The sequence below is a fragment of the Hippopotamus amphibius genome, chromosome 11 (assembly GCF_030028045.1).
Source record: "Hippopotamus amphibius kiboko isolate mHipAmp2 chromosome 11, mHipAmp2.hap2, whole genome shotgun sequence".
NCBI classification, from domain to species: domain Eukaryota; kingdom Metazoa; phylum Chordata; class Mammalia; order Artiodactyla; family Hippopotamidae; genus Hippopotamus; species Hippopotamus amphibius.
The window spans coordinates 97,743,632-97,815,720 of NC_080196.1; the positions used below are offsets into that span (position 1 = coordinate 97,743,632).

The window sequence follows — 72,089 nt, forward strand, 5'->3', positions numbered from 1 at the left end:
TTGGAAGAATTAATGTTGTTAAAATGTCCACATTTTCCAAATCGATCAGTGTATTCAACACAGTTCCTATCAAAATCTCAACGGTATTTTTTTACCAAAATAGAAAAAGTAATCCTAAAATTCATTTAGAACCACAAAAGACCCCAAATGGCCAAAGCAAGAACAACAAAGCTGGAGGTATCACACTCCCTGACTTCAAAACATATTATAAGGCTACGTCTCTAGATGATCTATCTCAACCAGTCCCATGGCTTTACACACCAGGTACACACATATAACTCTTAAATGTATATCTTTAGGGACTTCCCTGTTGGTCCAGTGGTTAAGGCTCTGTGCTTCCACTGCAAGGGGCAAAGGTTTGGTCCCTGGTCAGGGAACTAAGATCCCACATGCCACATGGCATGGCCAATAAAATAAATAAATAAAACTACAGAAAAAAATACAAGAATATTAAAAATTTTTTATATCTTTAGCCTCGACTTCTCACCTGAATACCTGACTCATAATCCAATTGCCTACTCACTATTCCTTCTTGAATGCCTAATAGACACCTACACTTAATATGTCCAAACACATGATATCCCCCCTCAACTTGTTCCTCTCCCTGTCTTCCCCACCTTTCTTACAGTTCCCTAATAAATGTTTCAAAACACGGCTCCAAATTCTTTGTTGCTCCAGTGTCCTCTCCTCTTTGAATCTGGATGAGCCTGTGAATAATTCTAGCCATAGAATATGGGGGAAGTGACACTATGTGAGTCCTGAGACTAGGTCATAAAAGACCATGCACCTTCTTCCACATTCTCTTGGAATGTTCACCCTCAGGGACTGCTTCCTCTCAAAACCCAGCCATTATGCTGTGAGAGGACCAAGTCAATGGATATATAATAAAAATGGTTGCTATTTTAGTCCACTATTTGGGGGGCAATTTGCCATAATAGAGAACTGGAACTGATGGTAGCTTTATTCTTTCAATTATTCAGAACAAAAATTCTGAAGGCATCCTTGACTCCCTTCTCTCTCTCACATTCCATATCCAACGCCTCAACACATTCTGTCAGGTCTCTCTTCAACATATGTCCAAAATCTGACCAAGTCTCGCTACCTAGTCTATAAAACGGTTCTCTAAAGTTCTTGCTTGAAAAAACAATAGCAACTGACTCAGGCTAACTTTTGCAAACAAATTTAGTGAAAGGAAATCAGACAGCTCACAGAATAGACCAAAAGGGATGAGAATCAAGCCCAGAAAATGGTCTGAAATCAATGAAGTTTAGGCATAAGGAATCACAGCCGGAGAACCAGCTGATGCTGCTGGACACAGAATACACCAGCTTCACCAGCATGAATTCTAGGCTGTTTGACCTTGAAGGAGGAATATCTTATCAACTGAGCTTGGTTGATGTTCCTGAGTCCCAACTGCCAGAGGATGGAAAAGGGAGAGTTTGGGCATTTGGGCTTTCATAGTAAGAAGTTGGAGACCAATCCCCCATAAAAACTCATTTCACAATGCCTTCTCCAAACATAAAAAGTGGCTACAGATTCTGAGCAGCCAAGTAAAAGTAAAGTTGATGATAAGGTTTAGGTGAGGAGAAGACACATTTGAACAACAGATCCTTAATATTATATATGTTAATATGATGGAAAAATAAGTAGATTCTGAATTAAAGCCTTGAATTCAAGTCCGTTCTACCACTTACTGGATATGTGACCCTAAGAAAGTCACTTAATTTCCCTGAGACTCCATTTTTCATCTTTAATGGGAACAATAACGTTTGCCTTGCTTATCTTACAGGTTGTTTTGATGATCAAATTAGTACGTAAGCATATAAAGAATACTATTTTCATCTCATTCATCTTGTCTGTTGCTTAGCTGAGGGCCAGCCTGGAGCAGGTGTTCCATAAATGTCTACAGAATGAGTAATACTTACAGAAATGATTTGTAAAATGAAAGCCATTAATTAACTGATCCTACTAAATCCTCCACCTAGGCCAGAAAAGTGTGATATTGTCACCCAGAGCCAGTCTTAAGTAATATCACATATGCTTGGGAGGAGACCTTTGACACTAATCATTTTTGCCACTAACCTCTTCATACAGAGTGAAGTAAGTCAGAAAGAGAAAGACAAATATTGTATGCTAACTCACATATACGGAATCTAAAAATGGTACTGATGAACTCAGTGACAAGAACAGGGAAGCAGATACAGGGAATGGACTGGAGAACTCGAGGTATGGGAGGGGGCGGGGGGTGAAGGGGAAACTGAGAAGAAGCGGGAGAGTAGTACAGACATATATATACTACCAACTGTAAAATAGTCAGTGGGAAGTTGTTGTATAACAAAGGGAGTCCAACTCGAGGATGGAAGATGGCTTAGAGGACTGGGGCAGGGAGGGTGGGGGGGAATCGAGGGGGGGGGGCGTCAAGGAAGGGAGGGAATATGGGGATATGTGTATAAAAACAGTTGATTGAACCTGGTGTACCCCCAAAAAAAATAAAATAAAAAAAAAAAAAGAAAAAAAAATAAATAAATATGGAAACGGCAGAGCAACTTATCGTTTCATTATATAGTATAAATTTGGCTTATAAAGCAAATTCCTTCTGTGACAAGGTTTAGGGACTCAATAACAGTTCTTGAGAATCATTCTAGCATAGGTTAGTAGTGTAGCTTATCATCTAGATTTCTGGCCAAAGGATTCAAGTTACTCTAAAAAAAACAAGAAGTATATAATTATAAGGTAGGTAATAATAACAATCCTTTAATCAAATCGTTTCGAGATAGATGGTTTAGAATTGAGAATTTTTCAGATATTTGAAAGGTGTCAGCAGTAAAAAAAATAACATACTACATACTCCCAACAGGGTCTGGAAAAGCACCTTATAATTAAACACAATAATATTTCTGCAAAGGTATGAATGAATGTTCATTCTACGTCAGGTAAAGACTGAAATAGCCTCATAACAGTTCAGCTAAGGCAATTTCAATATGAGATTTGAAAACCTCTTGTTTTTTAGACTTTTTTTGGATTTTAAAAAGGCAAACAAGAAATAATGATGTATTTTTCATACATAAGGGATTAGTTTTACAGTGCTTTGAGAGAGAAAATGCTCTCCCATGTACATTTAAAGTTCCTACAAGCATGAGTATTAATATTAATCTATCTCTTAAAATCATCTATATAGGGCTTACCTGGTAGCAGAGCGGTTAAGAATCCTCCTGCCAATGCAGGGGACAAGGGTTCAATCCCTGCCCCAGGAAGATCCCACATGCCGCGGAGCAACTGAGCCTGTACACCACTACTACTGAGCCTGTGCTCTAGAGCCCACCAGCCAGAACTACTGAGCTCACACGCCACCACTACTGAAGCCCTCCAGCCTAGAGCCTGTGCTCTGCAACAAGAGAAGCCACCACAATGAGAAACCTGCACACTGAAATAAAGAGTAGCCCCTGCTCTCTGCAACTACAGAAAGCCTGTGCGCAGCAACGAAGACCCAATGCAACCAATAAAAATAAATATCATCTATATAAAATCACTTTTACAATATTTTTAAATAATTAATTCAGAAAATTCTGGAATTCAACCAGAAAGATCACTTATTTCAACCTGCTGCCTAATTCAGCTGATCCCTACTAATAGCATCCTAGCCAGACGGTCACTCAGCCTTTGCAGAATACTCCTGTGGGTGAAGAATTCACTTTTCACGTGGTAACTTGCTGTACTCTTGGACAACCTTAATTATCAGAATCAAAGTCAGCTCCCCTGTCACTTTTACCCTTTGGTCCTAACTCCGCCCTGGGGATCAGGAAAAACTACTCTACCCCCTCTGCCACATGACAGCTAGGCAAATATTTGAAGTGGCAATCACATACCACACCATTCGCCTCTTCTCCAGCCTAAACATTTGCTCTAACTCTTCCACATAAAGCATGGTTTCCTCTTCCCTCAAACCCTGAGAGCCCATGGTAATCTTTAACTTATCAATATCTGTATTAAAATGAGGTAGCTAGAGCTAGATAAGCCTTCAGCCCAGAGTCCAGGGAACCTGTTACCTTCTTTATCAGCTATATAGCACATTTCTATTAGTTTAGCCTAAAATTACATTAGCTTTTTATGCAGCATAATACTTTTGTATCTTTTTGCACTTTAATACATCCATTTTTGCACATGCACTGTTGTGGCAATCCAGGAAGCTCCTCTGATTTATATTTGCAGCCTCAATAAAGGGCTTTCGTATTGGTCTTTGTTCGATTAAATCATGCTGGTTTTCATTCCAGCATTCATATTTCATTTTGAATCTTGATTTTGGCTTTCAATATATTAGCTTTGACTGCTAGTTGTGTGTCACCTACAAATCTGATGAGCAGTCTAACCTTCAGTAAAGACTTCAAAAAAATTATTGAACAAGATAGGGTCAAGAGCCCTATGGCATACCACTAGAGACTTCCCTCCGGGAAGGCATCCTCAAGTGCTTACTATCTAAAACAGCCAATGAACCTCATACACAAATAACATCACCAAGCTTCAGATGACATGTACTGAATGAGCAGCAGGACCAACACACGCTATACAGAGAAGAAAATCACACGTCTCAGAACAATCACACAAGGTTCTAAAATTTAGTAATTAATTTCGAATACAAGTTTGGCTCCAAAAGCCACTTTAAAAAATGTCTGTCCTTCCTGAAATGTGCATATATATGTACTACGATTGCAACGTAAAGTCCATTTCCTATTGTGGATGTCACCCAGAAAGTTTACAAACACAGTATTAAAGGTTGGTAGGATCTGAAGTGTCATAAAGGGGAGAATAAACCAAGGGAGAAAATTTTACCCCATTATGGATAAATAAACTCCTATAGATGTAACTTCTTCCACTGCCAGCTTCACTCCACCCACTCCACCCTAACCACTCATTACTGTTAGCAACCCCAACATACAGAAATCAGTATTTTAAGCATGTATGATTATGAGTATATGATTAATTGGTTTTCCAAGGGCTTATTCACTTTTAAAGTGGGTCCATACAGCAGATTCATTTACACGGTAAGTGACCCTGGTTTAATATATGTTCATTTGATGGACACCCAATTTTTTTCAGAATGTCAAGAATACAAAATATCCAGGGTTGCTGCTGTTTGCTTATATTGTGTAACAAATCTAATGTTAAACATGACCCTTGAAACTGTTCCCACATCCCTCCAGTCAGGACACTTCGATGATACAGTAAATATTGCTATGGTTCCACTTTGAAAAAACAGGATTTAAACAAGCAATTTTTTCACATAAAACTTAAAATTCCCTTCAGAAGAAATCCTTCAATCAAAAATTGGTAACAGTTTCCAAAAATTGATGTAACTCTGAAGCAATTCTGGTCTCATGAATCACTTTAAATCATGACAATTTCTGTTCTCTCATTCTCTGTTTCTGCTTCTTCTGCCTTTCTTGGTCTGTAAATTAGTTACAGGTGGTAACCAAAAAAACCAGAAGCCACTCACTGAATTACGTCACTTCGAATTAGAACTAAAAGAAAATTCATTCCTGAAAAAAGGAATCCTGAAAGTTTTTGGAATAAAACGTGAATCTTTACAGTTATCCCCATTTATGTCCCAATGTTTAAATTATAATATTTAACAAAGGCAAGTTCTACTTGATGAAAGAGTCAAGTAAAAATTAAAAAATTTAGCTAAACTAGAGTTAGTCATCATATCCCAAGTATGTCATGATATCTCATAGTATTAGTCACCACTATGAGTCATATCACTTAAGTAATGAGTAATTTAACTAATAACTCTAAAAAGAGAAGTTTAATATGAGTTGGGGAGAAAAACTAAAGTATGAGAAAAAAAGAAAGCAAAAAAATTCCAAAGAAAATCAGATATGTAAATAGCTTGAAAAAGAAGTATAAAAATGGCAACTGAAGTTTCAGATATGAGCTGACATTTGCCAAGTTCACTGGAGAGGAACACAGTTCGTCACTGGGAACAGAATATGCAAAGGCAAAAACTGTCCTCCCAAAACACAAAATCTTTGCCTTACTCATATGAATCTAGGTAACCTTAGTTGGTTTGTGAATTCCTAAACATATTTCCACTCACCCTACCTCTATTTCACTGGAGGTTAAAATTCACAGTAATTCACTCCCTCCCCCACAAAGTCTCTTACTTAAAAAAAAAAAAGTGGGGAGGGAGAGACATACTAAAAACTGCAACCAGATTAAACATCACAGTTTTGTAGCAGATGTACACAGAATATTATCGAAAAGATTTCCAGAACTTTCACCAAGCCCAGGATCAACTAAATGGAAAATTTTAAGGATTTTCGGCATTTAAAATGATAAACCACGTTTGAAACCTGGTGTTTCAAAACATGATGTTTCAAAATTATCCTAAGATATTCCATTATCTTGTCACCGATTTATATCGGTAAGGTAAAGAATTTGACATAAAGCACTGCATTCGGTTGACGCGAACACAATGCCCCCAAACCAGGTTTCTCCAGTCTGGCAGTTGGAAAACCATTACAAAATCCATTAAACCATCTCGGTAAGCAAGAGAGGAAAGGCCATTTTGTGTTCAGTGACCTATACTCAGCCCATGGATTATGAAGCAGGCAATGTAGTGAGAGGGCCCTTTTTGACTCTATATCTGATTTCCAGGGAGCCAGCGCTCAACTCTTTTCAGGATAAAGTGTGAAGCATACATTTCCCCAACAAAGGAAGACAATAAATACTTACGAGTACTTTTAGAAGGAAAGAAAAAAAATGAAACATCGGGAATGAGGAGCTTTATACTTTTAATACTTTCGCTCTACATAGCCTAGATATTTCCTGTATAATTTGTGATTCCTATAAAATGTCGAATAAAAAATCACTTCAAATTGTAATGAAAAACCACACGGCTTTAAGACGTCCAAAGAAGGGGGCATAAAATGTATACCTCAAAGGACTGCTCTCTGGCTGCCCATACTTTTCTGAAATAGACATGGCGTGGGGGGGAGGGTTCTTCTCGTACACTATCTAGGACATCACATCTTTCTACCTTTTGGCGTCAGTCAGAACCATAACGGCTTCTTTAGCACGTATTCTGCACACAACTGTGTCACCTCCTTGTTCTGAGGACACAGACACTCCTCAGGACACACATTTCTGACTCAGTGTGGGACAAAGGAGAGGGAGATGGCAACCACCGCCTGCACTCGGGGCGCCTCTGCCTCGAGGCCGCCTGGACTTGTTGCTCTGGCGGCGGCGGCGGCGACGGGAACTCACCATTGTCCACCGACGGTGGCCCGCCCTGCCCACGAGGAGGGCCTGCGCGGCGAGCCGGAGTTTCGGGGAACCCTGGAGCCGGGCCTGCGGGGACGGAAAGCGCCCCCCGTGCGTTCTTCCGCCTCCGGGAGGCTGCCGGCCCGCCTGGGAGCCGCGCGGGCCCTGGGGCATCCCCCGCCCCCGAGGCCGGCCCCCGCAGGCCCCAAGGGAGCATCCCTCGCCGGTCCTGCCCTTTGTCTTCAGTTCTCCTTCCCCTGCGCAGGAGGCCGGAGCAGGACCGAGCCTGGCGGCCCCACGCGGACCCCGCCCCGCCGGGCCTAGCGCCAGGAGGGGAGCCTGGGTCTTGGAGGCCCGACCAAGCCGCGTGCTCGGCGGGGACCGGGGGGCCCGCGAGGCCGCCGGGTCCAGGACACCCGAGGGCCGGAGCCGACTCCCCGCCCTCCGCCTGCGCCCCGCGGCCTCCCCACCTCCTGCTCGTTCCGGGAATCAATCGTGGCCGCTGATTTTTCACGACCATTGCAGCTGTCTAATTCATCAGTGAATAATTAAATCAGAAGCAGCCAGGCCGGCCTGAGCAGGACCTGGTTTGGCGTCGGAGACTAGGGGTCTCCCCATCCGGATCCCGTCAAAGTGGGGGCTCAGCTGGGAGCTCGGAGGGCGGACGCGGTCAGACCTCGCCCGGTGCCACGGCTAGGAGACCTGCCTGAGCCGGGGCGCCGTGCGGGGTGGGCGAGGGAAGCAGAGTTCAGGTGTAGGGAACAGTCGGGGGTGCAGCCCGGGGAAAAATGGAGGATGAGGAGGGACGAGAGGCTCCCGGGCCCGCAGTTTCCCTCCACGTGGGCGCTTATGCCAGATCCGCCCCCACCTCTCAGGGATTTCTCGTGGGGCTGCGGTTTCGGTTTCGTGCCGACGCTCTCTACTAGCTGATTTTGCGAAGGGAGAAGAAATCCACCCTCGGGAGGCCATCTGCCTTTGAGAAAGATGGAGAGGAGTAGAGAGAAGCGCCTAGAAACGGCATTGATTTAGACATCAATCCTGGCTGGCTCCCTCCGCCTCCCGAGCCGCGGGGCCGCGCAGCCCCCTTCCCGAGAAGCGGCCGGGCGCGGGCCCCCGGGCTTCCGCGTTCCGCGGGGGCCGGAAGCGCAGGACCCGGGCAGCTCGAGGGCGCGGTCGCAGAGGGGAGCCGCTCGCAGCCTCCCGCGGGGCCACCCCGCGCCCGCGTCTTCGACGCCGGCCTCCGCGCCGCGCCGGCGGGTCCGCGCAAACACCGCTTCCTGGAGGCCAACAGGTCTCGCCCGAGTCAGGAGCGCCACGGGCAGCGCTCTCCCAACGCCGGCGGCAGGACGCCCTCGGAGCCCGGCATCGTTAGAAGCAGCCAGACCACCTGTGCCCGGCCAGGCCCGGCCCGGCGCTGGATCGAGTGGCCCGGGGAGGGGGGACCGTGGCCCGCTCCTCGAACTACCACGGCCGCCCCTGCACCCTGTGGTTGGCCAGAGTTGCTTTTTCTTACACGTTTGGAAGCGAAACAATTCAAAATTTCTCAAAAGTGGCATCGAAGCGATCTTCCAAAGATTAAATGCTCCTAAAATAATCCGAGTGTGTTTTCTATTATACTTTTGATTGCATTACCTTGAAAGATCAGCTCAGACTCACTTGGTTATTTAATATCCTTGGAAGCTACTATCCCAGGAATCTAAAAAAGTATATCGTGGTTTTTAAAAAAAACAAATAGTCTGATTCGCATAAATATCTTAAACCCCTCGATTGGTTTTTAGTTTTCCACAGAAACATTATCTTTGAAATCGGAAATAATATTTCTCAAGTTTAAAATGTGACCAACTCTTTTTTTAAATACTCTACTTTTTTTAAGAAAAATTCAACGGTAGCTAGACGATTGAAATTATACAAGAGGATTTTTAAACTGTCCCATTTTCATAGAGAGGAGAAGTGCTAGGTAACTGTATTAATGTCTAAACAATACTGAATCCTCAATCAAAAATGGTTATGTCAAGAGCAAATAAATGATCGTTTTAAGAAAGTAGTAAATAAAAACGACGCCAGTGCTTAGTGTCTCAGAGCAACTTGAAAACAGCTCCACTTTCAGAGTTAAATTTGTCCTTTTAAAAATCAACTGCAACTTTTGCCTTCCCTTTGAAAGGACAACAAAAAGATTTCACGCACAACTTGACCTGAACAAAAGGACCTCACGCCAGTTTTTCTTTTGTGGGGTGACAACTGGAGGAGAGTAAAACTTTAAGTATACTTGGATTGTACTTTTGTAAATCCACTGTAAAAAGAAAACGCGACCGCAGCTCCACGCGGTTTAAAAACAAGACTTCTTGGCTTTGGGAGGAGAGAAATCATGGGACAAGAACTGAAGGCCGGTGAGGAGAAAATTCGTCGTGATTTTCAGGCTAACAAGTTGCTTTCTTGAAGCTCAAGGTTCTTTTAGGGAGGGGGTAAATAAAAGGCTACGTGGCTACGTAGTTGTGAGTCAGGGTCCCGGCTCCTCGCCCCCCCAATAAATAAATAAATAAATAAAGTCTTCTGATCTTCGCATGTTCGAGTCCTCAAATTCCGCTTCACTTTTTTGTTTAATCTCCCCCAAGAGTGAAATTATTTCTACCACCAGCTTCCGAAGTGGTAGCAGCCTCTAAAACAGAACCGGAAGGGGGGCCCCCAGAGGAGGTTCTGTTGTGAGCCCCGAATTCGAAAAAAGGAAAGTGCCCGGGCAGGGACTGCAGTCCCGGCACCCAGCCCTGGCGACAGTCACCTCGGTTCCAGATCAGAGGCCCAGGCACCCAACCCGCGCAAACTCCTCCAGCGTAGGGGCCGGGGAACCCAGAGAGGGCAGGGAGGATGGACGACAGAAGCGTGTGTGTGTGTGTGTGTATGTGTGTGTGTGTGTGTGTGTCCTTGAGGACACAAAACTTCATCAGTCCCCTATCTGAAGGCGTGGAGGGAGGCGATCAAGGTCGGCCGACCTAGTCCCAGGCTTTCTTTAAAACTAGGCAGGAAGACGCGCAAGAAGTTTTGCTCTGCGGAGCTCAGGATTCTGGCTGCCACTGCCTCTCCAGACTCCCTCCCCAGCGCAGGTGCCAAAGCTCCTTGGCGTGGGGTCTTCTCCACCCCTCCCCTTCCCCAAGCCTGCCCACTCCCTGCGGCCGGACTACTGAGGCTGGGTGGGTTACGCCCGGGCTCCTACACCCCGCTGGGTTCACCCCGCGACCCTACTCCCCACCTTCTAATCCAGGCACCGTGCTTGGGGCTCCGAGAGAACCCTCCACCGCGAGAGCGAGGGCTCTGGGAGCTTCGTTTTTCTTTTCCTAGGAGGCTAGCTGAGGGTGGGAAGAACACTAACAAACTTCAACTCTCCCCCGACCCTGGCTCAAAGTGTCCTTTGTCCACCCAAAAGTTCAGGGCAGTCCCCCTCCAGCTCTTCTAACTAACTTGGCGTTTTCAATTTTAACGCCATCCACGCAGAGCCAGAAGCAGACAGAAAAGGACCGGTTCAGCCTCAACACCTTGAAAACTTTTTTAATAAACTTTCCCAGATTCACCTGGAAACTGAGAAGTCTCAGTGAATTTCTGGGCTGGGAGGTTGAAGGGAGTTAGTGGGGCTAGGCTTCGGTTTTAGTTTTCTTCTCCCTGTTCTCAACCAGTCCGAGCTTTCAGGCAGAAGAAAACTGGAGCTAATGGAGATATCAAACAGAGCCACAATTCCGAAGACGCCTTTTCCGCCACTAGCATCCACCGTCCATCTGCAAGTGTAATCACAGACTTGCGGCGTCTTCATCACCAGGGGCTCCGAGAAAGCGGAAGAAAATCCTCCGTCATTAAAAGGAACCCTCTATTATCACTATTATTGTGTATAGCAACATGAGAATTTCCCCCTCCTCTGAAAATTCCCCCACAATATTGAAACAGCATTTATCGTCCGATTCCTACAAACGCTTGAGGCCTTTCTGGGAAACCATTACCATTCAATGGCTAGAAAATTACTCTCCTTCCTTTAAAAAAAATAATAATAATAAAGCGCAGCAGCAGCTACGACAGACAACAAAAACTTTCTCCTGCATAATCCCCGCTCATGGAATGACAAAGAAATGATATTGACTTACCCCTGAACGGATGATGTGTTTGAGAAGGGGGGGACTTTTTTGAAGATTTCTGTTCGGGAGCTGCACAGACAGCTGCAATTCATGGGCGCCGCTGATTGCCAGAAACGCTATGGATTGGCATGGGGTCTGCAGCTCACAGATCCTGATCAATACCCCTACACTCACACGCCAGATGGTTTGGGGAAGGACAAAAATAAAATAGTCCAAATCAACCCACCATTATGTCTTTTTGTATTGCTCTGATAAACCTATCTGTAGCGCAAATGTGTTCTGTCCAACACAAAACCTTCTTCAGGATTTTGAACATTTGGGTGGAAATAAGCAGCACCCCTTTCCCCAGGGTTTGGGCTGTGGTTACCGTTGTTTAGTGAAAACAGAGCTGTTGGGCCCCTTATCCAGATTGGGTTTACTTGTGGTCTGTGTATTTATTTTTTTCGTGAATAATTTATAGGGTCTGTGTTTTAACTGAATGGTTCACGTTTCTTTCCTTCTCAGACCCTTAAAAAAATTTTAATGGGAAAACACATATGAAAACTCCAACAGTAAAAATTTCCAGTCTTTTTCTGCACTTGCTCAAATTGAATTTTTTTTTTCTTTTACGGTACAATAGCTTCCATTTGTTGTCAGACCTGCATTTTATTTACAGGCTTCTTTTGACCCATTTAAGTGTTTGATCTTGAAGAAAATTGGCCCTGCGAATGGGGTATTCTAAGTAATGGGTATTGTGCTCCTAATAGAATGGCTGGTGCAACTGTTTGTCCAGATTCTAATAGTGGTAAAGTAGCACTTCTGCGGCCACATTTCTATACAGTCATGGGGAACAGGAGTGTAACTTCAAACTAAAAGAAAAAATTTTGAGTCATAGAAGTTCTGAAGCTTAGAGCATCTGTGCTAAACAAGGGGTGGTTAAAAAGCAACACTTCCTTTTCATTTCCTCGAAGAGCTATAGAGAAAAAAACTAAAGATATTTAAAAACATTTGAAAATTGTGTTAGTACTGATACTCTTAAAATTATCTTCAAGTAGATAGTAAATATTTTCCTGTTTAAAAAGAAGGGGGATGCTGACTAAAGCACGTTAATTTTTCTTTTAAATGGGTTTTGGGTTGAATTATAAACCCTCAAACCAGTATCAGAAAAACAACGTGAAAAATCTGCTTTAATCTAGCCCAATGAAATTATACACAAAGAAGCCAATACGATTTCATGATTTCCCTGAGATCGCCAATATTGATCGAGGGAAGGGGAGGGGAGGAGGGAGGAGAGAGGAAGCGAGGCAGCGAGAATATGCAACTCACCTTTCAACTCCCCAGCACGTGACTGCTCCCAGGCACACCGAGATGCAATACCCAGGAGCAAATTTATCCTGGTAGCCTGGTAAACGAGTTTATAATTTTGAAATTTTATTTAAATAGCAATTTATATGCCTAGGTTTCTGCACAGAGGCAGTGCCTATCCCATGTCCCAGCCTGGGGTCACTGGCTACTCCTGAAGCCTGAAGCCAGAGCAGAGGAGGCTGCCTTCAGTACTGGGGCACATTAGGCAGATTCTTCCCCTACCGTCTCCTCTCCTGCCCTATTTCAGTCTCTGAGCACTCCTGGACCAACAGGAGATTACACTCTTGTGAACTTTTGTTCAACTTGGTTTGTATTTCAAACATTAACTTTCAAATTATCCCAAATGTCCAGCTGCCATATGTAAGGTGGGGAGGGGAAAGAGCAAAGGTAGGAGAGGTGAGGGAGAGAGGAAAGTCGAGAAACAGAAAACAGTGATTTTACCTGTCTAGTGCTGTGACATTAAAGATGTGAGCAGCTAGAAAAGTATGCCTAGCAAAGCAGGGAATCGTCCACTTTCTTACCCAGGCTTTGAAATCAAAGAGAAGAGGCTATTTGAGAGAATAATTGGCAAGGTATTGGCCAGAACGCAATAAAGTTGATCTATAAATAGTGTCACTGTACATTCATGTGACAGGATGATGTGGGAGGGGGTGGATTTTTTTGCTCTGTAGCTATAAGAGAGAGGAGGGCAGCCGTAAAAGGTCACCGAGACTAAGAACTGTTTTCCAAATGAATAAAACCTTTCTCTAGCGCGAGGAAGGCATATACAGTATTGCGGACTGTGTCCTTGTTTTCTTATCAAGTTTTCTCTAACAGCTGGAAGTGGTTGGAGGGGGCTGTCTTAAGGAGACCCCCTGCTCTTCTTTTGACAGCTGATCAAAAGAAAATAGGTCACGCTTCTCAAACTTATGTCCACCCTGTCCTTAATTACTGTCTCTTTAAACAAAGGCAACATCTGCGCAACCTCAGCTAGCTTGAATCTTCGGAGGCAAACAGAGCGCAACCTGCTTTGGAAGAATCTGTTACTTTTAAGGCTTTCAATGACGACTGGCTTCTGTCTTCAACCACCCCCTCCACCCGAACCCGGGCCGCACACATCTCCACCTTCTCTCCACTCCCCGCTCCACTCCCAGTTGCCGACCGGAGGTTACTAAACAACGGAAATCCTGGGTAGCTGAAGGTGCACTTTTCAAAGCTGCGGCTGGCGAGCGTTCTAGGACTCACCAGGGCTCTGGTCTTTTCAGAAACAAGGTTTGAATATACAGATCTGGGCTGCTTGTCATCTACCCACAGCCGTAACCCGGGGCGTACCTCTCCCGGGATTGAAGAGACGTGTGTGTGTGTGTGTGTGTGTGTGTGTGTGTGTGTGTGTGTGTGTGTGTGTGTGTGTGTGTGTGTGTGTGTGTATGTGTGTGTGTGAGGGCAAAGATCCGCGAGTAACGTCCCGGCTGGTTTACATACTCCCTGCCCCCAGAAGTTTGCTCACCACAGACATCGGCAACAACCCTGCTGTACACTACCACCCTCCCCCCCGGCACCCCCCCACCCCACTCCTTTCCAACTCGCTCGCGCAGCAAGCATTTGGTCACCTTGAAACCGCAGCTCTTGGTGTTCTAGTTTTGTTTTGCAATCTAGCAGGGCCCTTCTGAAGGCTCATAACTGAGAGATTTATGGGCTCGCTGGGTAATTAAATGATGTTATTGTGTTAACTTTGCATGCATTACGGCGGCCCGCGCCGCGGGTGGGCTTGCGTCCGCCAGCCGCAGCTCGCAGGCAGCGAGGGCGCTGGAGTTCCCTTCGCCCCGCAGATTATGCACTCCCCAGTCTCGGGAGTCTACCCTGAATTAAATACATTAGCGCCCGCATTTTAAAAGACTAAACTACCGGCTCCCAGCTAGGGACGCTCGGGAGGTGGCTTGTTAGGAGACGTGGGTTTGTTTTTACACCAGCACATAGCTGGAGTCTTCCCCTCCGGGTTTACTAAAGCAAAGGGAACTGAAGCACAGCCCTTTAGCCCAGGTCGCGGCAGCTCCGGAGAGACACAGAGCAGCATCTTTAACGTGATTTCTCTCCCTCGCTCGCACTCTCGCCTCTCCCTCCCCGCTACCCTCTCTCCCCCTCCCTCCCTCTCCTTGACGTTTGATTCCAGTGGCAAAGGAGGAAAAAAAAGGCACAGAGCCGTCAGCCAAACCTGAAACGCGCGGCCCCGCCCCCTCCTCAGCCATTGGCAGTTGCGCACGGGAGGCCCGCCCCCCGGGGCTGTCGCGGCCACGGAGTGGCTGCTCGCGGCGCCCATCGGGCACTGCCCCGCCCCGGGCCCGGGAGGGTAGGTTGGCTGCCCCGGCGAGCGGCAGAGCCCTTCTGGACAGCTCCCGCTCACCCAAACAGAAGACGTCGGCGCCGGAGCGGGCTCGGACATGGCGAGGCAGCGCGCCGGCCCGAGCGGCGGGGCCCGGTGATCCCTCCCTCCTTCCCCGCCCCCTCCCCTCTCCCGCACGCACGCCCCCACCGCCCCCACCCCGCCCCCACCCCGGGCGCGCCCGTCCGCCCGCAGCCCGGGGCGCACACCCGCACGCACGCGCCCCTTCCACACACTCACGCCCTCCCGCGCCCTCCCTTGCTCCCGCGGCGGGTCTCCGCCACGCGCGCCTCGCCAGCCCGCCGGCCGCCCCCGCCGCCCCCGCCGCCCCCGAGCCCCGATGGACTGAATGAAGGCTGCCTACACCGCCTATCGATGCCTCACCAAAGACCTAGAAGGCTGCGCCATGAACCCGGAGCTGACAATGGAAAGTCTGGGCACTTTGCACGGGCCGGCCGGCGGCGGCAGCGGCGGGGGCGGCGGCGGGGGCGGCGGGGGCGGCGGCGGGGGCCCGGGCCATGAGCAGGAGCTGCTGGCCAGCCCCAGCCCCCACCACGCGGGCCGCGGCGGCGCCGCCGGCTCGCTGCGGGGCCCGCCGCCGCCGCCAACGGCGCACCAGGAGCTGGGCACGGCGGCGGCGGCGGCGGCGGCGGCGTCGCGCTCGGCCATGGTCACCAGCATGGCCTCGATCCTGGACGGCGGCGACTACCGGCCCGAGCTCTCCATCCCGCTCCATCACGCCATGAGCATGTCCTGCGACTCGTCCCCGCCCGGCATGGGCATGAGCAACACCTACACCACGCTGACGCCGCTGCAGCCGCTGCCGCCCATCTCCACCGTGTCGGACAAGTTCCACCACCCGCACCCGCACCACCACCCGCACCACCACCACCACCACCACCACCAGCGCCTGTCGGGCAACGTCAGCGGCAGCTTCACCCTCATGCGCGACGAGCGCGGGCTGCCGACCGTGAACAACCTCTACAGCCCCTACAAGGAGATGCCCGGCATGAGCCAGAGCCTGTCCCCGCTGGCCGCCACGCCGCTGGGCAACGGGCTGGGCGGCCTCCACAACGCGCAGCAGAGCCTGCCCAACTACGGGCCCCCGGGCCACGACAAAATGCTCAGCCCCAACTTCGACGCGCACCACACTGCCATGCTGACCCGCGGTGAGCAACACCTGTCCCGCGGTCTGGGCACCCCGCCCGCGGCCATGATGTCGCACCTCAACGGCCTGCACCACCCGGGCCATACTCAGTCGCACGGGCCGGTGCTGGCGCCCAGCCGTGAGAGGCCGCCCTCGTCGTCTTCGGGATCGCAGGTGGCCACATCAGGCCAGCTGGAGGAGATCAACACCAAGGAGGTGGCCCAGCGCATCACCGCCGAGCTGAAGCGCTACAGCATCCCCCAGGCGATCTTCGCGCAGAGGGTGTTGTGCCGGTCTCAGGGGACTCTCTCCGACCTGCTCCGGAACCCCAAACCGTGGAGTAAACTCAAATCTGGCAGGGAGACCTTTCGCAGGATGTGGAAGTGGCTGCAGGAGCCCGAGTTCCAGCGCATGTCCGCCTTACGCCTGGCAGGTAAGCCCAGAGGGTCGCCTGGAGCCAGACAGTTGGGAGAGGGCTCGGGGTGCCTGTAGCCCCGGGTGAGGGCGCTTAGCCTCTTCTCTGGATTCTCTGCTCCTCTCGCCTCCACACTTTCTATTTCTTCTCTACTTTGTTTCTTCTTCTGTTTCCTCTTTCTCTCTTCTTTCCGTCCTCCCTTTCTCTTTCTTCTCTTCTCTCTTACTTCTCTTCCTTCCTTCCTCCTCGTCTCCCGAGCTTCTTGACCGAGCCCCCCACCCCCATTTTATTTGCACTCTGCTGAACGTGCCAACTCTGCCCTCTCTATCCGACCTTACCCAGTTATGGGGTGCGCAGTGTCCGCTAGGAGCCCTCTCTTTCCAGGACTCACAGGGACCGGGCATTGCCTTTATTCAAAACCCTGTGCACTTGAACTCTTGCTTAGACAATACATTTCAGTTTTCCAAGCTGCATAGTCTCCCTATATGGAGGCAGTTGGGGGGTGGGGTGGTCTTTAGAAGGGAGAAAGATCTCTCTGCTCTCTTTCTACCCACCATACTAGGCAAACTTCTTTGGTCACTGGCAGGAGTCACAGCCTTGCCCACGCGGAGAACCGGTGGCCAGGATACAACAGCGCTTCCCAAGCCCATCTCCGGCCTTGACACTGGCGCGGGTACTTTCTGATCGAGAAAGCCGGCTGGGGCCAGCACCTGTGTCGCTGCCCAGAGTGAGGGGAGGGTGCAAGGACGAAGGTTGGGACTGCCACATTCACCTCTCTGGGAGGACGGGAGAGGAGAAACTAAGAGTAGAGAGCGTCCTGCCTTATTTGCCGGCTACCCTTGCCGGGCTCCCAGCGTTTACTGGGGTTTGCCGAGGTTTGACTAGCCTCGGAGACAGGCTGGGGAGCTCGAGGGAAGAGGTGCTGAGAAATTAAGATGCTGGTTAGTTAACGCATCTTGGCCGCGGGCTACAGGCTCCGCCTTTGCATTAAGCGGACGCTGATTGTGCGCGTAGCTCGGCGACGGGGAGGGTTGGCAGCCGACGGGAGGGGACGGGTCTACGCGCTGGTTACATTGTTCTGTAGCCGGCTTGGCTCTTTGTGCCTCCTCTAGCGGCGGAGCCGCGATGTACAGCCCTCTATTGTTCTAGGAGCGCAGAAACCTCCAGTGTGGGCGGCGGGAGCCAGAGAGAAAGGCGCAGCCGTGGCTGCGACTGGCACACAGTTGCGCGCTTTTCTGCGCACGGCAATTTTGCTGCCCCCAGGACCCTGCCACGGGCCAAGAGGGGCAAAGTGTCCAGGCGTCCCACTGGGGAGGACACACGATACCCGACTGCAGGCCGGGATGGGCAGCTTCTTTTGGACTGAGGCTGTCTCTCCGGATCTTCGAATTATGTGGGGGACAGTTCGTGGTGGCGGTGATTTAAATAGACGCGGATAGTGGGTAGCCGGCTCTTCCGAGCCTCGCACAACGCGCTTCTGGGGCTGCGAGCTCAGGCTTCCTCTTTGGCTCCCCGGGGCTTTCCTCGCACCGCTGAGCCTGGCTTATGGGGTGCACTCTACCGACGCCGGGCCGGGCTGGGGGATGTGACAGGCAGAGTGTTCGCCTAGACTTGGGGAGGGGGCGTTTCCACTCTGACAGCCTCCGCCTTTGCCCGCTGTTGGAGGATTCCGATCTCCAGTCAGTAGTCTCCCCGCAGTGTTGATCTGAAAAGGTAAAGAAAACTAGCTCCACTCCCCCCCCAACAAGAGCTTCCCCAAATCAGTGAACTCCAAATAGTTCTGCATGGATTTAAAAACCTACTTTATCTTTCTCCTAATTTAGCTTACTCTTCATCCTCTCCTATAATTTTCTGTGATTGCTCTTGGTTCCTCGCAAAGATTAAGTAATGAATAGAGAGTATCGGTGAAAAATACATTGGAAGCTTACTGACAGTTCTGAACAGTGTAGTACCCCTTTGTCTTAGGCCCCTGAAAGTGCCCTTAGTCCCTCCAGGGGTGAGCTCTAGCATGGGCTGGCTTCTTGGGCACAGGCAGCCAGAAGAAACTTGGCAGCTGGTCTTGGGGAAGGGGGCCAAAGTAAGGTAAGGCAGGATGACAGCTGTTCTACTGGGGCCCATCTCAGAGCGCTGCCGCCCCCTCACGCCTGTCCCGAAAAGGACAGAGCTTTTTAAAAACGTGTGCCTTCTGCCTATGTATGTCTGAAAGCGATTTGGAAAGTAATGCTCTGCGGGTTAGCTGGTCTCAAGCATTTTCCCAAGAGCATTGCTGGGATAAGGGAGAGTGTGGCATCCCTGGGGGACCCCAGTCCCACCACCCACCATGGGAGAGTCCCGGGGCCACTCCTTAGGGGATGGCCTCAGGCAGCCTCAGGGCTTTTTGGAGGAGGAGCAAGAAAGCCCCCCTCAGTGGGAATCTGAAAGCCTCCTTCAGCAAGTGGGAATTTCCTGCTAGGGACCCCGCTTTGCTCAAGCATTCAAATGTGTGTCTGTTTTATTACCCCGAGTTGAAAAGGGACAAGAGCTTTAGCCTTTTTATCTGGCCATTTGATCAGCAACTACAAGTGTGTTGAGTGGTTATTATTACATAGGAGGCTTTTCAGTTTGGGGTCAATAGATCAGTCTCTTCAGACACTGATGCAGAAGCTGGGACTGGTAAGTAGGTATTATGTGTGCAGAGCGCTAGGGGACAGGAGCAAATGGAGAAGAAAAGCTGAGGCCTTCTCCTGCAGGAGTATCGCTCGGAATCTCACCAGGATGCTGTCGAGGGCCCACACCATTCAGCGCCAGGGGTTAAGCAAGCCCAGTGATTCCACAAGGCAGTTCTGCCGGACTCCCAGGCCTGAACCTCGCAGAGACTGCTGGCAGGGCGGGGTGGGGGTGGGGGGGCCATCTGACCGAGACCAGGTGTCTGTGTCTCTGTCTCTGTCTGTCTCTCTCTATTTATCTCTCTCTCTATCTCATTTAAATTTCCCTTTCTCTTTCTCATTTTGGGTCTTGCCAGAGGTCTAAGCAGATAGGGGTTTGAGGGATCGCAGAATGAAGATGTCTGATTTGGGCCAGCGCCCGGCAACCTCACCATTAGGTGAAGTACACCCTGTCACAACAGAAGCGGTCCTTGCTCTCCTCCTTGCCAACCCGCCTCGGTGTATCCACACCCCCGGGTAGTATTTCAAAGGGGAAGGGAGAAAATCTCAGGGAAACTCAGATTGCCTCAACATTAGATTTCGGAGCAATGGGCTCCAAGTGCACGGCTTCATTCATGAACGGTGGCAAGGGCCGAAACTGTTTGCAACCTCTGTGGGTTAGGTCTCTTTGACGGCCCCCACGGCTGGCTCCCTCAGGGCAGTTTTTATTAACCCGGCAAGAGGCGGTGAGGACAAACTCCCGCAGGTTCAAGCACAAAGACACACTGGCTTTGAACCCAAGAGGCCTCTGAATCAAGCACAAACACGCACCAGGAGGGGCGAGAGAACCCAGGCAAGAAAGTGGATGGGCACCTCGCGGAAAAAGATCGAGGCCCCGGTGGTGGGAGTGGTTTCCTCCAACAACCAGAAGACTGAGCAGAGCCCCCCGACGACACAAGCTGCCGAGGTTTCCGCCTCCTGTGAACGGGGCTCCCGGGGCAGCCTGCCCGGAGCCTGCCTGCGGCGAAGACAGCCGGCCCTCTCCAGGCAGCAGCTCCCAGCGGCCAATCTGGAGCCAACTCTATTCAGGCAGCGGAGGGCCCTTAACCAACCCAACGAGATGCCGCCTGGGCCACCTGACGGCCCGCGGCAGCGGAACATGGCCAGGACAGTTCCGCGCGGCACCTGCCAGGGGCACCACGGTGCGTGCGCGGCTCGTTTTTGGCGACAGGGGAAGTCCTCAGACCGCGCTAAGCCTGGGGCGGGGGCGGGGAGACTCCCCCGAGTATTCGCAGAGACCCCCCCACCCCACTCTTCCCTCTGGTCTGGCTGCCGGCGGGGCTCAGCCTGTCTCTTCCGACGGTTTAGTTCGGGATCCTCCGAGTGGGAGAGGCGGACTGCAGCCCACGTCGGTATGGAACACACGATGTTTCCTCGTGCTGGCTGGTTGGATTAATAATTGAAAAGCTCGCTACCATCCTTGACTGGTCAAGTCCCGGGTGCCTCGAGAACACCTTCCTAAGTCTCATTAGGGCGGGCGGGAGCGTGGCCAAGCCGGCGGGACGCGAGACAGGGTAGTGAACCCGCGCGCGGGAAGTAGCCCAGGCCGCCGGGCGCCCCCGATGCGAGAGGTTGCGCATTTATTTTTATTCCAGGCTTTCCACCATGTGGTTATGTCACTTTCTCAAAGAAATGTGTATATGGAGGGAGATCGATGCTGATAATGTTTAGAAGATTAAAAGAGCATTAATGCTGGCAACAGTAACGTAAACGTGTGGACCCAGATTTCATTGATCCGGAATCTGATCCGGCGCGTTTCCAGTAAGCCCGACGGCGCCCTCTTCCCAGCAGAGCGCTCGCCAGCGGCCCGGCTCCCCGGCGCTCCCGCCGCGCCGCTTCCCCAGCTCCAGGCGGATTCTCGGGTCTGGCCGCCGCTCCACCCCGCGCGGCCCCAGCCCACCGCCTCCTACCCGAGGTTTCCCCCTGTCACCGGGTTGCCTGCCCTCTGTCGCCGGGTTGCCTGCCCTCTCCCCCAGCCCCCGCGCGCACAACGCCGCCTTCTGCGCTTCCCGCCGCAGGCTCTCCTGGTGGATGGTATCCAAAAGGCCGTCGCACGGGCCGGCGCCGGAGTCCTCCCAGTCGTCTCGTGCTTGGGGTGCCTTCGCCTTCGCCCCGCGCGGCCCACATCTGGTCCAGCAGGGCCCCGGGCAACTTCTTTCCTCCATGGAAACCGTCCCGGAAATTTGGTCTCCTCTGGATATGCCTGAACGTCTAAGCCGAACTTTAGAAACGACGTCTCTAAAGAGAAAAAGAAATAACGTATATTAATGCATATATGTGGGACCTAAAAAATGGTATAGATAAACTTATTTGCAAAGCAGAAATAGACAGAAGTATAGGAACGATGTCTCTAAAGTTGCCTGCTAATCTCGCAGCTTCCTGACCCGCGGATCCGCCCAATCCTTATTTGTTTTCATTAAGAAAGAACATTCGCTTTAAATGTTACTATTCACAGACTTTCTACACTGATGCATTAGTTGGATAGTTAACGAGGCCCCTGTGACAATGGCCTGGGCTTCATCCTGCAGAATGGTCTGCTCTGCTCTGGGCTAATTGGGTCAGCCAGGGAAAAATCTTGTTTCTTACCCCAGCTTGGGCAGGAAGATAAGAAAAAATAGACTGGGGAACGCCCCCTCCCCACTTCCCACCAGCTGGAGAGATCTTCCCCTCTGAGACAGGGACCCAGGCCTGGCCCTGGTAGAGAGGTTTTCTCTGAGACACCTGCCTTGACGGGAAAAGAAAGAACTTCAAAACTGTTCCTTCTCTGTGGCAGGGAGACCTCCACATGCTGCCAACCGCTCCCTTTGCCAAATGGCTTATTCTTCCAGAAGGAACACAAAGGTGAATGAAGGAAAGAAAGAGCAGGGGCGGCAGTGGGGGTGAGATGAGAACTAAATTGTTCGGGTTTTTTGAAATTATAAACTCACCAATTTAAGAAAAACTAAGCTTTTCCTTCAAGAGAAGGTTTGAACCTGGAAGAAAAGGAGTGTTTTTCTTCCTTCTCCAAGAATGAAATGAGAAAGAGGAGGAAGGAAAGAAAAGAGAAAAAAAGAACAGGTCTTGCGTTATTCTGCTTTGAGATGTGGCAAAGGGGAAGCAGTTATTTCTTTCCATCCTCCCCAGAGATAGGAGTCATCTTCCTTCCAGTGGGTTTCCTTAGAGAAGGGAGCTTTGCTACAGCTCCTTGATTCCTAGTCGGAATGAGCCCTACTCCGCTTCTGAAAACCTGTAGTGAACTAGGTCAGGTGATTAGATATAGAAAGCAAAAGAAAAGTGCGCAGTTTCCTTCTGGTGAGGAAGACAGCTGGCCCCTCCCCATAAGCCCCAGGGGAAAGGCCCTTAGGTTCTGGGAGGGGTGATGGGCTTTTGGAGGGTGGAATCTTAGACTCTCCCCCACTCCGTCTTAGAATCCCCAAACAGGGCTAGATTCCTGGTGAGTGGTGAGGCTGGGGCAGAGGGGAAACTGAGCCCCTCAGATTCTCTGTGTCTCCAAGAGGAGGGTGGGTGCCCCACTTCTCTCTAGAGACACGGGTCTGCTCGCAGGTAACAGGGGGCCCTGGGCAGCGTTTACCTTCTGGATCTCCAGACCTGAACCTTGAGAGGAAAGGAGGCTGCCTCTCCGGCTGTCTTCAATCCAAAACTTCACTTTAGGGTCACCTCTTGGTTTTCTGGGCTTCAGAAACTGTTTCTAAAGGAAGATCACAGGAAGGGGGTTGAAGAGTTCTAAGAAATAAAATACTGGGCCCCACCACACTATTGCTGGTGGCTGGTGTTGGCAGAAACTGAGGAAAAGTGGTATCATGTCAGAATATCCCTGGAGGGATGAAAACCTCAAAGGAGAAGCAGAGAGATTTAGTTTCTGGGCTCTTGCCAAAGGAAGGGAAATGAGGAGGGAATAAATAGAAATAATTGTCTGGATAAAGGGCCCTGGGGAAAAGGGTGAATATTGAGGAACCCTCGGCCTTAAACTTTATCTTCAGACTCTGAATTATCCTCACCCCCAGCCTCTCAGAGACCCTTGGTTTTCCCAGACCTGGGGAAAATTGCTTCCTCCGAGGGGATACTCTTCTTGGTGTGGGGAGATCATTATGAGGGAACGCAACAGGGCCGTTTATGGTGTCAGGTACAGAGCCTGCTCAAGGTGAGCTGGGCGCCCATCAGCACCTCTCATCACCCAGTCCGTCCCCCTAATGCACTTCAGTGCCTTTGGGAAAAGCTTTTTGATGTTCAAGTCTCCCTCCAGGTGAATACTCTGAGAAATGTACACAGGTTTCTGTAGGGGCAGGGAGTGAGGAGCTGGGGAGAGTGATTGGGTAGCTCAGCCCATCTGATGCATAGCACGGTGCAGATGGGCAAGGCATGGAGGCAGTCTGTGGGCGGTGCAAACGGAGCTAGTCTCACTGGGGGAGAAGGATTCCTAGAAGCTGTGGACATTGTTATGAAAAACTGTCCTACGCAAATTGTCCCAGAGGGAAGGGAGGCTCTGCATTCCACCTTGGCGCCTCTCTCGCCATTTGAAGATCCATTACTCTTCTGTAGAAAGCAGACTTTGTTTGGGTTGGAAGCACACCTCCAACGTAATTTAATCAGCATTGGACTTTGGCTCATGTAATCAAATATACATATACTTTCTCCTGCAGGAAGAAAAATAATTTCTTTGTAACTGGTATTGACTTGAAGTCATGTAATCTCTGGAAAGCATCACATTTTTAAAGGGGTAGGTAAAATTAAAGGGAAAAGAACTCACAGTTTCAGTGGTTTGCCTTATAATAGCTAAGAGAGCCAGTTACTACCTAAGAAAGGAGAGAAGGAGCATTCTAGAGCTGAAATATATGGGCTGCTCCAATTGTAGGTACCCCACTCCAGCTTCCTCTGTGTAGACAACTTCCCAGGTCTATACTGGTAGGAAACAAGGTTGACTGGCTCACCAGATCCTAGGAATTTGGGCTTTATGTTTATGTTGGGTTGAGGCATCTATGGAAGAATTTGTTTGGTGCCTGCATTGCTCCTTTTTTTTTTTTTTCCCTATCCTCTTTGGAGAGACCGCAGGCAGCAGCAGCAGGATCCCAGTGGGCAGCAAACCCACTCCACCCCCAGGGCCTTGAGCAGGAAGCTCTGCCCTAGAGCATCCCCCTAGAGCAAGCTTGGACTCTCCACCCCCAGGGCGAGGCTCTGGGCTTTACCCAAGTTGGGTCTGTTAGGGAATCTGTTGTAAACACAGATCCATTGATTTGCATTTGTCAGAGAGTAAAGTTAAACCAGTGAAAAGAGAAGCCCTTACCCTTTTATGCAGGGCCAGGGAAACCTTTCATATTGATCCTATTGATCCAACCTTTCCCTTTAAGGAAACCACATAGTTAAAGACCCTCGTTCAATAGATTTACCCTTCGCGCTTGTGATATTCCTTTAAGTGTTCTCATCTAGGATAGCTGGGCATTAAGCCCACACTCCAAACCAAACAAAAATGAAAAGGGGGTAGGAGGGGAGGAGTCAAGAGGCAGAATTGTGGGAAGTGAAATTGAATCAAACTGAAATGTGTAATGACTCGGTTGGATGTTTTTCTTATTCTTCTAAGATGACATGCAGGGATAAGGACAAAATAGATGCATTTAGCATATTTCCTCTTCTTCTCTTCTATTCTCTTTCCCTCCCCCAAAATCAAAATTTGTTTATATGCTAGAGTAACAACATCACAGGAACATCATTTTCTACTGTAAAATTATTTCAGTCAAGCCACTAGCTTGGTTTAGTTACACTGGTTCACTTAAAAGCAGTGATACTTCCACAAAAATTATTTTGGTTCATTTGTAGCAAATTGGGAATAAAATTTTCCCCATAAATGCAATATTTGGGGCTCTGTATATGAGCATGAACACTGAAGTCACTTTCAAAGAGAAGGGCTTGGAGTTGTGTGTTCTGATGGAAGTAGATAGAAACCAGACCAGGAGTAAGGTACAACTTTTTCTTATAGAACAATATAGATGGAACAGGATTTGCTAAATATTGCTCAGTACCTTTCATGTTTGCAGAGATGAAAATGAAAGTCCCCTTTGTTTCCAGAACTGTTGGAATGATCCATTTTATTTCTTCTTTGACCCTTTTTGTTCTGTAAACAACATCCATTTGTGATTTTTTTCCAACGTGTTCCATTCCTAATTGGCTATCTCTTGGGTTGTGTTCAGACATTCATGTTTGTTTTATGTGATTGAAAAATATTAATGATTCCTTAGGTGAGCTAATGTATTTATCTGCTGAGTGAGTTCAAAGGGCAGAGTTCAGCTATGGTTCAGGTTAATTGAACAGGAAGCAGTGAGCTTTCCAGCCTGTGTCGAACAAGGGACCAGTTCCTTAAAATATCACACTCAGCAAACACACAATTTCGCTGTCCTCGTCCTGGAGTCTGATGTAAGAGGCTCAGATCAACTTGGGTTCCTTGTTTAAAAACCCAAAGCAAAGCACAGCAACTGCAACAAAGCCCCCGAGTCCCCCTCAGGGAAGAAGAGTTTTCTCATTGGCTAATTGCTTTATTGGTAGCACTGACCTGCAGAGCAGCTGCCGGGGCCTGGATGAAGGCTTAGGCCTCAGAATAATGTGCTCCATTAGAACAGGGCAAGGCATTTTTTGTTTACTCAATTGGAGCTCCCTGCAAAGTGCCATTAACCCCAGCCCAACCGCATGTGTGTTGCAAAAGCCAAAGGTCACACCAGTCAGGCTGTAGGCACAGCCAGCTCTGCCCTGCTGGGAGGGAGGAGGCATCCTGCTGGCATCACCATCTTTAAGCTTGGCCCAGCCCCATGGGCCCCTCAGGGCTTTGACCAGAGCAAGCATTTGCACAACTTGTTTACATTTCCCAATTGCTGAATCATGTTATTGATGATTACACAGTTTTGATCTGAGCACCATCAATCACATATGAAAAAAGAAAAAATCCTCCCACTGACCCTCTCTTTTTTATTTATGTTCCCTTCATCATCGTGTATTACAGTAAATAGAATTGTGCAAACGGTGCTTTTTAGCACAAATATAGTCTGGATAAGTGCTTGGATCAAGAGGAAGACAGATCTCCAAACCCGGCTGGGGAGTTGTTTAGCGGAAAGAAGGTTTAAGGTGGAGCCAGGGTCACAGTCAAGGCTTCTACCAAAAGCACCTTGAGCTAGAGTGCCACCTACTGGGAGTCCTCTACCGGCACTAAGCCTTGCACCGCTAAGGCCCAAGCTCTTTCCTTCACTTTGTTCCTAGTGTCTGTCTCCATTCCCCTCCTCCTGACCACTGCCCATATTTTCCTAGAAATTTCTTAAGGGACTTTTTCTTGGTCCTTTGGAACTCTAACCTCTGCCTCTTCTAATTCGTTGCCAAGGAGAAATCAGTGATTTTGCTATGATGGGTAAGGTGATTCACCCACCCTGCACATTGAGGTAATAGTCTCCTGCTTGGTTGGAAAGTGCTTGGGAGAGGAGGGGCAGAGGAAACAAAAACTATCTGTGGGAGAGAAGGAATGGTTATGTGTGTATGAGAAATGGCCCAGTTGATGGTGCCAGTGAGGACTGTGCCAACTGTGAGGTGCTCTGCAAGGGCAAAATATTGTACAAAGGAGAGGGGGTGAGAGAGAGTTAGTATGGGCAGGGAGAACTTCAGGAAAGAGATATGCCAGATCAGGGAGCCAGAGGTGGGCTCTGCGGAATCCCCTGGGAAGAGAAAAAGTGAACCAGCCATTTTGCAATTGCAAAGAAGTAAGCCAGTGAGCTACCCATGGAGCCAAACTCTGGCGCTGGCTGTAGCTCTGTGGGCGGCAGCTGTTTCCAGACTCGCCTCACATCGATCTGGGCCGGGAGCCCCTGACAGCCGAACGCCTGTGCGTGGGTTGCTGCCTCCGCGTCTTGGCGCAGGCTTCAGCACCACGAACAGCGCCACGGAGCGCCCCGAGAGCCCGCGCGCCCAAGCTGCGGTCTGAGTAAGTTTGCATCTCGACCCAAAGAAGGGAGATTGGTCCTCTACCGGGTTAAATCCGGGCAGGACCCTCAGCAGCAGCTCCACAGCTCTCTCGATCTCGGGGCCCCAAACAGAACAGGGCCCCAGATTTTCCTCAGCCCGTGGCTTCGATTCTGTGTGTGAGGTCAGTAATAATAAAGGGAGAGGAGGCAGTAGCGGTGAGAGGACAAAAGATGCTAAAGGACCCTTTCCTTTACGAGAAGAAGAACTTTTTTTGTTGTTGTTGTTATTTTGCAAGAGGAGGGACTTTACCTCTGTTGGGGTCGAGGGATTGAACAGTTTTTCTCCATGTTCCTGGATTCTGCAGGCACTGACTGCTACTCTCAACACAGTATTTCAGATTTAGGGTTTCCTTTCAAGGTTTACGGTCTGGTTGCCCTACATACAAATATACAAAAATGGATTTCCCCCCACCCCACCCCCCAGCATGATTTTTGCAAACATAGTTTTCATTATAGTAAGCAAGATTCTCACATTATATCAGCAGTAATGTTGCCAGGCTACCTCCAATAAATCTAGAAAGTGGGTTTGATTTCTTGAGAGTTTTCCTTGATGGGGCCCTCTTTAAAAGGAGCCTCTCCACTGCTTCTGTGGGCCAAGGGTTGTGTCACTTCCTTGAGGCCACACAATGGAGTCACATGGCCCTGGCCACGGTGAGAGCTGACATTAGGCACTGACCCCTGACTCTGGCCATTTTCAATCAGTTGCTCTGCTTTATTTGCGTTTTTATTCCAGAGAAAGGAGGCAGGTGGGTCCTTTTGGTCTGTGATTAGGCACAACTCCCATCTCTTTAGGTTTCTAGTAAAATGGCCCTTGACTTCCCAAAGCTAATTAAAATGTAAAACTTTTGCTTTATATCAAGGAACTTTAGTTCAAGCCTAATTTATTGCTAAAGTGGTTCTTGGGGAGGTGGAGCATAGGAACAGACAAGTGTATCCCTTTTAAAAGAAAGTCAAGAGTATGATAAATGAGATTTTCTTCCCTGTGACAATTCATCCTTAAATTCCAAGTGGCTCTTGGATGAAAGGAAGAAAATCCAGCCCCAAACAAAACAAATCTGGTAGAGCACTCACTTTCAGTGTTGGAAACAATCATTTTCTGTGCCTAAATACCTAAAATCTTGCTTTGTAAATGAGCGGGAACATATTTGAATTAGATCTAAGAACTTGTTTTAAATCTATTTGATAAACACTGATTAAAGCAGTTTCTTCAAGTCATATAATCTTTGAATTTGCAGACATGCATTTCCTAGTAGTTGTTGGATTACACTATCAAAATCTTTTCCAGTAAAATATGGATTTGACAGTAAGCAAAGCATTTTTTTAAGTCTATTTTATATGCATCACTGTATCTTATTAAAATAAGGCTGTCCACTCTGCAAGGCCTTATACTAAATGCATTTCCTCTCTAGTGAACTCAATGTGGTTTTTAAAAGATATTTTGATGAGACTGCAATGTAAACAGTACCTCCCCTATAGTCTTCTTTGACTCCAAATACTAAAAAAGAAAGAGAACTTTTTGCTTTTTGAAACAGAGTGACAGATTCCCAAATCTAAAGATTTTTTTCTTAAGTCTTGGGTTCAGATGCCTTCTAATGTATAACAGAGTTTATATCAGTTCATGTTCAAGGCATCAGAGTGAATTCTTTAGTCACTCTCAATGTTTAACCCTTCTCATCCTTTTTTTTTTTTTTTTCATTTATTCTTCTGAAAAGGAAGAGACATTCTTCCTGTTGAAAACCAATTCTGGGCCCCTGCCTGTCCTACCTTCTCAGGACCCCATCTTTTCCTGTGGGGAAACCTTTTCTTAGCATTTTCCCATCCTAATTTTTGTGCCCCAAACTATCCTATATACTTTTTTATGCTTCCACAAAATCTAACTTTAGCTCTTCTCTCCCTTCACTTCTAGAAAGAGATGCTGTAACTCAGTATCTGGTTGTTTTGTTTTGTTTTGTTTTGTTTTGTTTTGTTTTGTTTTGTTTTACCTCCCCTTTCAGTCCCAGCCCTTTGCTGTCTTGTTCTGGCCACTCCTGTTTACTAAACCTGCTCTTACCAGTGTCACTGTTGAGGTCTTTGTAGCTAAATCCAATGGATGCTTCTCAGTTCTTATTGTAACTTAGCATCTCCATGGCATGTGACACACTCCTGACCACCCTTTCTTTCCCTGACTTCTAAAATACTGTACTCTCTTATTTTCCTTTTTGGAACTCTGGCTGCTCCTTCTTGGTCTCCTTTCTGGGCTCTGTCCATCTAGCTCAGCATTCAGGCCTAGGCTATTCTGTTTATTCATTCAACCTTCTCACCCTGGAAGATTGCATCCATTTGGTTCTCATCTTGCTATGCTGAGGACTTCCAGGTCTCTCTCCAGCCCTGATATCCCTCCTGAGTTCCAGATCCCTATTTCCTTCTGCATCTGGACATGTTTGCCTGGGTGTCCTCAAACTCAGTCTGTCTCAAAGTGAACTTATTTTTCTTAACCCCCAGCCCCCATCACCCCCACCACCAAATATGAGTCCCTCATTTTATTGTCTCTCTCTTTCAGTAACATCATCTTGTACACAAAATCGCAAGCCAAAAGCCAGGATGTCAACTCAAACTCTTTCCTTTTCCTTTTCTCCCAAGTCAGCCATGCAAGCCATGGGATTGTACCTCCTAAATACCTGTCTCCATCCCCTCTGCCGCTGCCCTTGTTGGAGGCATCACCAATTTCAGCAGCCTCCTGACTGGTCTCCCGATCTCCAATCTTGTCTTTTCCTATCCATTTTCCAACCTTAAGCCAGAATGATTTTCCTGGAACCGAAATCGCACTATAGTACACCTTTGTTTAAAACTCTTTGTTACCTCCCTTTGAGCATTGGTGAAGGTGCAGATCCCCGAGCAGGATAGACTAACCCTGGCTCACCTCCAGCCTCATCTCCCATCACGCCACCCCTTTGCTCTGCGCTCCAGGTGTGCTGTGCTTCTAGCTCCTCAAAGACACCAGGCCATTCTCTGGTCTCCTAAATTGGGATCTCCTGGAACTTCCCCTCCCATTTCACATAGCACACAGATAGGTGTCACCCACTTACTTGTCAGTGTCCTCCCCCCGCCCCAGACTGGAAGTTCTGCAAGACCAAAGATTGGATAGAGTCTGCGATAGGCAGCCAGTAAATATCTGTGAATAGATTAATGAATACCTTTCTATGATACTGTTTCTGCCCATTTTACTCGCCCAAGTTAGTAGATGGCGTTTGAAAAAGCATCATCAGTGTTGGTGCATCATTTGGAGGCCGTATTTCATATTTCATGATATCAAGTTCTCATTAATGTCATTTTCCTCCTAAGCTGAGATATTACAGTTATGTGTAAGTTTTAAAAGGACTCTTGAAGCGGAGTTAAATCCTATCCAAATTTTCAGACTATCACCAGTGAGGCGAGGGATGTGAAACGATGATCACCAAACACTAGACTAGGGACCCGTATTACCAGCTGACTCTATAGTCTGCCAAAGTAACCTGCTCGAGCAGGTAGTTCTTGCTATTCTGCTCATACATTGCCCTCTTTGCCACACCCATGTATCTGCACCCTCTCTTCCTGCTACCTGGAATGTCTTATCTCATCTGTCCCTCTCCAGGTCCTCCCTATCCTTCCTAGCCACTACCTCAGGTCCTTCATCTCTGAACATTCCCAGCAAGCTCTAGCCCATTCTTTTTTCTCCCTTTGCTCAACTCTGGTTGCAGTCGTGTGTTCCAAACGACACAGCAGCTTCTTAGCTGGGGTCTTACTCCCCTCTCTAGATCTCTCCTGTATCCCTTCCCTATGGCTCTGAAGGAGAAATGCCATATCTTTGCTCCTCCCACAGCTGCTGGTCCATGGCCGAACAAAGAGCAGGCATCTTATTTTTCAACTGAGTCATTTGATGCACTCCTGCCAATTTTTGTGGATTCTCCTCATTTCAGTCACTCAGTTGGGGAGGTGGGGGAGTTAGGTTTTATATGTCTACTTATATCTGGCATCCTTTTCTAGTCTCTACTCTTTAAAAAGGGGTATTCTTTTCTGTAAGTATTTTTATTGTTGACAGAAATACTTGCTTACACAGTCAAAAATAGATTCCTGTGTTAACCTGAAATGACACAGAGGCTTAATATGGAGAAAACAATGCTCACGATAGCTTTGGTAAATAACAAAGGTTGTTCTGCTCCACACACAGCTGAAAATGTTACCCACTTTAGAATACCTGAGCCTGCAAACACATCAGCAAATCAGAGGGACTATTTTCCTCCTTTAAGTCATTTTAATTATCAGTAAACCAAATTTGCATTTGAATTACAATTAGTTGGTATACTACAAATTCTTAGATTTTTATTGACTTAAATTTACCTGTAAGGAAAAAAAACAGAGGTCAACATTTTTATAAGTTTATCTTCTTTCTTTCTCATTTCTTTTTCTTTTGGCAAATGAGTACATAAAGTTATTTGAGGTCTTTGAAACCCAGTGGTTCAAAGGTTTTCAGAGATATACACAGTTCTGCCTACATAGTACTGAACTAAGTAATTACACATGGAAAAAAAATTAACTAGCTTTTTTTACCTTTGATTTTATAGGAATTTTAAGATTTGAGTGGATAAATCTCACTTATCTTTATAATATCCATATAGGATTAAGTGAAAAGATGTTTTACCATTATCTCAACTTTAGTGAGAAACTGAAACTAAGTTAGTTTGCTGTACCTCTTATTTGCAAATTATATATTTCCTGGAGATTTTTTTTTACAGTTACGTTTTGACATTCATATTACGTGAGTAACAAAGTATGAAGATCGTGCATAATGAACAGAATGTTTAAATTAAAACATTTCAGACCTTTTTTTTTAAATGCCTTTAATTGAACACATTGCTGTGCTGCATGGTAATTAGGTATGCTTGGTAAGCAATTGACTTAAGTGACCGTCGTCATATGTGTGCCTTGCATAGCCAAACCAAGTTTCTGTTGACACGGAGGCAGAGACAGACAGGGTTGGGCAGAGCAGGGGGCAGCTCTGAGGCCTCTCTGATGAGCCTTGAGTCCGTAGTCAGAGGCTGCCCTCTTCTCTGGCTAGGGTACCATGGCCTGGATGTGCCTGACACCAAAAACCACACACTCCTTTTTTCCCTTCTTCCTAGTGCCTCATTTTCCTCCTCTGCCATCCTCCAAAGGAATTAGGTGGGACCTGGAGGAGAACTGCTGAGTTCACCACACCTGACCAGTTCTCCACATAGAGCTTCGAACTTGGGCTTCCACAGACAGATCTTGGGAAGTCAATTAAAAGGGCAGAGTGGGGGGTAGTTAGGGATTGCATTGGAGGGGAAAGGGAGGAAAATCTACAGTAGAGATAAGTGGGCTTTCCTACCGTAAGCTATACCGACCCAGAAGCCCAAGTGTTCTGCCTCGTTAGAGCTCCAGAAGTCCCTAGGGTACAAGCATCCCTATCTGAGATGGGGGAGGAGCTCCAAGCTAAGAAGAGAGGGCGTCTACAACAGGTCCTGGGAATGGTGTCTGTAGGACCCAGATCCTTCTCTTGTAGGCTGTTGGGAAGGGACTGGAGGCATGAAGCATTCCTTTCTCCCCGCCTGTCTCAGAGCTGATGTTATACAAGTGGCAGTTGGGGTAGCACAGCAGAACAAATGTCTTTTTGGCTTTGGAGTCAGACAGGCTTGGGTATTAATTATAACTCTTCCATTTACTAGCTCTGATTTAACCTCTTTGAGTCTCAGTTTCCTCCTTTGTAAAATGGGAATAGTATGTCCATCTTGGAGAACAATGTAAGTATGAGAGATGATCTGTAGAAAGTCATTTTCAGGTAACAGGCTGATCAGTTGTCTTCAAGACTTTCCCACAGAATCCCTTGCCTAGAGTGATGACCTGAGGGACAAGATGACCTTGGATGTTGGGGAGGAGGAAAGAAAGGAAATAAAGTACAGATTTTATTGAACATCTATTATGTGCTATGTATCAGTTACCTATTGCCATAATAATACTAAGTAACAAACCACCCTGAAATTCATGGCATTTAACAATAAACATTTTCCCTCCCCTCCACCTTCCTCTTTGGTAACCATAAGTTTGTTTTCTATATCTGTGACTCTATTTCTGTTTTGTAAATAAGTTCATTTGTACCATTTTTTTAGATTCCATATATAACCGATATCATATGATATTGGGGGAGAGGAATAAATTGAGAGATTGGGATTGACACATACACACTACTATATATAAAATAGATAACTATATAACTAGGTAACTAATATATATGATATAAGGACCTACTGTATAGCAGGGGGAACTCTACTCAATATTCTGTAATGACCTATATGGGAAAGGAATCTTAAAAAGATTGGCTATTTGTACATGTATAACTGATCCACTTTGCTGTACAGCAGAAACTAACACAACATTGTAAATCAACTATACTGCAATAAAAATATAATTTAAAAAAATAATAAATATTTTTCCTCACATAGCTACAGGATTCTAGGCTGATCCCAGCTGGGTTTGCATCTATGGTTTGACTGATTGGAACATGGCTGGGTAGCTCTGCTCCATGTTTCCCATCCTCTCCTGGGAACACTGGGGTAGCCTAGGTATGTCCTCATGACGATGGCAAATGGAAAAACACAAGCAATAACATACTCTGTAACATTCCATTGGTGAAAGCAAGTCACATGGCTGAGCCTAGAGACAGAGTAGGGGGATACTACCAGATTCCATGGCAAGGAGCCTGGGTGAAAGAAGGGATGAATGGGAGTTTGAGAAGTTTTGTTTTTTGTTTGATTTTTTGCCATCTACCTCCTACCACATATTTTAGCTCACTTCCATTCTTGCAGGAAGTCATTCCTACGGTTGGGATAGGATAAAGACAACAAATTTGGCAACAAATAGGAAATAAATGTGAAAGTATTTCAAAACCCCTTATTACTTTATACAAGTAACAAACTATGCCCAGCCTGTTAGAAGCCATGTTTCTTTGTACTAGGCTGATCTGTGGCCATGCCTGCCCTGCCATCTAGATGGTAACAGGCAGGGACCTGAGCTTTGCTCTCCTTCATCTTCCCTTTAGTGCTGGTACAGTGCCTAACACCTAGTTGGCACTCAGGAAATACAGGTGACCTTCAGGGTCACACAGCTCTGGTGTCCTAACAGGAGTTCCCTTCCAGCCCCACCAGATGACCACATGTAGCTCTACATGTATTTTAAAATAAGACTTCATTTCAGACTTTTCTATTTTTTTTTCCACTGAAATAATTACCAAACATCCAAGGAACAAAAGTCCAAATCTGTTGCCTATAGAAGTTAAGCCATCCAATCCAGATCTCCATTATTCTCTGTGGACAAAACCCAAACAATGAGAGTACTTATTCATCTTGTCAATGAATATAGAAGCAACTTGGAGGTGACATCAAAAAGATCAAGAGATTTACTCATTTGTGACTCTAACAATCTTGTTGAGGGTTGTTTTTTGGGGTTTTGGATTTTTTTTTTTAACCTTAGGTGCTACCTCTGGCAAGCTTTTAATTTTTTAAATCATAAGCAGTGTTAAAAATACCTGACAGGTTTTGTCTTGGTTCTTAATGTGGATGTTAAGAGATGCCTTCCATTAGTGAGTATGCCTCAGATAATGTATTTATTTGCATCTTCCTTCTTCTCTGCCTGTCCCCTAATGGTCTGGTACACAGAGGGCTACTTGAGCTGATTTCTGTGGATCTTAGTTGCTCTCATTTGTGCATACTTAACTCAGAGAGGTGATCACATTGATTTCCCAGGCCCACTTTTCAAGACATTGTCCTAACATAGATATCTTAGCAGCTCTAACTACATTGTCTGAAAAGGAAAACATCTTAAACCTTTGGAAGCAATTTTGGTGGACATTTCATTGTGTTCTATATTACTTACCTAATTAAATTTCCTTCACATCGAGGTCTGTTTAAAATTCAATTGACAAATATTTTCGAGTTCCATTGGGCAGATAACTTTGTTTCACTGGATTTGTTCTGCGTTTGTATGAAATGGCATCCTATGAATCAATACCCAGTGCTTATTCTTCCCATGGATGTGAAGAAATGACACCCTTGTAGACAAATGTAGTCTCCTGTTATTCATAACAAGCTCTCCGTGGTTATTGAACATGCTCACCCTATAATTCCAAAAAGTCCTTGTATTTTTGTGCCTATGGTTTGGCAGGCTGATTTATTCAAATTCTGAGCACTGTGAACAAAATCTATAACTTCTTTCATGGATTAGCTGGAGTTTTGGAATTCCTATCTACAAGTTCACAGTCCAGCTCAAGCCAGCTTGCCTCCTTTGGGGCATACAAAAGCTTTATTTGCATAGCAGAGGCGGGTAGAATTCCAAATTGGGTTTGAAAGCAAATAGGGTAAGTGGGTCTGAGGATTCATCCCCAATGGAAGAGGTGTGATTCCCGATGTTTTGTATCTTTGGAAGCAAAACCCAGGAGGAAGGCCTTATCTCTCAGCTCCACCCACCCTGCCACTGAAGACAAGAAAAATAGACCCTCCTCATCTTTTATCCTAGCTAGCCATCCCACTCAATTCTGTGGCAAGGGACCCTGTAGTAATAGAGCTGTAATTGGAGAGTTGGCATTCCATAAGCATGCTTTAATATTAAAAAAAAAATAGTTCCAAAGATGTACTTTTTGTTGCATTGTTATTTAGCCTTTAAACATTTAAGAATTCATTAGAATCTTCAAAGTCTTCAAGGTTTATCTTGTTTATCTCTGTCACAGTCTACTGTACCAAAATACCACAGACTGGGTAGCTTATTGACAACAGAAACTCATAGCTTGTGGTTCTGGAAGTAAGAAGACCAAGATCAGAACATCAGCACGGTCAGGTGAGGGTCCTCTTCAAGGCTGCAGACTTCTCATTTTATCCTCACATGGTGGAAGGGGTGAGGGAGATCTTTGAAGCCTTTTTTATAAGGGCACTAATCCTATTCAAAAGGGTTCCACCCTTATGACTTTAGCACCTCCCAAAGACCCCACCTACTATTGTCATCATCTTTGGAGGTTAGAATTTCAACATATGATTTTGCAGGGGACACAAACACTCAGTCTATAGCAATCTCTGTGCCTCAAATAATAATGGGTATATCATAAGGTTATTGTGAGCCTTAAATGAGCTAATGCATATAGATACTTAGAATAACTGGTTGATTGTGAATGCTTGCTAATTTAGTTGAATCATTATTATTATTATTAATTGATTAATATTACCTTTGTAACTTCTGTGTACATAAGCAGGAGACTTGGCCCAAGTCACCATCTCTTCCATAGTTTTAAAATATCAAGAGTATTGTTTGGCATTATCATTGAGAACATGAGCTTTGGGGTTAGACAGATGCAGTTTGGGTCCCAGCTACACCACTTACTAGCTGTGTGACCTCATGCAAGTCATTAACCTCAAAGAGCCTCAGTTGCTCTCTCTGTACAATGGGGATAAAGTTAGTGCTGACTGGATAGGCGTGCAGGTTAAATGCAGTACCATAGTGTTTAGCACTGCACCTGGCACTTCTATGTCTCATTTCCTTCATACCCAGGATAACCCCCTATTTCACATGGACAGGTCTATCCTTCAGCAAAATTTTTGTCATTGTCACCTGTGGAATTTGTGATGAGAGAGATTGCCAGACACTACATTGGTCTTTGGATGCTCTCCTTGCAAACTGGTCAAACATGCAGCAGTGTTATTCACTCCTGCCACCACTCCCTCTCTCCCCCACCCCTGTCTCCTTTTAAGACTCTTAACAATTACAAGCATTTTGCTAAACTCTTGCTTAGAACACGGAAGTCTACAGTGCACAATGGTAGGTTCTGACTGCATCCTTACTGACTTATATTGGGATGAGGTCCATTTTGTAAGTGTGGTACATATTGAGCGCAAATTCTACATTTGCTAGAATTGTACATATAAGAATTGCAGCTCCACCAGCGAGGCTCAGCTTGTCTTATATCTCCATCATGATTGCAGGTTTGGGAGTCATTTCCAAAAGCTGTTTTCTCCCACATCCAGGGAGTGATGGGGCTACGAGTGCTGAGTACTGTTCCCTCTTTTCTGGTCTTAGTATGGCTGGACCCTGCCTGTTTCTCCTGCTCCCCAGATCCATTCACCATGCATTCATTTGGTTCTCATCTAGCTCCCTGAATGGGTCCTGTTTTGGTTCGTGCCATCATCTTTATTCCCTAAGCCAGGAGCCTTAACATGAAAAAAAAAAAAAAAAAAAAGGAAGGAGGGAAGGAAGGAAGGAAACCCACAGACACTTTGCTGTTGCTTTTCCTGAAGTATCAACTTCTCTGCTAATAGAAGATTTTGAAGCCATGGGCTTCCTCTGAATTCTTAACACACAAGTCTATTTAAACAGTTTCTAGAATCCTTTCCTGACCCCAAATTACTCTGAAGCATTAATTGTCCTAGTGGTTTCATGGCCACATTATTTCATATTCATTAGTGTTTTCATGAAAAATTATCACACTAATTAGAGCGGCTTCCAGTTAATTCACTTGGTGATTCATTACTCTCTCCTCTTGGTGTTCTGCATGTGGTCATCGTGGAGAAAGCATCCAAGGGGTAATTGCAGCTCTATTCCCTGAGTGATCGCCTAATGCCATTAGTTCTGATCCACAGGCACGTCTCTGGCGGCTCTGATGGGGTCTGGTTACAGCTGCACCCTCACTCCTGCCCTTTGGATGCAGGGAGAGAGGGGAGCCTGCACTGAGGACTGGTCCTCTGGAGGGGGTCCATGGCAGCAGAAGGGGTGGAGTTCCTAGTGGGTGGTGAGCATCACTTTAGCCTCTTCTGAACCCTGAGGGAGGGACAGGATAGCGCTCAGAGAAATCTGCCCTGATAACTTGTACTTGGGAATGAATAAGGAAAACACATTTTCTTTGGTTTTAGCAGACGTGTGACTAGGCACGGGCTAGACCCTGGAAGTCTGCTTCTCTCTCAGACCTCTGCTGGCCAGTTCTTTTCATTAAAAGTTTATTTGTCCTCACATCCATTGAGATGGCAGCTATCAGAAAACCTAGGGAGACTTCCTAGGTGGAGCACTGGTTAAGAATCCACCTGCCAATGCAGGGGACATGGGTTCGCAGAGCAGCTAAGCCCGTGTGCCACAACTATTGAGCCTGCGCTCTAAAGCCCATGAGCCACAGCTGTTGAGCCTATGTGCCACAACTACCGAAGTCCATGCACCTAGAGCATGTGCCCTGCAACAAGAGAAGCCACTGCAATGAGGAGCCCGCGCACCACAATGAAGAGTATCCCCTGCTCACCACAACTAGAGAAAGCCCGTGTGCAGCCAGGAAGACCCAGTGCAGCCAATAAATAAACAAATTAATTAATTTAAAAAAATAAGATGCTTTGTATTAAAAAAACAGACTAAGAAGAAGGAAAGAAAGCCCAGGGAGTGTGCTAGCCCATGGTAGCACCTGCAACAACGCAGCCTATATAGGAGCAGAATTTCTGTCATAGCACATGCCTGTTATCAGTCATATCAGATACTGTCAGTTTTCTAACCTTTTATACCAATTTACACTCCCAACAGCAGCCTGGGAGAGTTCCCATATCTTTGCCAGAAGTTTGTATTGAGAGATTTTTACATTTAAGCCGTTTTGGTAGATGTGTAATGTTGCTAAGTTTATAATTCCTGGATTAGTAGTAATTTTGAGCATCTTTTTATATAATTGTTGGAAATTTTGATTTCTTCTGCTGTGAAGAAGTGCCTGTTCAAGCCTTTGCCTGTTTTCCTGTTGGAATGTCTGACTTTTTCTTGTTGATTTCCAAAGATTTTATATATTCTGAATTCAAGACTTTTGTCAATCATATGTACTGCAAATATCCATGGCGCTCCTTTTCCCACCCTCCCTTTACTCTCTTACTTGTGTCCTTTGATGTACAAAAGTTCTTAATTTTAACACACTCTAATGTATCACTTTTTCCTTTGAGTTAGTGTTTTTGGAGCCTTGTGTAAGAAATCTATCTTGAGGTTATAAAGTTACTACCCTATATTATTTTCTAAAAGCTTTATTGTTTTGCCATTTACCCTAAGGTCTGTGATCCACACAGAACCTATGTTTCGTGTATGGTATGAAGTAGGAGGTCAAGAATTAAGCCTTGCCCCAGTGCCTTTCTACTTACCTACCCTAGCTCCGTTATTAGAGAGAATACCTTTCCTCATGTTCTGCAGTGCCAGCCGTCTCATTAAATCCCACATCCACATGTGTATGGATCTGTTTGTGGGCTTTCTGTTCTGTTACACTGGTCTAGTTGTATATCCTTGTCCCAATACTACACCATTAGAGTCGTATTAGAGGTCTTCATAGTTAATACAGCAAGTCCTCTTCTTCATCATCAAGAATAGCTGGACTATTCTTTGATTTTTTGGGTCCTCACATAGATTTTGGAATCAACTTGTCAAATCCCAAAACTGAAAGGAAAGAAAGAAGAAAGGAAGGGAAGGAGAGAAATCTGCTGGGATTTTTATTAAAGATTTGGTTGGATCTATGGATCAATATGGAGAAGATTAAACTTTTTACAATATTGAGTCTTCCAATCCATTTGCTTAGTGCTCTTTAATTTCTTTAACAAAGTGTATAGTTTTCTTTGGTGAAGTCTTGCATACCTATTGTTAGATTTATTTCTGTGTTGTTGATTTTTTAATCCTATTATAAATGGTATATTTTTCATTTTCTGTTTGTTGTCTTATATAGAAATACAATTGATTTTTGTCTATGGATGTTGAGTCTAGGAACCTTGCTAAATTCTCATATTAATTCTGATAGTTTGTGTATTATATTGGTGTTTGTATGTTCATCTTAAAACTGACCACCTTACTGAACTTTCTTATTAGTTCTAATAACTTGAGTATTGCTAATAATTTGAGTATTGAGGCTCTTGGGTTTTCTAAAAAATCATATGAACTTATAATTATGAGGGTTCTGTTTCTGCATAGAGAAGCAACACAGGGTAGCTTTTAGGTACAAGGAGTCTGGAATCTGACTACCCAAGTTTGAATCCCAGCTCTGTTACTTCCATATACCTTTAAGTAATTTGCTTAATTCTCTGTGACTCCAGATGCTCAATTGTAAACGACCTCATCGTTGATTTTAAAAATTAAATGTTAGTACAACTTCAGAAATGCCTGTCCAATCATGAGCACTTGGTTTATGTCGACATATCATTTTATCAGTTAGCTTCATTACTTTCTGAACTCCCACTTATTGTTTTCTCTTATTTTATTGCATTGGCTACTTTTCCAGCATAATACTGAATGATAGTGGTACTTTCAGGCCTCACCTGAAACTTAACACTTTGAAGTATTCCTTCTAGTTGTTTTTTTTTGTTTGTTTTTTTGTTTTGGCTGCGTTGGGTCTTTGTTGCTGCACATGGGCTTTCTCTAGTTGTGGCAAGCGGGAGCTACTGTTTGTTGTGGTGCGCAGGCTCCTCATTGCAGTGACTTCTCTTGTTGCAGAGCACTAGCTGTAGGCATGTGGGCTTCAGTAGTTGAAGCATGCAGGCTCAGTAGTTGTGGTGCATGGGCTCAGTAACTGTGGCCTGTGGGCTCTAGAGCACAGGCTCAGTAGTTGTGGCGCACAGGCTTAGTTGCTCTGCAGGATGTGGGATCATCCCAGTCCAGGGATGGAATCCAAGTCCTCCTGTTTGGCAGGTGGATTCTTAACCACTGAGTCACCAGGGAAGTCCCTTGTTTTTTTACTTTTTAGGCATAGTTGTTTTGTTTTTCATCTTTTGACATATAGGTAATCATCTTTAACTGCACTTATGAATCTGGCATTGAATTCTGCAAGAGGGAGATAATTTTCCAGAGGAATTTCCTTTTTTCATACTATGCTGTTACATAATGATGAAAACCATTAATAATGGAATTATTTGTTTTTAAACATCATTGAAGTTCTGTTGCAAAAGGAGGCACTGACCCTTCTACCTTCCTGAAGATTCATTGGTTTAGCCTTTCCAAAGAGTTGCTGTTTGTTAATGTAATAATATTCCTTTGGATGTTTGGAGTGAGTTCTGGAGTATTCACAGCCACACAGAGCTTTTGGCCAGTCTTTTTTAGAACAATATCACATTCTTGAGCTTTAAATTTTGATTATATTCCAAGGAAGCTGGAGTATGTCTTCAGTTTTCTTTTCATATAGAGTATACAGATACACTTTTTGAGTCATTATATAACTGAGAATGCTTCCCTGCAGAAAAGGCCACCTGAACTGCATAAATTCTAACATTACAACTGTGGCATCAATTTTGCTCTTAATTTCCTGCAATGCTATGTATTTCTCATTCTCCTTCAAGAGTTTTTTTTTTTTTATATCTTCCTCATCTCTTATCTTAACTGTGTTTTTTAAAATTATTTATAGAGTTCTGTCTTGTTCTCTTCTAAATCATTTCTGTTCCTGTTTCATAGAAGCCATCTGTTTTTGCATCGTCTTGAGATACCAAAGTAATTCTCTAAAATGTTCTTTAACTTTCTATAAGATATTTTCAGATGAATTTTCTCTGACTTCAGATGGTAGTCTGCCTTTCTGTTTTCCAATATTTTACATCTTTTTTCTTTTGTCCTATTTATTCACTCTCAATTGAGAAATAACCAGTCAGGCCTGATGTAGTTAATAGGAAGGGTGTGTGTTTTCCTCACAACCTCCTTCCTGGTTGTTGGTACACTTACCCTTGTAGACCTACATTAAATTGCCAATTGATATACCTAACCCAGCTCCTACAGTCTAACTAGCTTTCTTGTAATTTGGCCCTGCTGGACTGACATGGATTCATCTGCATCCACTCCTAGGCTGCTGACAAGCTGGGCAAATGGTGTATATGCGTCAATCCCCGAGATACCTGCACCAAGTCCTCCTCTTTGCTTACGCTCACCTGGAGCGCTCTTTGGAAACTGTACTTCCCAGGGTTCTATCTACCACCACTGGTGTCCCTCTTCTACCCACACCACGCTCAATTTTTTTGCCCAAATGTTTTCTAAGAGTTGCAGTTCTCGGTTAGTAGGTAGAAGGGAGTGGACAGCACTCTGGCTGTTTCAAAAGGCATCACCTATCAAGTTGAGTGATAGCCACTTAATTTGAATTTCTGAACAGCTGGAGGACAGGTGTTATTTTTTTCAACCCAATTCCATTGGCCTTGTGTTTAGGTGAAACTTCCTCAGACATGCCCCCATGCAGGTTGACGACAATCCTAGTATTCAGTTTAGTGAGTTTTATCTTTTGTTCTAGGTCTTTGGGATCATTTTCGTGGGAAGTTAGGAGAGGCTGTACTGGGCTCTCCTAACCACTTTTAGTCAGATGTTCTATCCAGAATTAAATATTTGTTTTAGCAACTCACGGCTTCCTGGAGAGCTTGCAGGAGTGCAGCTATGCAGCAGAGCGATCTAAAGATCTCCCCTTGCCAGGCTTCTTCATAGACAGAATAGGTGACCAGGAGCTGTGACTTCAAAGGCTGAGTGCCCCCTAAAGATTTATTCTAATAGCCAAGGGGGGGAAACCCCCCACTGAACTAGTAGTGAGGGAATCTGGGTTCTCAGGGCTCTGTCACTGACTGCCTGTGGTCAATGTTAGGCAAATCATGACACCTCCAACAGCCCTAGACTCCTTACATCTAAAATAAAGGACAGGACCAAACGGTCTTTAACATCCTGCCATTCTAGGTAGGACTTGGTGGTTTTGCCAGGTTGCCTGGAACATCTGCTATCAGAAACCTGTTTCTTGGGGCTGCCTTTTACTCCCAGAGTTTCTGCTGAATGGGAAGCAGAGAAGGAGAAGGAACATCCATGCGGGGCGGGCGAGTCCCAGCCACATGCGGAGCCTGCTGGGAGGAACAGCGGGAGGAGTGGGCAGTGTGGGTACGGAGGCCTGGCGCCCTCCCTGGAGATCCGCCCTCTGGGGCCACACTGCGCCTCTATATAAGCAAGTTGTCAGGCATCCAAGGACCCATTTGCTGAGTCCCCTTCAGTGACTTGGTATTGAAGGGAAAAATAGGGAAAGAAAATAAAACTTGTTTTCTTCAGAGGATGACTTTGAGGCATGGGAACTGCGAATGGTGGCTGGCTGGCTTGCCTTTCATGTGACAATAAATAGACCTGTGAGTTGCTGTCACATTTGTCACCACCAACCTGCTTATAACCCAACCCAAGTGAAGGCAGGGGCTGGGTGTAGAGGAAGCACAGAGAGTTATCACTTATCACCCATGTTTTCCAAATGGAAGGATGAGGGCACCACAGGGATACCCAAATGGGCAGAGACGTGCCCCAGGTCAGAAGTGAAGCCCGAGGCAGGGCTCCAGCATTCTGGGCAACACCAGGCTTCCTGGGGCTCCTGGCTTCTCTGCACTTTGGACACGACCCCTTCCAGAGCCTCCAAGAATGAGGGGTGTGCGCTCACGCATGCGTGGTCCTCTGCTCTCTTGTTTTTTCTCCCTCCTCTCTCCTTTCCATCTCTCCTCTTTCCTTCCTGCTCTGGCATCTCCTGCCTGTAATATTTGCTCTAATAAGCCGGGCAGCAGCTACCTCACTGGCACATGGGTTGTTCGCCCCAGGGTGCCTTGGCTGTCCAGGATAATTTGCCAAATGGCTTACCGGTTTTTCTTGCCAGGGAAGGCCAGTTAGAAGGGAGTGAAAGGAGGGATAAAACCCCAGAGACCGAGAATGACTCCAAGTCCATTTGCGCAGTGTGACCTCCCTGTCTCTGTTCTTGGCCACCCAAGTGGACGCGGGTCTGGATGTCACTGGCTCTGCTGCCTGAGCGGATGGGCTTCTGGTCTGTGAGGAAAGCCAACTCCCAACCTGGAGACAAAGGCATTAAGCTTGCTGTCTGACTCAGGGCAGGAACATTTGGAAAAAAGAGGGAAGCTGGAGTTTAGCTCTCAGGGGCCAAGTTCACCCTACCAGCTCTGTGGCCATCTGGCCCAAGGTGGTGTTCAATAATAAGTTCAGGAATCACAGAGCAGCAGGGAAAACTGCAAAGCATCTGACTGCAAACTACTTATAGTAGTTTCCAAATTTTAAAGAGCACAAGATAATCAAATGATGATGAAAAGCTCTTGTCCTTTGCCGCCCCTCCCGCTTCATCAAGCCTTTCCACCTCCCCAGTGAGCGATCTGTGCCCTGTCCCCTCTGGCCCTTAGGGGCCAATATTTAGAGCCTGAGCCCCGAGTCCTGTGGGTCACACCCCTTCTCTCTGGGTCCCTGTAGCAAGCAGTCAGTGTGCCAGCACCTATCCATTTGCTGGCCCGAGAAGCCTGCATTGCTACGATTTATCAGCATTGATGGCTTCCTGAACATTAAATATGTACTAACCCAGTATGTAACTCTTCTATTCTTGCTTCCCTATTTGAATGCAAGGGATGCTGTTCTTATTTTAAAAGCTCTTGAATATGCAAATGAGTTCCAGAGGCAGGGCGCCTTCCTGGACACCATCACTCCTCCTATGCTGATAGTAATAAAGGGAGTTGATTTCCCTTCTTACCTCAAAACCCCGCGTTTCTCGGAACCAGGCTGGAGGTACAGATACGACCTTACTCTTGTAATGGATTTTTCCAGCATCATCCAGCTGATTGCCTCAGCTGATCTTTCCAACCCATCTCCAGCCCCAGTGTGCACGCCTTCGTTGCTGGAGAGGGTTGCTCTCCCCCTCTGCACGAGCCCCTTGGAGGAGGGCAGCTTCAGGCTCTCCGGCTGAAAGCTGGAAACGAGTCACCTTCAGCATCGTTTTCAAACTCATATACTTGGAGGTTAAGTGACCGTGCTGACAAATGCACACCCTGATGACTTCCTTCCCTGCCCCCACCAGGTGCCCTGGCAAGATCACATTGAACTATTCAGGGAAAGTATTTACTGCAGGCAAGGAGAACAGAGCATGTCTGCATTATTTATTAGGGGCTCACAATGCCCATCGTATGTAGAATGTATTTGGACATAAATTAGTGATATTAGGAAACACCAGGGGTCCAAAACCTATTAGGATCTCTGACACGTATGTAAAAAATGCATCACAGTCTTACCTTTCCTGCGAGGCTGGGACTTGGCTCTGAGACAACTTCACGAGGAAAACGAACATTTTTAACCTTTTATTTGCCATAAGCCCTCTGGACAGTTCATCTACCATTGAGTAAGTCTTGGCAAATCATTTCAGACTATGAATTCTTTTCTTTTTTTCTTTTTTAATTTATTGGCTGTGTTGGGTCTTCGTTGTTGTGCACAGAGCTTTCTCTAGCTGCGGCGAGCAGGGGCGGCTCTTCATTGCGGTGCACAAGTTTCTTATTGCAGTGGCTTCTCTTGTTGTGGAGCACCGGCTCTAGGCACATGGGCTGCAGTAGTTATGGCACGTGGGCTCAGTAGTTGTGGCTCGCTGGCTCTAGAATGCAGGCTCAGTAGTTGCAGTGCATGGGCTTAGTTGCTCCAAAGCATGTGAGATCCTCCCAGCCCAGGGATCGAACCCGTGTCCCCTGCATTGGCAGGTGGATTCCTGACCACTGCGCCACCAGGGAATCTGCGGACTATGAATTCTTAACCTCACTTTCTTACCTCCCTTCATCTTTCTTCTTTCTCTTTGATGGAAGGAAGGATATTTATACTTACTGAGCACCTACTGTGCACACCAACGTTACAGCTAGCCCCTTGATGCCCAGAGGGGTTTGCATTAGTGTCCCCATTTTATAGATGAGGAAACTGAGGCTCAAGGTCATGCAGCTGATAAGTGGTCAGCGTGGAACTTGAAACCAGGCCATGACTTCAAGCCAAAACTTCTTACTCTACATTTGACTCACTGCCTTGGCGGGAAGGCAGTGGCCGTTCTGTGCTTCTCTGTCAGCTCTCTGTCGCCACAGGAACGCCACAGAACACAGGACCAAAAAACCGGTGGCATAAAGCCATGAACATTTATTTTTGCTCAGGAGTCTGTGGATCAGCCGGGCAGTCCTGCTGGTCCAGGCCATGCTCGAGGGGTATCAGCTGGGCTCGCTGCAGTCAGCTGCTGGGGCAGTGGGAGTGGGCTGACCCAGGCTGGCCTGGGCTTGTCATGTGGCGGCCAGAGCTCCAAGAGCATGGACAAAGCACACGGCCTCTTGAGGCCTGGGCTGTCCCTTCTGCCACACTCAGTTGGCCAAAGCAAATCGCCAGACCAGCCCGGATCCAGGACAGATAGACAAACTACATCCCATGCTTGGAGGAGCTGTAGGATGGCATTGCAGCTCCTCCAAGGTAGGGATGGCGGGAGGGGAAGAACTGGGGCCAATTTTGCAATTAGTCTGCCTCAGTTCCCTCTGTTGGGCTTCCTTGGGGGCACCTGCTTCCTGTAAGCTTCAGTTCCCCCTGCTCCCTCCCCTCCAAGCCAGCGTCCGGGACCCATTCTCATTTGTACTGAGGACGCTGTACAGAATGACTGCAGAGGAGGATTTCAACAGCCCTCTTCCCAAGGGGAAGGGGCACAGTCAGTCTAGCAGGTTAAGCCTTCCACTGACCTGAGTGGCAGCCTTTAGCATCAGCCAGCACAGGAGGAGAGCCTGGGGGCAGGGCAGCCAGCCTTGAGGCAGAAACCACACCGAGAAAGATTCTTCTCTGCCTACACCTGACACCTGTTCTTCTTCCAGATACCTCTTGGGGGGTGGCTCTCTGTTGCCTATCCTCGAGCATCTCCAGACATCGTATTGTGCTCATGGAGCCAGAAATCCCCTCTTCCATGGGGGCTTAGCCCCTCACCTCCTCACAGGCCTCTGCAAGGACCTCTCTTCAGCCTGTGTGTTTGTGGTTTCCAGGGAGGAGGGTTGGAAGGAAAGGTCCATTTCCACAGAGCTCCAGGGCTAACTGATCTACTTGGAAGATGATGTTGGGCTATGGGGGAGGAGAAGCATGGAGCTGGGGGTCAGGAGGGGAGAGAGAGGGGGGCACAGTGGCGGAAGTGGAAAGGGCTGCTGGATTCCTGGAGGACTGGGATGGGCCAGAAAGCTCACGAGAAAGAGACAACCAGTGGAGAGGAAACAGGAGAGACAGGAGTTTAAAAATCAAGTCGGCAAGATCAGAAATGAGAGGACAAGCCAAAGGAGGCCAGTGTTTCCAGATCCCGGAGACCACATCATACCATGATTGCCCTGCTCTTAATTCACGCTTGGCACCTGCTCAGACCATCTTCACCAGCAGATCATTCATGACTCCTGCAAGGTGGTCCCAGAGGTTACAAGACACAGGAGCTTCAAGTCTGGAAGGAAAGAGAAGCCCTGATTCCATTTCCCACTAAGGCAGGTGGAGTAAGTGTCCCCAGAACAAACACCTGCCCAACATGGGACTTGTGAGACAGAGTGGATTGTGTATAATAACAGCTCACAGGTAACGGCTGACGATGTCCTTAGTTCTTCTGACCCCTCAAGGAGATGTCAGTGAGGAAGACAGCATTTGTATGGTACGAGGCAGAGAAAGAGGACCATGGCAGGCAAATCCATGAGAAGGATGGAACGGACCCAGCAAACATTTCTGGTCCAGTCACCACGAGAGAGAGGGAGGCCCAGTGGTCATGCCCAGGTCACACGGCCAGTGAACAACAGAGCTGAATTTGAACTCAGGTTGGGTGGAAACTGCCCTGCCCTGATCTATTTTAGTCTTCTCCCCCAGTCCGTTGCCTCAAGAAAAATAAAACTACAGGGGCTTCCCTGGTAGCACAGTGGTTAAGAATCCTCCTGCCAGTGCTGCAGACACGGGCTCAATCCCTGGTCAAGGAAGATCCCACATGCCGTGGAGCAAGTAAGCCCATGCGCCACAACTAGTGAGCCTGTGCTCTAGAGCCCGTGAGCCACAACTACTGAGCCTACATACCACAGCTACTGAAGCCCGAGCGCCTAGAGACTGTGCTCCACAACAAGAGAAGCCATGGCACTGAGAAGCCCACGCACCACAACGAAGAGTAGCCCCCATTCTTGCAACTAGAGAAAGCCCGCGTGCACAGCCAAAAATAAATACATAAATACATAAAAAAATAAATAAATAATTTTAAAAGAAGAAAAAGAAACGAAAAAGTCTTTTGCTTCATGTCTGTAATTCATGTCCATAAGACATTTTCCTTTCCTGTCAATTGCGGCAGTGGTGCAGGAGCCCAAGGGACCCTTATGGTAATTCTGTAGCAGATCATGAGATGGGTCCAGATTCTCCAAAAACAGATGGGAGCATTGCAGCCCAATACAGCAAAAGTTGTTCAACAGGGACCTGAATTCTTGGGGCAAAATCCCAGTAGCGTGAGGAGTGTCAGCTCCAGAGCAGCGAGGACCAAGGAGTCGGGTGCCTCTTACTTCCCGGGCTCCTCAGGACGAAGGGAGTCTGGGAAGGGTTTTCCAGACCGACGTCTCAGCCCCGATGCCCATCGTGTCACCCTAAACAAGTCACTGAACCTTCACCAACCGCAAAATGGGAATCCATACCTTTGCCCCACGTTCCTCTCAAAGAAGTTGTGGAAAGAAAGTGCTGGCAGTCCAGTGGTTAAGACTCCACGCTTGCACTGCAGGGGATGTGGGTTTGATCCCTGGTCAGGGAACTAAGATCCCCCATGCCATGCAGTGTGGCCAAAAAAAAAAAAAGAAGAAGAAACATGAAGAGAGAGAGAGTGCTGATGGGGGTCCAGACCTTGTCTGCCTCTCAGGCTCTCCTCGCTGGCCTCCAGCTGCCCGTGTGAAACCGACACCCCAGACCCGACAGGCGCCCTCACGTTCTGTGACTCAGGGTGAGGATCGACTTACGGAAGGAAGGAGACACGCAGGGGCCTTGAAGAGCTGAAGCCACTGCAGCTGTGGGACCAGGCGTCACGGCGACGTACGGTTCCAGGAGGACCCCTGACCTGGATCTGCCTCACAGGACCAGCCCCCTTACCTTGCAGACACCCACAGCTGAGGTCACTCCACCCGTGTCTAGGCACGGGACCCCCCAGAGGAGACCAAGCGGAAACCGGGCAGGCAGCCGGCAGGTGGCAGCCCTTTCCCTCTCCACGGCAAGGGGCCCTGACTGCCCACAACTCTTCACCCCCCACCATGCAAATACCAAAGACCTTTGTCCCAGGAAGGAACATGAGTGGTGGATGAAAATGAGCCTTTTCAGTCAGAGAAACTCCACAGTCACTGCCCTTTGTGGCTGCTCCAAGACCCTCCACAGCCGTGCATGAAAGGAAAGCACAGGGTGACGTATTGCTATTTGTGGCCTCCTTAATATTTTTCTCAGAGTCTCTGGTACTGTCCCTCAGCCTGTCTCACCTCCCTTTGAATGGCCTCCTTATGGGAATGACTTCTGGCTTTACAACTCTGCCACGTGCCTGATGGGGTGACTTTGAGCTACCCGTGTGCGGGTGCTGGATGGCGCTGTGGCCAGTTCTGGATGCCTGAGGACAGCTGGGCTCCTGAGGATACCCACAAGCCGTCTGACCGTGTGGGGGGAACAGAGACAAAGGGCCAGTGGTGGAGAGAAGCTCTTCTCTCTCTCCTGGTTTGGGAAGATCAGCTCCAGGGAAGTGGCACATGCTTGGAGATACACGTTCTTTGTCCTGTTTCTGACCCTCTGGGCAAAGGTAAATTGGCATCTCAAGATCTCAGGGAGGGCTTGTGCCTTGAACCAGAACCGCCCTTCTTATTATTTCACCCTGGGAACCCAGTGGTTTGAAAAATTTGTCTACCCAGGACCCTACTTGTCTTAAGTGGTAGCTGTCACCGTGGTTACTCATCACAGATGCCTCTATCTGTATATACCTGCCAGTCCCAGGTCCTGGTCCATGGGAGACAGGCAGCACTCTCCATCCAAGCGGATATTGTTCCTGCCCCCAAAGGAGGGAAAAGGCACTGTAGCCCCAGTGGGTAGCCTCATTGTAGGCAAACAAATGATTTCTCCTTGTCTTTGAAACAGAAATGGGCTCTCAAACCTCCATGACCCACCTAGGGACCACTTCCCAATGGAGGAAGGAAGATGGAGAGTAGCTGAGGGATTTCTCTCTCCTCCCATCAGGCAACACACACATCATCCCATGGCATGCCCTCCCTGCTTCCCTCCTAGAAGAGGGAGGAGAAGAAGCAGATCCCAGTGCCTGCAGGAGCCTGGGCTAACCTCTCACCCTCCAGGAGCAGCGTTTACCTTGAGAGGCAGGAACTCAGTCCATCCACACCACAGACGAACACCATCTGTTGGGTTTCTAACACACATTCCTGGGCCATAGGGAGCTACTTGGCATTTCCCTAACTGTTTTGAAATGAGTATTTGACTGTAGCGTGTAATATTCTAACACCGAAACCATTTACACCCTGACTGTGCCTCTGGGCAGAGGAGGCTTCTTACCTTGTCTGAGCAATTCTGAGTTGCCGCTTCCGGAAATCACTCAACCTATGTACTTTTTCTTAGACTTTCGAAGCAGGTGTTTCCTCTCGTATTTTCCTTCAGCTGCTGACCAGCTGCTTTCGTAAGAATCATGGGCTGGCAACTGCCAGCTGTCAGGGCTTTGGGCAGGTTACGTACCTGCTGCCTCATTATTTTAGGCTCTTGGACTTGCTGTACGTTGGCAGACCACAGGCTGCAGCTTTGCATTTGTTGGTGTAGAGTCTGCTGGCTTTGGAAAGCTGTTGGGAAGGCATACAGATCTGTTGAGCTGTTCTTTCTCTGCAGGTTGCTGAATGTGAAACTTTTAACATTGGTCTCTTAAATCATATACGGATGTATCGTCAAATATAACCTGACAGGCCCACATGAACATGCATCAGCACTGCCTAAACACCCTATTAAAAGCACAGGTACACCCCACACCAGTCACCATGACCATCCTTAAAAGTCTACAAATGATAAATACTGGAAAGGGTGTGGAGAAAAGAGAACTCTACTACACTGTTGGTGGCAATGTAAATTGGTTCAGCCACTATGGAGAACAGTATGGCGGTTCCTTAAAAAACTTAAAAGAGAGCTACATGACCCTGCAATTCCACTCCTGGGCATATATCCCAAGAAAACTCTAACTGGAAAAGATATATGCACCCCAGTGTTCATAGCAGCACTATTGTTTTTCATCTTATTACCTTTATTTATTTTTTATTGGAGTATAATTGCTTTACAATGTTGCGCAGTTTCCACTGTACAGTAAAGTGAATAGGCTATGTTTACACATATATCCCCTTATCCCCGCCCTCTTGAGCCTCCCTCCCCACCTCCCTATCCCACTCCTCTAGGTCGTCACCAAGTATCGAGTTGACCTCCCCGTGCTATGCAGCAGCTTCCCACTAGCCATCTGTTTTACATTTGGTAGTGGGTATAAGTCAATGCTACTCTCTCACTTTGTCCCAGCTTCCCCTTCCCCCCACCCCTGTGTCCTCAAGACCATTCTCTACATCTGCATCTTTATTCTTGTCCCGCTGCTAGGTGTATCAGTACCGTCTGTTTTTGTTTTTGTTTTTGTTTTAGATTCCATATATATGCATTAGCATAAAGTGCTTGTTTTTCTCTTTCTGGCTTACTTCACTCTGTATGACATCTCACTACAAATAACTCAATTTCTTTCCTTTTTATGGGCTGAGTAATATTCCATTGTATATATGTGCCACATCTTCTTTATCCATGCATCTGTTGATGGGCATTTAGTTTGCTTCTGTGTCTGGGCTGTTGTAAATAGTGCTGCAATGAACATTGGAGTGCATGTGTCTTTTTGAATTATGGTATTCTCTGGGTATGTGCCCAGTAGTGGGATTGCTAGGTCATATGGTAACTCTATTTTTAGTTTTTTAAGGAACCTCCATACTGTTCTCCATAGTGGCTGTATCAATTGACATTCCCACCAACAGTGAAGGAGGGTTCCCTTTCCTCCACACCCTCTCCAGCATTAATTATTTCTAGATTTTTTGACCATGGCCATTCTGACTGGTGTGAGGTGATACCTCATCGTGGCTTTGATTTGCATTTCTCCAATGATTAGTGATGTTGAGCATCTTTTCATGTGTTTGTCAGCCACCTGCACGTCTTCTTTGGAGAAACGTCTATTTAGGTCTTCTGCCCATTTTTGGATTGAGTTGTTTGTTCTTTTGATATTGAGCTGCATGAGCTCGTAGCACCACTATTTACCATAGCCAAGATGTGGAAGCAACATAAATGTCCGTTGACAGATTAATGGATAAAGAAGATATGGTATATACACACACACACACACACATACACACAATGGAATACTACTCAGCCATAAAAACAATGAAATAATGCTGTTTGCAGCAGCATGAGCTACATGCAGCAACCTAGAGATTATCATATTAAATGAAGTAAGTCAGACAAAGACAAATATATATCACATGTGGAATCTAAAAAATGATACAGATGAACTTATTTAGAAACAAAAATAGACTCACAGACATAGAAAACAAACTTATGGTTACCAAAGGGGATAGCTGGGGATGGGGAGGGAGAGATAAATTAGGAGTTTGGGATTAACATATACACACTACTACATATAAAATAAGGATCAAGGACTATACAGCACAGGGAACTATATTCAATATCTTGTAATAACCTATAATGGAAAAGAATCTGAAAAAGAAAATATATATATATATATATATATGTATAACTGAATCACTTTGCTATATACCTAAAACTAGCACAACATTGTAAATTAACTATACTTCAATTTTTAATATTTTTTAAAGGCACAAATAAAGCATTATCTGAAGAATAATCACTATTGGTATGAAAACTGAGGGCTATACGCTAATCCAAAGAGCATGAATTGACAGAGGATCTCAGCCAAAGTTGGTAGAAGATATTTGCCCAGATCTTGTTATCAGGAGATCTCCCCACACCACTATTTATTCAGAATCTTCCAGATGAAGGCTTCGCACCCATGTCCCAGGAGGTTGGGGCAGAAACAATAGTCCGGGGACCTGAAGTGGCCGTGTGGTCCAGCACACTGGCTTTCACGTCTCAGAAACACCTGCAGAGGTTTGTAAAAGCACAGATTCCAGAACCCCACCCCACAAGGTGAAAGTCAGAATCTCTGGGGGTAGAGCCCCTGAGGCTCCAATCAGACAAAGTCCCTCTACGGTGCCAGTGGTAGGGGGACCGTTTCTGTAGGAGAGAAAGATGGAGAGACCCAAGGGCTGGATTCTTGCTTGGGGTCTGCAGCCAACTTGGAATGTAACCTCAGGCCTATCGCTTACCCCCTCAGGTCTCCATTCATTTCATTTTTTAAAAATATTTATTTATTTGTTTGTTTATTTATTTATTGTCTGTGTTGGGTCTTCGTTGCTGCACATGGGCTTTCTCTGGTTGTGGCAAGTGGGGGCTACTCTTCGTTGTGGTGCACAGGCTTCTCGTTGTAGTGGCTTCTCTTGTTGCAGAGCATGGTCTTTAGGCACGCGGGCTTCAGTAGTTGTGACGTGAGCTCAATAGTTGTAGCTCACAGGCTCTAGAGCACAGGCTCAATAGTTGTGGTGCACGGGCTTAGTTGCTTCCTGGCATGTGAGATCTTCCTGGACCAGGGCTCGAACCCGTGTCCCTTGCATTGGCAGGTGGAGTCTTTTATTTTTTTTTGGATATTTTATTTTATTTTATATTTTATTTTATTTTGACATACAATAAACTGCATATAATTTTTTCTTTAAGAATTTTTATTGAGATACAATTGACATACAATAAACTGCATATAGTTAAAGTGTACAATTTGATATTTGTTTCCTTATTAGTAATGTATATATGGCAATCCCAATCTCCCAATTCATCCCACCCCAACCCCCACCCCACGCTCTCCCCACTTGGTGTCCATATGTTTGTTCTCTACATTTGTGTCTCTATTTATGCCTTGCAAACCGGTTGATTTGTACTATTTTTCTATAGTTCACATATATGTGTTAACATACGATATTTGTTTTTCTCTTCCTAACTCACTTCACTCTGTATGACAGTCCATCCATGTCTCTACAAATGTCCCAATTTTGTTCCTTTTTACAGCTGAGTAATATTCCATTGTATATATGTACCATATCTTCTTTATCCATTCCCCTGTTGATGGACATTTCAGTTGCTTTCATGTCCTGGCTATTGTAAATAGTGCTGCAATGAAATTGGAGTGCATGTGTCTTTTTGAATTATGGTGTCCTCTGAGTATATGCCCAGTAGTGGGATTGCTGGGTCATATGGTAATTCTATTTTTAGTTTCTCAAGGAACCTCCATACTGTTCTCCACAGGGGCTGTATCGATTTACATTCCCACCAACAGAGCAAGAGCGTTCCCTTCTCTCTGCACCCTCTCCAGCATTTACTGTTTGTAGATTTTCTGATGATGCCCATCCTAACCAGTGTGAGGTGATACCTCATTGTCATTTTGATTTGCATTTCTCTAATAATTAGTAAAGTTGAGCAGCTTTTCATGTGCTTCTTGGCCATCCACATGTCTTCTTTGGAGAAATGCCTATTTAGGTTTTCTGCCCATTTTTTGATTGGGTTGTTTGTTTTTTTGATATTGAGCTGGATGAACTGTTTATATATTTTGGAGATTAATCCTTTGTCTGTTGATTCATTTGCAAATATTTTCTCCCATTCTGAGGGTTGTCTTTTCTTCTTGCTTATAGTTTCCTTTGCTGTGCAGAAGCTTTGAAGTTTCATTAGGTCATACTTATTTATTTTTGTTTTTATTTTCATTACTCTAGGAGGTGGATCAAAAACGATCTTGCTGTGATTTATATTGAAGAGTGTTCTTCCTATGTTTTCCTCTAGGAGTTTTATAGTGTCTGGCCTTACATTTAGGTCTTTAATCCATTTGCAGTTTATTTTTGTGTGTGGTGTTAGGGAGTGTTGTAATATCATTCTTTTACATGTAGCTGTCCAGTTTTCCCAGCACCACTTATTGAAGAGGCTGCCTTTTCTCCATTGTATATCCTTGCCTTCTTTGTCATAGATTAGTTGACCATAGTTTATCTCTGGGCTTTCTATCCTGTTCCATTGATTTATATTTCTGTTTTTGTGCCAGCACCATATTGTCTTGATTACTGTAGCTTTGTAGTATAGTCTGAAGTCAGGGTGGCAGGTGGATTCTTAACCACTGTGCCACCAGGGAAGCCCCATTTATTTCATTTTAAAATGAGAATAATTCTGCTGCTTATCTACCTCAGGATTACTGAGGTCATCCAGCCAGAGGTAAGGTGGAAACGGAGCAGTCATACAGTTTGCCTCACATATGCGTCTACAGAGGTGTGCACCTTATTTCCATATGCAGATGAGGAAGATGGGCACTGAGAGTTTAAGTCATTTGCCGAGGTCCCAAGTCTTGTAGGTGAAGGAGCCCAGATTAGAATCCAGGCATCTGGTTCCAGCACATTCCATTCCATCAGGGTGCTCCTCTGAGATTTTAGAAATCAGGTAGATGCTTGCTACTCGGACCAAGGCACATGGACCAACAGCTTCAGCATCACCTGGGAGCTCATTAGAAATGCAGGTTCTTGGGCCCCCACCCAGGTTGACTGCCTCCGAATCTGCATTGGAACGAGCTTTCCAGATGATCGCTGCACACTTGAACTTTAGAAGCACTGTCATAGAGGATTGCACTAGAGAGAGGAAGTCTACAAATGAGGTTATGGTACGTATCCGAAAATCCAACAGAGGTGTAAGATCCTCCCAGGGATAATCAAAGAAGAAATCTTTCCCAGGAAATTCCTGTGGGAGAAGGGTAACTGTACACCATTTCAGCCCTTTCTGAGTTCCTGTTGCAGGAGAAGCACCCCTTATCTGAGAAAGTCCAAACCTCCCAAAAGAATGGGTTTTCGGATGGAAACAAATTGTTTTTATAGGTGTGTATGTGTGTGTTGTGTTTAATTTTCAAAAGTAGTATGATTACTTTTAGAAGTGAGAGGAGGAAAAATCAGGAAGAGAGGGTTTAGCAAAGCTGACATAGCCCAACAGTTTTCCTTATTGAGAGCTCTCCTGCTACTGCCCTTTTAATCATGGCTTTTCACTTATTTTAGGAGTGACCCTTTATGGCAGATGGCATCCACCAGGGAGGATGGCCAGTTGAGTAGGGGGAAGTTCAGCTTCCAGAATATCTTTCCTAGAGTGCTGGTCTTCAGGTTAAATCCTAAGACCCATCAGTTTGAAGGATGTTCCCCTGATACTCAAACTTCAGTGGCCCTACTGTACTAGTGCTCCCTGCAGAATGCAAAGGGTAGAAAATGGCCTGACCCAAAGTTCAGAAGCAAAACTCAGTGATCAGGGCTTTGAAAAGTATGAAAAGGCTTCCAGAGAGCACTCCAGACTGCTAGCCTTGGGGGAATGTCAGTTGAGTACAAAGAAATTCTCAAACTGTGGCCAGAATGTCCAGTAGGATTTGATTCAGGGAAAGATGCTCAAAACCTGGCCTCTGCTTCCTCCTTGCCTTTCCTGAATTGGCTCTGTTGAGGCTGCACAAAACCCCTGGATTAGCAGGGGTTTCTGTCTGGTGATTTTAACACGTATTCCCGTGTTAAAATTTGTGATTTGTATGCACTCTATTATTTAACCCTTACAAGTTACTCATCTGAGACCCAATCTGCCTGTGAAGTGTGCACATTTCTGAAAGAGTCAAGACACCCCTTGTCATCAGCATCGCAAGCATTCATTTATGTCTGAGGCTTCAAAAAGAGCCAGTCGGAAATATCACACAGAGCTGCTTCTTGCCTTCTTGGAATTTGTAGGGTAAGGCAGATGTAGTGACACATAAAGTAATGTCCTGGCTGCATATGTCGCCCCAGATGTGGATACCCACCTACTAAATCAGAGACTCTGCATCTACTAATTAACTTATCTAGGACCCTAAGATAATCCACTGTACATTTGGGTTCTTCTGCCAACCTCAGCCCTGGTCTTCTTGTACTGGCTTCACCTCAGACCAGCCAAATGAAAACTGGTTAACCCATCTTTTCATAGCCTTTCCCTCCCTGTTTGATTTTATTTTGTATTTTTCAAAAGTCCAGAAGAAGGGGATTTTGGGTTGGGATGATACCATCACTGTCACTTCTAATTTCATTCTGTTAACAGTTTTTTGAATCACGAAGGTGGAAGCTTTAATTTTGAGAAATTACACACTTTTAAATTTTGGCTCCATAGAGAAAGTCATTGTGGCTCAGCTGTAAACAATTCTAGAGGGTGACTTTAAAAGAGGAACTGTGTAGCCGGGCTTCCCCCGGGGAAGTCATCGTTCCCTTCAGAGCACCTGATTTCACAGATAAAGAATTTTAAGGGAGTGGGGGTTGGGGGTAGGGGATGAAAGAGAAAGCAACGGCATTTGGTTCAAAACCAGATGTGTCAAAGAGCCCTGCTCTTTTCTCCTTTCTCCCTTCCCCTGCTAACTGATGCTTTCCATCACCCAGAGATGAACTGGGAAGGCTGGTTATTGACAGCTGGGCAATTTGCACAATAAAGTTTAACGGTTTACATCCCCTCGACGACTTTGTCAATGTTCTGAATGGCTCCCCTTCTCGGGTGCCAGTTCTTACACTCGCACTGACTCTCTCCTTCTTCTCTTCCCCTTCAAGCGTGCAAACGCAAAGAGCAAGAACCAAACAAAGACAGGAACAATTCCCAGAAGAAATCCCGCCTAGTGTTCACTGACCTCCAGCGCCGAACGCTCTTCGCCATCTTCAAGGAGAACAAACGCCCGTCCAAAGAGATGCAGATCACCATTTCCCAGCAGCTGGGCCTGGAGCTCACGACCGTCAGCAACTTCTTCATGAACGCCCGGCGCCGCAGCCTGGAGAAGTGGCAGGATGACCTGAGCACTGGGGGCTCCTCGTCCACCTCCAGCACCTGTACCAAAGCGTGATGGAAGGACTCTCAGTTGGGCACAAGTCGCCTCCAGATGAGGACAACAGATACCAAAAGAAAACGCAAAGGAGAAAGACACCGGATTCTTAGCTGGGGCCCTTCACTGGTGATTTGAAAGCACAATTCTCTTGAAAAGAAACTTCTATTCTAGCTGTAATCATAGGCCAGGTGTTCTTTTTGTTCGTTTGTTTTTAATGGCTATGGAGTCCAAGTGCAAGCTGAAAACTAATCTCTTTGAACCGGCCATCGTCCTCTGAGTGAGCGTGCTAAGCAGCCCAGATACCCAAATGGGGCCTTCCTGGAGCAAGCAACTTCAGTGTAGTGTCAGCTGAGCTCAGGATTGCTTAGAAAGTCAACAGTCCCACTTTGGGTCCTGTCAACCTCTTGCAGTCGGAGTTCCCATGAGTAATACTGGGACTTTGGCCTGTGTAAGAACTCTGAGTTTGGGTTCCCAAGATGCTACAATAAGAGAAGAATCTAGCAACAAGAATGACCTCATTTGCTTTCCAAGTGCTTAGCCTCATCATACCATAGTTCATCAACGTTCACAGCCATAACATAAAAAAAAAAAAAAATCAGAATGACAATTACTGAGCACAAGTTTTTAAATATGGAAGTTAAAAAAAAAAAATCCAAGGACCTGTTTTTCCAACTCAGGCATCTTTTTCACTGAACGGTTTAGAAAGCTTTCAGTTGATCCAGTTTACAGTTTTCTTTTCCTTACCTCCTGGAAGTCTCACGTGGTCTTGGGTCCATCCAAAAATAAATAAATAAAACAAATCAGTTCACTCGAGCTCAGATTATCAAGCACAACGAAGATAAACAGAGAAGTAAGGAAGGTTCTGGATTCACCACATCTGGATTTTCAAGACACCAATTAGGAAGTCATGAGGGAATCGTTGGGACTATGGCTTCAAGCACATTTTGCAGTTTGCTACAAATTCTGTTTGTACATAATGCAGACGCACACTCAGGAGGCCAATTTAACTGATACGGTACATGGAGCAAATGCAGCATTTTAAAAGATCTAGATTTTTTTAGGTCATAAACGTACCCTTCTTGGTCATCCGTCACCTGGTTCCTCCTACCGTGCATTATGACCACCACAGAGTACATTCTCACTCTTTCAGATTTGGGTTGTTCCTTTGTCCATCCCATTGGTAGGGACGTTTTCCTGGGAAGGAAATAATAAATAATTCAAACCACTCATAACCGTCATCTAGTCCCGAATCTCTTCCCATTGTTGAATCATCCTAGCAAAACAGCTGAATTAATCTGGAGAAAACACAGCACACCAAAGAAGCAGAATACTGCAAACCAAAGACATTTATTACTTGCCATTTTCTAGCCTGAAAAATACTGTGATTACTTTTAGAAGTCAGAAAACCTCTGCAACTCCGAATGGCATTCATCTCTTGCTCATCATTGGGCTGAGTGGACAGGCGACGCCAAGGGTGTTAGCCAAGCTACCCAGCGAGTGGCTTTCTGGTTCCTGGCTGTCACCTTCCCACGGCAAACGGAAGAGCGCCCACAGAACCCTGGGAGATTGCGAAGGTCACCATGTGCATATTTACCAGTGAATGGCCCCAGGTGGGCACCACGGGGGTGTTCAAAGCAAGCCAAACGCTGCAATGATTCTTTACAGACACTTGAGACTGAGTTTTTTATGAATTACTTAATTGAAACCAAAGAAACTTTTTCTGCACCTACTTCTGCAACAAACAAAACTGTCCCATTAAAATGAATAAATAAATAAAAATGTAAATCAACGAAAATCACCACCAACAAGAAGGAAGCACGCCAGAAAAAAACTAAAAGGAAAAAAAAAAAAAAACCAGAAACAGAAAAACAGCGAGACACACTGTGTTCAAACAGACCTCTTGGGACATCTTTTGGAAGCAGATTTTAAAGAAAGGGTTGAGACAGGAAGAGAAATAAGGAAAAGCCTCCGTGGCTGCTGCTTCATTTGACAACTCATGTGGTAATCTTAAAGTTGAAGATTGTCTTTAATTTGTGCCTATGCAGTTTTTCAAAAGAACACGGAACAGAGCAACAGAAACCTCAACAGCTACAATACCAAAGATGAGGATTTCTCACACCTTTGTTTCAGTTCATTATCTCCTCTTGCCTGGCTTAAATACTAATAGCGCCATTGATCTGTGTAAAGGTAATCAATTTTGATTCTGAGCAACGAAAGGAAAGGGTCATTTATTTGATTTTATTGTTTCCCTGTCATTTTGTTTTATGGCTTTCTACCCAACATGGAATCTCTCAAAAGATTCCGTGGAATCCAAGTTTAAGATGTTGGGATACTGAATAGTTCTCCTCTCTCTTCTTGGTAGAGTGTGGGGAATAATATTGTCACTTGAATGTTCTTTGCTTAACCCTTAGTCGTGGTTCTTTCTATGTTCAGAGTCTCATCATCAGGGGAGGGAAGGGGAGTGAGGGTCAGGAGTAGGGGTCTTGGCAGCACATCCTCTCCCGAGCCACAGAACCAAAGAATTTATAGAGGAATTGACAAGCCTCGTCTTCATGTGATTGCTACATCCTAACAGGGCTCCATTTGGGGGTGGGGGAAAACATGTAAAAATAATTGTCAGTTTCTACTTTTCTATTAGCTTTTTGAAAATCAGCTGTAAAGTTGCATTTCTAAAGAAAGAGATATATATAATATATGAATACGTATATAGATTCAACTTGACATTGGTAATAACCCAAAGTTATTGCTGTTCAGATTCACGTCTTGTTTTTGTCAAGTGCTTCATTTCTTAAGTATTCAGTTCAGAACTTTGCTCATGTCTCATGCCATCCCAGAGTGTATTTGCTGCTGGGAATGATTGAGAGTATTCAGATTTCAGTGAAAAATTCCTGGGAAAGGTTGAAAGTCAAGTTCAAGCATTTTACCTTGACTTTTATCAACTGTTGATAAGTGAATCCATGGGACAAATGAGTTATATTTGTATTTTAAGTCCTCTCTATTCTATGTCTCAACCATGATCAGGATGGTGAGTGAGGTCCATCCACCAGTCCTGGGCCACGGCTAGGGCTTGTTCATCTTCTCTAACTGCTGGGAAAGCTCGGTGGTCCATTCCCACCAGTTACAGAGATGAGGCCAGCCCAGAAGTCTGTTCTCCAGGAACTGCCCTGTCCCATCGGGGTGTTCCAGATGCCCCTCAGTGAGTAGATCCACTGAAGGGACTTCTCATAGGGGAAGTCCAACTCCTGCTGCAATGGGCTGATCGGATTTCCTCAGGGTGGTAATGACCAATTCGTTTAGACAAGCCCGTGTGCAGCCTCTGCTGGCACTGGGGTGAGGCAGTGGTGTTGGGGGGTCGTCGGGGTGTCTCAGTCCTGGAGAGAAAACACAAGGCCGGGTTTGGGGAGGATCCCAGAGTCCTGCCCTTGGGACCCCCATTGTCTGTTGTGCCACCTCCTTCCTCCCACCTTGTTGGTGTCCCTTTGCAGGGGCAGCAGCCATGGAGCCATGAAAGAAGGTGACTTTCCATGGCTTCTAATGTTCATCCTACCTGGGGGGGGGGGGGGGGGTGTTCCTTGACTTTGCCCTGTGTTGCTTTGTCTCTTGCTCATACTGCCTGTCTCCTTTGTCAAATGACCAAGAAAAGAGCATATTTGAGCAGGGGAACTCTCCTATGGGTTGATAAAAATGAATTTCAACTTGGGTATTTCTAAATGCATCCTTGTGACTCGTGGCCAATGGAAATGCTTGTTCTTCTTGAGATTGGATGGAGGAACCAAGCCTGCTTAGTTTGGTTAGTGATTCTTTGGCATGCTGATCTCAGCTTGGGTCTCTGGCATCCTCTGAAGATGTCTAAACTGAAAAAGGCTGCCTTTGTGGCCTGAGATTTCAACCCTGGTCAAACCAGGTGTAGTCACATACACCCTCAGTGTTCCTGGTGACCAGAAGAAGATGTCATAATGTAAAAAAGGCAAGAACTTCCCTCCAGGGACTTTTGATAAATGTCTCCTACCCGATAATGCCATACCAGAGAGAAGTGCTTGCTTCTAAAAAATTATTTACGTACATATATAAATACATGTGCGTGTCTATACATTTGTGTAATCGAAAAATTAAGCCCTACAGAATTTCGATTTGTTAAAAATTCGAAAGGAAACTAAACCCCTGCAAGCTGGAAGGTAATGGAATTTGACCCAGTAAGTTTCCTCAAGCATTTTGAAAACTTATTTTAAGTTAATAATTTCCTAAAAAAAGAGCTCTTTGGACTTGGTTATAGTTTAGGATCCATTTCTTCAATCCAAGAAAAATTCCAGGCACGCCTCAGCCATCAGCAATGAAAGGGGCGGAGTGAAGGGACAGTTCTAATACCAAATTCACATTCTCAAGACAACAGAAATCCAAAGCCTATTGAGTGGAAATAGGCTTTAAGGAAATAGGCTTGCTTTACTTTTGTTTTCAATGTGATTTTGGTCCTGGCATATAATTTTTTCATTCTAAAAAAAATTTTTTTTTTAAAAAAAGAGCCAATATATTTCTTTTTTAAAAGAAAACAGCAACAACAATAGAAACTCACCCACGATACTTTTCTAAAATGTAAACTAGTGTGTAGGTTGTACCACTTAACAGTACAGGCGGGAATGAGGCATGAAAGAACCAGTGTGACACTTTGGAGAAATCAAAGCATCACCTCTGCAGTGTCTCTTCTCCTGCAGGCTCTTGGAAATTGTGGGCTTTTGAAATTCAAGCTAATTTTTATTTCTAGCTAAAATAAAATCAAAATTAGGAATAAATCTGATACATACACACACACATGCATTTTTTAGAAGTCAAACAATGTATTTCAAAGCCAAACGTAAATACCTTTTAGATGATCAACCATTTTACTTTATCTATGCCACCTATTTGTGCCAATACATGAAAGTTGAACAGATTTTTTTTTTTACTATCACTACCAGCTGGGTGCAGGGGGGACACTTTCCCACTTTTAAAAAATGCTGGTAGAATTATAGAAGTGATTTGATTACCGTTACCGAAGTGTAACATCTGAGTATACCTTTGTGGTGAACTCTGATTTTCAGGAGGTTGTATAGTAGGAATTTCTAAAAATAGAAAAAGAGCAGGCTGGGTTCCAGTGCTGTTGAAGAATAATGGAGTATATGGAAAAGTAGAGAAAAGAGATGATGCACGTGGTCAAGGTTGACCCCAAAGCCCAGACACAAGTACTGTAACCATAACTATCACGATTCCTGACAGATCAGAGCTGAGTTCTTGTTGTTGTTGCTGCTGATGCCTTGTGATTCAGACGCGTCAGCCTAACCAGGAAGAGAGACCGAAAGATGGTAGACAGAAAAGGGATAGAGCTGGTATGTCTATAACGTTCTGATGTTTACCTGTAAGACTGGAGAGCTTAATACTTTTGTACATTTAGCTAAGACCAAGTCACCTCTAAAACAACAGGAGGTTCTAGTTTTCAAATAAGGCCACACAATCCTTACTAAAGGAAAAAGGTGCACCAAGTTTGCAGTATAAATCTCAGAAATTAAGGACATTGGCTTTAAACATGGGTGTCCCAGTGCCTGTTTTCTACCTATGATTTGTTTCTTCCAAGGGCAGGGGGAAGGGAGGGTTTGTTTATTTGTTTTAGAAAGTCTCAGAATGGGTTATAAAATAAAATATATATATTAAAATAACATAGGGCCTCACATAGGTAGACAGAGAACTTACAGTTGGGGACAGGAAGTGTTCATTGTTCTCAGATACCAAAAAGGCTCTGACAGTCTGAGGCAAGTTAAAGCTAGAGCCTAAGCTTTCCTTACCAGTTTTGAGTTTGGTTGCCTGGAATTAACCAGCTAATTCACTTTTAGTGGGGAAAATGTATATAGGAAAAGAAACACACATTGCTACAGGTCTGTTCGTTCCATGGAAGTCTTCTACTCTGCTTCACCTTGAGCAGAGGCATTTCCCACAGCATAAACCTAAACCTTATAAGTTTGTCTAAACCTTATACGGTCTGTCAGCTTTGGCGTATACAGATTTAGATGCATCTTTCAACATGTATTCTCATAGATATCCTTACAACGACACACATTGCCTATGAGTGTCCGGACTGCACAGACACCTGTGCACCGACACCTCCATACCTACATAGATACCGTCATCTGTTACAATAAATACATTTTAAATGATCATTTAACACGTATGTGGTACTTCTACAATGTACATTGTTTTTATTATTTATTGTAACATTGAAAATGAAAGTGCAGGAGAAAAAAAAAGGTATCCCAGCATCTTCATTCTGTACACTTGGAATTACATTTATTTGGGCACATCCAAGATAAACTCAACTTTCAAGAAACCTTGGATATTATTTAATCATCTGTGTAAGAAGGACACATGCTTGATGGCTTGATGACTTCGGTTGAATAGCTTTATTCTGGATCTCTCATAACTAAAGCTAAATCCAAAGACCTGAAAAAGGACACACACCAAAAAAAAAAGGAAAAAATAGCAGAGTAAAGCATGAACTAATAAGGAAAAAAGTGGGCTCTGGTTTCCAGGGTTGAGAAAATGGTGACATAGTCTTGGGGGGACTGCGCTAGCTAGAGGGGGGACGTGGTGGTTTTTTCTTTCATTCTTGTCACATTTAAATGGTCTTTTTGAACGTGAGAAAATTTAGAGGTTATCATTTCCTGCTTTATTTTCATTTAGCCTATGGAAAGAAGCTATACATTTTGTCCATTGAGAAATGAAGACAGTCAAAAGAAACATTTTTTTTTCCTTTATCTCTTTGGGTTATGACCCAACAAGCTAAGTACTATTAATGTAATTAATTTATTTAAATTAGTTTTTAGCACACAAATGTATAGGGTTTGCGTAGTTATTTAATCATCTTTCCGTACTTTGATTTTACTCTTTGTGCTTATTTACCAAAACCTAGACCAATGGTGCATCAGAGATGCACAGTCCCTTTTAGAATTCCCTTAAGGTTTGCTTTATAAAGCAGAGAAATTCTGTTACAGACAGGGAAGAAATACAGGTTACAAAAAAAAAAAAGTTGTTTTTCCTTTTGAAATTAACTTTGAAAATAGTTTAAGTAACAGTGATTAAATTATTTAAGTTCGCAGCCCCACCTGGTACCAGGCGAACTTCACCTTTTAAGAGGCTTCATATTGTAATTTATTTATTTAACTTATTCAGCATCTGCAAAAGGTGCACGATATAGTTTATATTTTTTATTTAAAACAACAGAGAGCACTGCAGTTTGTTTGCTGTCAGAACAACAGAGCAAAGTTTGTGGACAAGCAATGACTATTCAACTCGAACCTGTGCATTCAGAAAACATAAGCCGAGACCCTGCTTCACCAGCCTGGATTTCGGGGCTTCTGTACAGAAACTGGAAAAAATAAATAAAAACAAATCAGAACAGCAAAAAGAGAGAAACCCTTATACTAGCTGCTTCCAAGAATGAACTCTGTGTGTGTGTGTAAAACAACAAAACAAAAAAGGAAAAAAAAAAAGCAGAAAAAAGAAAAAAAAAGGAAAAACTTTCTATTTCTAGTGAGAACCAAAGAAGGCTACCTCACTGACTTTTTCCATTTGTAATTTTAATCGTGTTGATGACACCAAAGATACCAAAGATTTCTTTCTCTGTGCGGTCTGCATTTTGCTTGTGCTCTTTTATAATTTTAACTATTCTCTCTGACATATGGTATGTACAGCCACAGCTCAGATACCCCAAAGAAATAGTTGTCTATGCGACGGGTGGCTGCTAATTTGGAAAGGGATATTTTCTGTGTTTCTCTCATTTGTTTGCTGTCCCCTCCACGTGTTCAGGATGCAAGTTCAGATGCTGCTGTAATTGGATTCCTGAAATTCCAATTCCAAATTGGTGAAGAAGACTGGTTGGAAATGGCCTTCAGTCCCAGCTACAACCTCTGTTCCCCGCTTTGGAGCTGTCACAGTCGAGATTTCCAATGACTGGACCATAGCAATTCTAATCATTGAATAGTAGAGCTGGAAGGGACCTTAGGAATCTTTTAGTCCAGTCCCTGGGGAGGCCCGGAGGAGTGAAATAGTTATCCAAGGCAAGTATCTATCTAGAGGCAAAGCCCTGACAAGCCTGGAGCCTTCTGCTCCAGTGCTGTGCCCATTGCTCAGTGCCGCCTCTGCCTGAAACGGGCCAAGCATTGGCAAAGAGGAAGGGGGCCATCCTTTAGCAGTGAGGAGGGCCTGGGGTTTGTCACTGAACACTTTAACTCTGTAAAAACAGTCACAGGGCTTTCAGTGTCTCTCTAGCTAAAATCTGAACATAAAGTCACATGTGATCAGTTGCTTGCAAAGGTGGCCAGCCTTGATGTATTAGAGCTCACAGAGGGGTTTTCCCCCTGAAAGTACACAGGTCACTATAAAACTTCCCCATTCCCAAGTGTTGTATAGGCAAGCTTCTAATCCAGTGAGAAGAGAAAGTTCATTCTTTGTCTGTTGAGCTGAGTTATTATGCATATAGGTCAGTATTTATCAGAGAAAGGGAATTTGATCACTGTTTGCACATGTGACATTTAGGCTGTTCAGCTTCTTCCCTTTCCTCCTGACTTGACACATCATTTCTAGGGCAACTCTGTACTGAGGAGAGAAGTTTAAGCCTTATGTGTTTGGGTGCTGAAAAATTACCCATTGGAAACAAAAGATGACCTCAAAATTTCGGAGGACTAGATATGCCAGTTTAAGAAATGATTACTTAAAGTTGCTTCTCTTTTCCCTTCTTACTCATGAAATTAATTGGTCTTGTTTAAGTTTCTTTCAATTCCATTAAATGTTTAAATCACTACTAAGATTGTCATTAGCTTTGTATGTTAGCCGATCCATCATTCTTAGCTTTTGACCAAATGGGTTTCAGACATGTGCCTGAAGTCTGTGTGGTTCTTTATTGAGTACTAGTATTTTGCATTGCACATAATGTAATTCTCTTTTAGCTTTTAAAGAGACCATTTAGACAAAGAAGCTAAGGAGGGAAAAGACCCGCCAACTCATCAGGTCCATGCATCGACAGAGTGTAGCTAGTAGAGGAATTTAGAGGCTAGACTGACAGACTTTAAGAAATGCTCACTTATCCCCTTCCTGTAGGTTCCAAGCACCACACTGACATATGTGAATGTTCTCTCCTGTCCAAACAGGCTCAAAGCTCCATCTCCCCGCCCCCCATAGCAGGCAAAGCTGTAAGGCCTGCCTTCCAAACAGCAAATTGCTTTGATCTTCTTCCCAAATTCCTACTGGAAGTAGAATTCTCCAAATACCTGGGAGACACAATGAAGCAGCTCTGGTCATTGAGCAGCCAGTGCTCCTCGGTAAGCCAACACTGCCCTCCCCAGCCTTCCGACCACCGAGCCCCTAGAAGAGGGAACCTAGGGAGACGGATGGCAGCCTGAACACAGAAAACATCCCCGATTGGCAGATCCCTCCTCAGCAATCCCCCCTCAGCCTCATGCTTCACTTGCAAAGTGTGACGTAACCACGGGACGAGTGCCTTGCTTGAACCAAAGCAACGATTTAGCCAGTCTGGACTTCTCTGTGCTTTTTTTAATCCTTCCTGTGAATACCTCAGCTTCCACTGGGCCTCCATACCGTACACTGGTGGGCTTATTGTACTGTGGTGCTTTGCAATGCAACCCTGCAAAGAACGAGATTTGTACTAATACCAAAGGTTCTTTCTCTCTCTCCTCCTCCTCTGCCTCCCCTGTTCTTCTTCTCCCTTTTCTAGTTCTTCACGGTTCCAAAGCTTTAATATGAACCCGGGCATGTGAGCAGTGCAGGCCGCGCGATTCCTTACCGACTTTTCTCAGATATACCTCATAGCTAATAGTGTTTAGAGTAATGTTATTAGAGCGTATGTAATAAATTATTCACTGTTTCTTTTGGTAACTGTGATTTAAAAAAGAAAAAAGAAAAAAAAGCTTTATACGTTTTAGGTTGTGCTTTTGTAATAGACGAAAAGGTGCGCTTAAAAAAAAAAATGTATGTTCTCTTTTTTTTTTTTTCCCCTTTGGATTTTATTTATTCTGGATTGGGGAAAGTTGCAGAATGAGCCCAACGTTTACAGTTTCCTATTTTGCTGAAGAAACAATCTGTGTTCATTTGCTCTGTTGAAAAAGAAAATGATTATTTTCGACATTTGTGCTACTTGGTCTGAACAATGAATTGTTCTGTGTTAACGGTGTAGTATTATAATTAGCAACTGCCAATCAGTGCTATAATTTTATGCATGAGGCTAAAAGTTTAGCAGTGTGATGCATTGTGGTCTTAATAGCAACATTTTTCATTTTGAACTAGATCTTCCTCTTTGGTTCCATGGACTTTTTTTATGCATGGGCGCCAATTGTTCGTTAGCGGTTGTGGAACAGTTGTGTATACATTAAACTGTGAAAATGTACACAGTTCAGCCTCAGACAGTGGTAATATTGGTTTTATTGGGAGCTGTCTCACCTCGAAAACACCTTGACCTCTGTTGGGATTTCACAATGAGTCCGATTAAATTGAGTTCAAATGTTATGAGAAGGGTCATTCCAAGTTTGAGTTCGCCAACTCGCATTCTGCAGTTGGACCCTCATAACACAGCTGTCTCTCTCCCATGCGAGAGAGGTTTAGAAACTAGCATTGAAAAACAACTCTGCATTTTAAGTTTCCACGAAAAGGAGTCATTTTGGCGTTATGTTCATGACCTCAGACGTACCTGGCCGCGTCTATGGAGATGCGAATTCATCCAGTTCTAGCCTCTCCTGGATCTTTGCTTGGGAACGACCACTTTGACTGTGCTTGGTTTCTTGGAAGAATACCGGAGTATTTTGTTGTCAGGTCAATTCAAATGGCATCAATATCAGTCGTTATTCTCTGGCTTTTTGTCCATTCTCCTGGACAACTCCATCAGTGTTTTGGGCAAAAAACAGATGGCCATCCCCCAAAACATCACATGTGCAGCCATGGTGTTTCCTCCCTAGAGTGAGAGATGATTCTAACTTACTCTTTTCTGCCTAACAATGTTACATCTATCCTAAAGCGGGTATAAGAAGTTTTGAAACCTGGTTTAGGAACACTGTCTTTGTTTAAACTCCTTAATTATCTGAGGCCCCTGTATCTCAAAAAGTGTTTTTCACTAGTAGTGGATTGGGCAAACGCATTCCTTCTTATGTTTGGGTTCTGAGACCCATTCTCAAGTTTCTTACCTAATCCCCAAATCAGTATGCTTGACATAAAGCCAAATCAATTGCCAAGCACACTTTACTTTGCACAGGAGTGCAGCTTAGGAAACAGTGGGGGGAAAGCAACATCCTGCAATGCAAAATATTGGAAATCACCAACGGTAGAGCATTCGTATGACCTGTCAATGAGAATATTGAGAATGTGCTTTCATGAATAATACAGAGACATGTTTTATTTGGCCTTATAAAGTAGATTGTTATAATGAAAACTTTGTAAATTATAGTCTTTTTTATTTCTCCCCGTATTAATCTGCCAAAGATGGGAATGGATACAAGAATTTTAAGTTGGCTTTTGTAAGACAGTTAATGATGGTAATAGTGTTTAATCTTCCAGAAAGCTTTATATGTTCTTCCGCAATAAACCAGATCGATGTGTGTTTCAGTCACGTTCTCCTCACACTCACAAACCCACACATGAATCCTCTTGATGCAGATGTTGTAGAATCGACGAAGTTCAAATATATTTTCGATCCAAAGTAAACAGAGGAGTGTCTGAGACAGGAGAGTGCCCAACAATTTCTATCACGAGAGACGCACGGATCAGGCTCACTAGGAATTGCCAAGAAGACTTGTGTTATGAAACTCGAGGTATATTTTGTTATGCCATTTTATGTCCTTTTTTTTTTTTTAAACTTTGTGGAAAGTGATATGTTGAATCAAGTGTAAGCTGAGTTTTCCAGACAACTGAAGTAGCTACATCGTGAATGTTATTTTGTTATTAAAGGGTTTTTACTCAATGCTTTGTGCCAGTGGATGTCCTTTTCCTTACAGACACAGAACTATGGACTTAGCTCAGCTTGGCCTGGATTTCACTCCTGCTGTCATGGGGATACGTGGGCCCGGCCTGGGAAACGAAAGGTCGTGGGCTAGAAGATAAAATATGGCTCTAGGAAGCGAGCTCCGTAATTATTAACTTTGAAGAGAGCTGGGTCCAAACTTTCTAACCTCACTCTCTCTTGACCCCAGCACTTCTCTGAGATCCCTTGGCCTTCAGTACATGCCAGCATGAAGGCAGACCCCAATTCTTACTGGAAAGGCAAGGAAGAGAAAACAGCCATCAATCTTCTGTCGCCCACCAGGCACTCACCTATCCTCAAGCTGGGCTCCACTAGCCAAGGTTGTGGGTGGCCCATCTGGTTGGCTTGGCCTGCACCATCACTTAGACTACTGCAAAGGCTCCAGGTCCCCACAATGCAGTGGGGCTCTTTCAAATCAGAATCCACCCCCCCCCCCCCCCCCGCACTCTTCCTCTGTATCCTGGTTTAGCAAGTCCATCTACAGCTTTCGCAAATAATGATTTGGAAAACAAAGGTGTGAATGGGGTTTTCTGTTGTTTTATTTCTAATTTAGATTTTGGCTATTCCCAGTTCTTTGATATGGAAAATAGATGAGAGAAAAGGAGACCCCAGTGCCTCTCTGTGCCTGGCTTCTCCCTCAGGGGCCATGCACAGTGCCCATGTTACTGCTCTTAGAGGACAGGCTGAACCACAGCTATTGAGCCAACCAAGGGCATGGCCCATCAATGCCTCCTTTCTCTCTGCTCGAAAGTCCTACTCAAAAAGCTACACAACTTGGGGGTTTCCCCTCACTCCCTTACACTGACCCAATTTGGCATTTAGCTTAAGAGTCTGGTTACTGTCTAGGAAAGTTTTTTTTCAAATTATGACGGGAAACCTGCTACCTGGAAAGCAGGGTAAATTCTTCTATGACTACCTAGCTGTTGAATAGGTAGTCTATTAACAGATACTTCCCTGAAGCTAGCATATTATTTCCCTCTTTTACTATGTCGTTTTGTGTTACACAAGTCCACATGGGGCCAGCAAACTCCGTACCATGAAAGGTTATAAGATGCCTGGCAAATTGGAATGACAGAAACAAGAAGACCTTCACTCTGACAAAATGATAAAGAACGTCTAAGTTTGGCAGGCAGGGGCTGAGATGAGAGACATAATCTTGGTGCTGGTTTCTCTCTTAATCCATATCTCCAATCACCAACTCTTATTTTTCCCCCTCATTCCTAGAGCTGTTCAGTCTCTCCTCCCCTGGTCTTGGATGTCAAAGAATTTCATGGGCAAAGATGATTTGGGATTGACCAGCATTCCCATTAGTTCTCTTCTTCATCTTTTGCTTTTCTCCAAGAAGGTGTTTTCCTGGACTGCAGGGAAAGAGCCTGGCCAATTTTTTCATCCTTTCTATTCTAATACTTCTACCCAGAGTAATATTTTATTGGTACAGGTGCTGTAGATTCTTTCTTAATCAATGAATTCTTACTAGAGAAATTATCTTCCCACCAAAGTGAGTGAGAACAAGTTTCAATATCTTTTCTTTCATTGGTTTTTGTTCTCAGGATTGAGTCAGTTCGGGCTATTTTCTCACTTTACGCCCTGATGACCCCAGATGCATTAATTTGGGGTATTAAAAACATCTTCTAATTTCACATTCTGGCCTGTGGGGCTTGAATCCTTTCCAACCTGTTGGTTACTTTATGTTTTTGAAAGTGACTAAAATGAGGGAAGGAAGAAGAGGGAGAGAGAAGGATTTGCCCCAGCTCTATTAAAAGTTTTAAGAGAGAAAGAAAAGACTCCATAAGTCACAGGGAAATGGCTATACCATGGTTAACCCTCCCTGTCAGAGCCCATACTCAACCATGGGGCTTCTTGGTCAGCTTTTCCAGAAACCCAGCCCTTTAGTAGAAATCCAGGTACCTTTCATAGGTTTCTATCCAA

The 72,089-nt window shown here is 45.5% G+C and overlaps 1 protein-coding gene across 1 annotated transcript; it reads left to right on the forward strand.

Moving 5' to 3' along the window:
• The first annotated feature begins 15,424 nt into the window (after window positions 1-15,424).
• ONECUT2 (one cut homeobox 2) lies at window positions 15,425-58,894 on the forward strand. The gene is made up of 2 exons (XM_057699446.1): window positions 15,425-16,655; window positions 57,846-58,894. Exons 1-2 carry the CDS (start codon window positions 15,425-15,427, stop codon window positions 58,130-58,132), a joined length of 1,518 nt encoding a protein of 505 aa, XP_057555429.1. The 3' UTR covers window positions 58,133-58,894.
• Window positions 58,895-72,089: the final 13,195 nt, after the last annotated feature.

Coding starts and splice junctions, on each gene's coding strand:
- ONECUT2 (XM_057699446.1), top strand. CDS start 15,425: ATGAAGGCTGCCTACACCGCCTATCGATGCCTCACCAAAGACCTAGAA. Junction 16,656..57,845: donor GTCCGCCTTACGCCTGGCAG/GTAAGCCCAGAG, acceptor TTCCCCTTCAAG/CGTGCAAACGCAAAGAGCAA.